At 47.8% G+C, this 59,133-nt stretch overlaps 3 protein-coding genes across 5 annotated transcripts; all 3 read left to right on the top strand.

Moving 5' to 3' along the window:
* Positions 1-15,813: 15,813 nt before the first annotated feature.
* On the top strand, positions 15,814-27,944 carry LOC122099842 (CCHC-type zinc finger nucleic acid binding protein). 3 transcript variants are annotated; one of them, XM_042670338.1, is made up of 5 exons: positions 15,814-16,017; positions 24,513-24,630; positions 24,750-24,842; positions 25,234-25,432; positions 26,949-27,944. In XM_042670338.1, exons 2-5 carry the CDS (start codon positions 24,528-24,530, stop codon positions 27,064-27,066), a joined length of 513 nt encoding a protein of 170 aa, XP_042526272.1. In that variant the 5' UTR covers positions 15,814-16,017; positions 24,513-24,527; the 3' UTR covers positions 27,067-27,944. The 3 variants fall into 3 exon arrangements, with proteins under 3 accessions (XP_042526272.1, XP_042526271.1, XP_042526270.1); XM_042670337.1 differs by having other exon boundaries at positions 24,513-24,651; XM_042670336.1 differs by having other exon boundaries at positions 15,872-16,017; positions 24,513-24,651; positions 25,231-25,432.
* A 1,992-nt stretch (positions 27,945-29,936) lies between these two features.
* Positions 29,937-55,535, top strand: Isy1 (ISY1 splicing factor homolog). The gene is made up of 11 exons (XM_042670334.1): positions 29,937-30,014; positions 33,639-33,661; positions 35,749-35,800; positions 37,124-37,189; positions 37,752-37,794; positions 40,254-40,366; positions 48,121-48,238; positions 50,326-50,448; positions 51,288-51,412; positions 54,441-54,527; positions 54,892-55,535. Exons 1-11 carry the CDS (start codon positions 30,012-30,014, stop codon positions 54,997-54,999), a joined length of 861 nt encoding a protein of 286 aa, XP_042526268.1. The 5' UTR covers positions 29,937-30,011; the 3' UTR covers positions 55,000-55,535.
* Positions 30,870-31,545, top strand: LOC122099843 (eukaryotic translation initiation factor 1-like). Its single transcript, XM_042670339.1, has one exon. The coding sequence runs from the start codon at positions 30,999-31,001 to the stop codon at positions 31,356-31,358; it is 360 nt and encodes a 119-aa protein (XP_042526273.1). The 5' UTR covers positions 30,870-30,998; the 3' UTR covers positions 31,359-31,545.
* Positions 55,536-59,133: the final 3,598 nt, after the last annotated feature.

Genomic DNA, 59,133 nt, shown 5'->3' with positions numbered 1-59,133 from the left:
TTGGTCGTATGGCTTGAACTCAGTCTGGGCGCTGTCCCTCAGCTCTTCAGCTCAATGTGACTGCTCTACCACTTGAGCCACAGTGCCACTTCCAGTTTTCTGGTGGTCAGTTAGAGAGTAAGAATCTCATAGACTTTCCTGTGCTGGCTTTTAACTGCGATTCTCAGATCTCAGCCTCCTTAATAGCTAGGATTACAGGCGTGAGCCACCGGTGCCCAGCTGATGAGACTTTTTTTTTTTTTTTTTGTCGGTCATGGGGCTTGAGCTCTGGGCCTGGGTGCTGTCCTTCAGCTCTTCAGCTCAAGGCCAGCACTCTAGCTCTAGAGCCACAGCACCACTTCTGGCTTTTTTCTGCTTATGTGGTGCTAAGGAATTGAACCCAGGGCCTCATGCATGCACGGCAAGCACTCTACCACTGAGCCACCTTCCTAGCCCTAGTCCTAGTATTTTTAACTTCTAGCTGCATATTCAATTTCAGCATGTCTAAATTTAAAGTAGATCCAATTGTTTTGAAAAACTATAGTAGGGCTATAGTGGCTCAAGTGGTAGAGCACTAGCTTTGAGCTGAAGAGCTCAGAGACAGCGCCCAGGCCCAGAGTCCAACCCCCAAGACTGACAAAAACAACAACACCGGGCACTGGTGGCTCAGGCCTGTCTGTCATCCCAGCTACTCAGGAGGCTGAGATCTGAGGATCGTGGTTCAAAGCCAGCCCGGGCAGGAAAGACTATGAGACTCCTATTTCCAATAAACCACCAGGAAACCGGAAGGGGCGCTGTAGGTCAAGTGGTAGAGTGCTCGCCTTGAGCTGAAGAGCTGAGGGACAGTGCCCAGGCCCAGAGTTGAAGCCCCAGAACCGACCAAAACAACAACAACAACAACAAAGTCCTAAGACTGGCCATGTAGGTCAGTGGTAGAGCTACTTGTCTAGCATGCATGAGACCCCCCCATGGCTGTCCTCAACACCTAAGTAAATTAAATAGAGCACATTGTTTGAAAATATAGTTAATAAACTATTTAAAATTAAGTTTTCCAAGCATGGTGGCATACGCCTGAAATTCCCAATCTTAGGAGGCTGAGGCTGAGGCTAGCATTGATTACATAGCAAGCAAGACCTTGCTTTGATATAAACAAGCAAATTAAGTATGTTTCCAAATTTTATTTATTTATTTATTATCAGTCATGAGAATTGAACTCAGGACCTGGGCATTGTACTGGAGTTCTTTTGCTCTACCACTTGAGTCACAGTACCACTTCCAGTTTTCTGGGGGTTAATGGGATAAGAGTCTCATGGACTTTCCTGCCTGGGCTGTCTCTGAACTGCGATCCTCAGATCTCAGCCTCCTGAGTAGATAGGATTACAGGCATGAGCCACAGGCGCCCAGCTTAGGCTTTTGTTTTTGCCAGTCCTAGGGCTTGAACTCAGGTCCTGGTCACTGTCCCTGAGTTTTTTTCCAAGGCTAGGATTCTACCACTTGAACTACAGTGCTACTTCTGGCTTTTTCTGTTTATGTGGTAACAAGGAATCAAACCCAGGGCTTCATGCATGTTAGGCAAGCACTCTACCATTAAGCTACATTTTCAGCCTCTCATACTACAATATTTAGAGAGGTGAGAGAGAGAGAAAGAGAGAGAGAGAGAGAGAGAGAGAGAGAGAGAGAGAGAGAGGCCCAAGTCTCTCTTAACCCCTAGGAGATACTGCTCCACCTGGAAGCCCAGTATTAACTTTGCCTTTCCGTATAGTAGGGAAGGGATGTGTTGGGTCACATTCAATTTGCAGTCCAGATTTAGACCTGGCACCAGCATAAATCAGCAGTTGGCTGGACTGGTGCAGCCTGCTGAGGATGGCTGTGGCTTCTCCCCTAAATCTCAGCATGTCCAGAGCCCAGGGGATGTCAGCACCCCAAGGAGCCCTCTGGCCCGCGGGTTGGGCAGCAACCAAGCAAGAGACTGTACCCTAAATAACCCTTCTTGGCAGCCCAGCCTTGATTACAACTCTTTCTCAATATAGCCTGTGCTTTGCTTTCCAAAGGTCAGCAGCTTATGTTAACTCGTTTCAGGAAGGTCCCCAGTAGAGCTTGTATATAAAAGCAATTATTTTTGCTTCACATGTGTGTGAGATACTGGGTTGATTGTCAGCACAATAAAACATACAAAATAATATAAAAGTTATAAAATAAAAAAGGAACTGAGAACTTTCTGGAACTAGGAAACCAGCACTTAAAAGTCCCTGGTGGAGCTGGGAGTGTAGGAGCCCAAAGCCCCTTGCCTGGCAGGTACAAATCTCCTAGTTTGACCCTGAGCACTGAAAACAAAAGTTAAAAGTGGTTACTTCCTCCTCCTCTTACTCTTCCTCCTCCCTCTTCTTTTTTTTTTTTGGGGGGGGGGGGTGTCTGATTGTGAGGCCTGAACTCTGGGCCTGGGCGCTGTCCCTCAGCTCTTCAGCTCCAGGCTAGCGCTCTACCTCTTGAGCCACAGTGCCACTTCTGGCTTTTTTTTTCTTTTTTGCTTATGTGGTGCTGAAGAATTGAACCCAGGGCCTCAGGCATGCAAGGCAAGCGCTCTACCACTGAGCCATCTTCCCAGGCCCCCCTTCTGGCTTTTTTGAGTAGTTTATTGGAGATGAGAGTCTCATGGAGACTTTTGCTGGGGCTGGCTTCTAATCACAATCCTTAGATCTTAGCCTTCTGAGTATCTAGATTACAGGCATGAGCTACCAGTGCCCAGCTTCTTTTCATTATTTCTGTGCTGGTACTAGGGCTTGAACTCAGATCATGGGCACTTTTTTCTGTTAAAAGCACTTTACAACTTGAGCCATACCTTTGCTTACAGCATTTTGCTGGTTCATTAGAACTGTGAATCTTTGGGACTTGTCTTTCCTGATGGCTTCAAACTGTCAGCCTCCTGAGCAGCTAGGATCACAGGCCTTAGGTATCAGCCTTCTGAGTAGCTAGGATTATAGTTATGTGCTAACAGTACCCCAATATCCCTAGTTCCTGATTTAATTGTTCTCAATATAACAAAAGACATAAAAATCAAGAAACTCCCCACAATCACAGCTATCTGCTTCTCCTTCTTCCTCAGATAGGGGTGTATTTTGACCAAGCTGTAATTGTAGCAGGATTCAAGTTTGTGTTCTTTTATCCTAATGTCATGAAAAAGCTAAAAGATTTTTTTTTTTTGTCGGTCATGGGGCTTGAACTCTGGGCCTGGGCACTGTCTCTCAACTCTTCAGCTCAAGCCTAGCGCTCTACCACTTAAGCTACAGCGCCACTTCCAGTTTTCTAGTAGTTTATTGGAGATAGTTTCATAGTCTTTCCTGCCCGGGCTGGCTTTGAACTGTGCTCCTCAGATCAGCCTCCTGAGTAGCTAGGATGACAGGCATGAGCCACTGGAGCCCAGCAGCTAAAAGAATTTTTAATCACATCTATCTACATGCATATTTCATTTTTACAGTTGCGATTAAAGAGTATCAATTTAACATTCTTATTCCTTATAATCTTTATTCGTTATAATCTGTTATTTTTCTTAAGACTTGGAAGAATTACAAATCATTCTTATTACAAGCAAAGTAATCTCAACTCACATGAAAAAAAATTGTATCTGCTAATGCTGTGGCTCATGCCTATAATCCTAGCTACTCCAGAGTCTGAGATCTGAGGATTGTGGCTCAAAGCCAGACAGCCAGGGCAGGAAAGTTTAGGAGAATTTTTTTTTTTTTGAGTCCGGTCATGGGGCCTGAACTCTGGGCCTGGGCGCTGTCCCTCAGCGCTTCAGCTCAAGGCTAGCACTCTACCCCTTGAGCCACAGCACCACTTCCGGCTTTTTTCTTTTTGCTTATGTGGTGCTGAGGAATTGAACCCAGGGCCTCAGGAATGCAAGGCAAGCGCTCTACCACTGAGCCAACTTCCCAGCCCCAGTTTAGGAGAATCTTATCTCCAATGAACCACCAGAAAAGCACCAAAAGTGGAGCTGTGGATTCAAAAGGTAGAGATCTAGTCTTGATGAAAGCTCAGGGACAGTGCCCAGGCCCTGACCTGAGATCAAGCTCCAGGTCCGGGACACACACACACACACACACACACAATCAGTAAATTTAAAACATCTTTATAGCATTCTAGTGTGGCCTGCAATAGACTCAGGGTTTCAGGGAATGACCACCTCAGTCTAATTGTGCCTAGACCCCATTGCTACCTGGCTAGTGGGAGCAAAGAAGCGGATACTTGGTTTAGGGATGCTCTGCCCTGAAACTTGCCCAGGTGTCTGCCCTACCCTTGTGAGCTAGGGCTTGAACTCAGAGCCTCAAGCTCTCACTAGGCTTGCTGGCTCATAGCTGGTGCTGTATCATTTCAGCCAGCCCCCTAACCCAGCATCTTTCTGGTTAACTGGAGATAGCATCTTCATGACTTTTCTGCTGGAGTCTCAGCCTTTTGAGGAGCTAGGATTCTAGGTGTGAGCCACTGGCACCCAGCCATACCTCTCGCCTTCTTTCCCATCTAGGTAAGGCATATAGAGCTGAAGGGCTGGATCCAGGGTGGCACCCAGCTCTGTGACTCCAAAGCCCTATAAGCAACGCTCATAGAGCATGTTCCAGTTTCCAGAAGCCCACACAGCCTTCTGGCATCCCTGCTTTGCACCTGTTCCTCCTCTTGGATTTGTTTTCTATTCTCAGCCCAGTGAATTCCTTCTTCAAGACTCAGATGCAGGCCTGCCTGGGTAGGGGGCAGCTCCGTGGTACAACACTTGCACAGCGTGCATGAGACCTTGGGCTCCAACCCTAGCACTTCACAAAAACAAAAACCCACCCAGAATAAATAGTTGGCACCAACAACGCAAGCTTGTAATCCTAGCTACTCAGGAAACTGAGATTTGAGGATCATGGTTTGAACACAGCTGGACAGCAGCAAAGTCTGAGACTTTTTTTTTGGGGGGGTCTGGTTGTGGGGCCTGAACTCTGGGCCTGGGTGCTGTCCCTCAGCTCTTCAGCTCAAGGCTAGCGCTCTACCACTTGAGCCATAGCGCTACTTCCAGCTTTTTTCTTTTTGCTTATGTGGTGCTGAAGAATTGAACCCAGGGCCTCAGGCATGCAAGGCAAGCACTCTACCACTGAGCCATCTTCCCAGCTCCCCCACCCCTTTTTTTTCTGTCAGTGGTGGGGCTTGAACTCTGGGCCTGGGTGCTGTCCCTACACTCTTCAGCTCAAGGCTAGTGCTGTACCGCTTGAGTCACAGCACCACTTCCGGTTTTCTGGTGGTTTATTGGAGATAAGAGTTTCACGGACTTTCCTACCCAGGCGGCTTTGAACCATGGTCCTCAGATCTCAGCCTCCTGAGTAGCTAGGATGACAGGCATGAGCCACCAGCGCCCAGCATCTATCTTATCTCCAGTAAACTACCAAAAAAGCCCAATGTGGGGCTTGTGGCTCAAGTGGTAGAACATTAGCCTTGAGCACAAAAAGGACCATTCCCAACCCAGAGATCAAACTCCAGGAATGGCACCCTTACTCCCCACCCCTACCCTCCAAGACAATGTTTCAGCTGGGTAATGTGAAACATTGGCATGAGCAATTCTGTCTTGGTTTTTAGCCTGGCTATTGCACCTGGAATGGATTCAGTCCAGATCTGTGGCCTCCCACCTGGGGTTCGGTTCAATGGTAGACTGTAGCATTCAGGAAGATCTGGAGTCAAACCCCAGCACCAGAGCAAAGCCAACAAAACTCCAGTGGCTTCCTGTAACTTGTATTTAACACCCAAGAATGGAAAACACCCTTGATATTTAGTATGGCTTTTTTTTTTTTTTTTTCCTGTTGGCTGTGGGGCTTGAACTCTGGGCTTGGGTGCTGTCCCTGCACTCTTCAGCTCAAGGTGAGTGCTCTACCACTTGAGCCACAGCACCACTTCGGTTTTCTAGTGGTTTACTGGAGATAAGAGTCTCATGTACTTTCCTGCCTGGGTTGGCTTTGAACCGAGATCCTCAGATCTCAGCCTCCTGAGTAGCTAGGATGACAGGTGTGAGCCACTGGCACCCAGCTTATATTTAGTATGGCTTTGGTGTCCCAGAAATAAAAAAGCAGGACCAGAGAGGTCAGGGCTTCTCCAAGTTCCCACTGGCTGGTACAGACACCCTGAGCAGCCTTCCAACAGTGATGAGCATTCCAGAGGCTGGTTTTGGCTTTGCCCTGCTTCTGTTACTTTGGCTTTCTCTTAATTACTGAGCAGCAAGTCTTGGACAGCCCTGGTGACTCAGATCTGCAGACTGGGTGGGTCAAGGTGTGGCTGTAGATTGCTTCTTAGAGCAGGAGTAGTGAAGGCCTCCTCATAGCTGGCCTAGGCCAACTTGGGCACAGGCAAGCTCAGCCTTGAAGCTGAAGATATGCAGGAATGATCTGGGCAGGCAGCTCAGCCTTGAAGATATGCAGGAATGATCTGGGCAGGCAGCTCTCAGCCTCCTGAGTAGTAGGGATTACAAGGGCCACTGATGACTGGCCCTGAGAAGAATTACGAGAAAAAGGTTTTTTTTGTTTTGTTTTTTTTTGTTTTTTCTAACCTTGCCCTACCAGGATTCTTATGACTCCCAGGAGCCTGAAAGCTGACACATTGACCTTTCCCAGTGTTGGGTCTAGTTCTCAGTGCTTCAAAACCAAAGAGGTGCAGCTTGGACCTATGCATCTCACAGCCCAAAAGAAAAGCAAGGAAATGAGTAACTCAAACACCAGGATCGTTGTTCCCACTGGGAGGAAAAAGACATCCATAGGGTTCACCTCTGTCTTCACCTGGTGAAGGCACATACACACAGCACCATCCCTACACACACATATCTGAGAAAAAGGTCTGGTGGGCCGGGTGCCAGTGGCTGAAGCCTGTAATCCTAGCAACTCAGGAGGCTGAGATCTGAGGATAGCAGTTCAAAGCCAGCCTGGGCAGGAAAGGCCAGAGACTATTACCGCTAATTAATCACCTAAAAACCAGAAGTAGAACTGTGGCTCAAAGTGGTAAAGTTCTAGCCTTGAGCAAAAAAGCTCAGGGACTGTGCCTAGGCTCACAACTGACAAAATAAAAAACAGGAGATCTTTGAAAAATAAAAGGAAGCAATAAATAAATAAAAAGACTGAGGGGGTTCCTTTAGTGGCAGCACTGTTGCCAGGGAAATTCAAGGCCAGGACTAAGTTTCCACCCCTGCAAAATCAATAACAACAACTCCCTAAAATAATTCGTTTTTGTTTTTTGCTTTGTTGAGTTGCTTATAACACTATGTTTTTGATATTGCTGCTTAATTTTTGTTTACTTTTTTTTAAATCTTGCCAGTCCTGGGACTTGAACTCAGGGCCTTGGCACTATCCCTGAGCTTCTTTTTGCTCAAGGTTAGCACTCTACCACTTGAGCCACAGTGCCACTTCTGGCTTTTCCTGTTTATGTGGTACTGAGGAATTGAACCCAGGGCTTCATACATGCTAGGCGAGTACTCTACCACTGAGCAACCTTTCCAGCCCTCTATTTATTTATTTTTATTTATTTATTTTTTTGGGGGTCCAGTCATGGGCCTGAACTCTTGGCCTGAGTGCTATCCCTCAGCTCTTCAGCTCAAGGCTAGCGCTCTACCACTTAAGCTACAGCACCATTTCCGGCTTTTTTTTTTTCTGCTTATGTGGTGCTGAGGAATCGAACCCAGGGCCTCATGCATGCACGGCAAGCGCTCTACTGCTGAGCCACCTTCCCAGCCCCCTCTATTTATTTTTGAGATGAGGTCTTACTATGTGATCCATCGCCTCTTAGCAATCCTGGCTTAGCTACTGAGTGCTAGGATTAAAAGTGTGGCCACCATTCTGGGCTCATTGGATATTTTGATGAAGCAATCAAACTGCCTTTTATCTTCCACAACTCATACTTGTGGAGATTATCTCTTTGTTCAAAACCAATAAATAAGCCGGGCCCTGGTGGCTCATGCCTGTAATCCTAGCTATTCAGGAGGCTGAGATCTGAGGATCATGGTTCAAAGCCAGCCCAGGCAGGAAAGACCGTGAGACTCTTATCTCCAATAAACCACTAGACAACCGGAAGTGGTGCTATGGCTCAAGTATACATAGAGTGCTCGCCTTGAACTGAAGAACTCAGGGACAGTACCCTGGCCCAGAGTTCAAGCTCCACGACCAAAAAACCAAAACAAAACAAAAATGTGACATTTTACAAAGACATGGATTTTATCCCACTGTAAGAAGCTTCATTTCTAGAAGTACCATCAGTTACTGTTTTACTTTTTGTTTTATTTTTGTTGGTTGTGGAGCTTGCATTTGGGGATTGGGTGCTATTTCTAAGATCTTTTGGTCAAGGTGCTCTACACCCCCCCCCTTTTTTTTTGTGGGTCATGGGGCTTGAACTCTGGGCCTGAGTGCTGTCCCTGAGCTCTTCAGTTCAAGGGTAGTGCTCTACCACTTGAGCCACAGCACCACTTCTGGTTTTCTGGTTGGCTCAGTGGTAGAGTGCCTGCCTTGCATGCATGAGGCCCTGGGTTTGATTCCCAAGCACCACATAAGCAGAAAAAGCTGGAAGTGGCATTGCAGCTCAAGTGATAGAGCACTAGCCTTGAGCTGAAGAGCTGAGGGACAGCGCCCAGGCCCAGAGTTCAAGCCCCACAACCAACCTAAAAAAAAAAAAGGTCTCAGGGACTTTCCTGTCCATGCTGGCTTTGAATCATGATCCTCAGATTTCAGCCTCCTGAATAGCTAGGATTACAGGTGTAAGCCACCAGCATCTGTCTTGCTCTACCACTTTGAGCCACAGCTCCACTTCTAGTTTTTTGAGTGGCTTTTAGAGTGTCTAGGGGACTTTTCTGCCCTGGCTGGCTTCAAACTGTGATTCTCAGATCTCAGCCTTCTGAGTACCTAGGATTGTAGAACTGAGCCACCAGTGCTCTAGCTCTTTGAAATTTTTGCTCATGGTTAGGGCTCTACTACTTCAGCCACAGCTTAATTGGAGATAAGGGTCTGTACACCAGTCCCTCACACCTGTAATCTTAGCTAATCAGGAGGCTGAGATTTGAGGATCTGGGTTTGAAGCCAGCTTGGCAGGAAAATCTGAGACTTTATTTATTTTATTTTTGTCTGGTTTTTTTTTTGTCGGTTGTGGGGCCTGAGCCCTATCCCTCAGCAATTCAGCTCAAAGCTAGCGCCCTACCACTTGAGACACAGCACCACTTCTTGATTTTTCTGCTTATGTGGTGCTGAGGAATCTAACCCAGGGCCTCATGCATACAAAGCAAATACTCTACCACTGAGACTTTTATTTCCAATTAATCACAGAAAAAGCTGGAATTAGCCTGGGCGTTGGTGGCTCATGCCTGTCATCCTAGGTACTCAGGAGGCTGAGATCTGAGGACCATGGTTCAAAGCCGTCCTGGGCAGAAAAGTCCATGAGAGTCTTATCTCCAAAAAACCACCAGAAAACCGGAAGTGGCGCTGTGGCTCAAGCAGTAAAGCGCTGGCCTTGAGCTGAAGAGCTGAGGGACAGTGCCCAGGCCCAGAGTTCAAGCCCCATGACCACCCAAACAAACAAACAAACAAAGCTGGAATTGGTGCTGTGGCTCAAGTGGTAGACAACTAGCCTTGAGCTCAGGGACAGTGCCCAAGCATAGAGTTGGAGCTCCAGGACTAGCAGGAAAAAATTCACTATTTATACTGTCCTAGACTTGAAAGTCTGAGGTAGTTTGTATGCAAACTTTGTCAACTCATTTGTATTTATTTTTCAGAAAAGCAGTTTTAAACTTGTGCTTATTGTTTGAGCATCCAGGAAAGAAAGTAAAATATCTAAAAGCCAACACAGTTTATAGTTCCTCTGATTCAGCACAATTTAGATTCTCTTTGGGCAAAGAAAACTAAATAATGTTCTGCAATTTATCTGGCAGTCAATAGATCCAGCTGAGAGCTCCTTGTTCCAAACACCATCCTTGCTCAGGCAGCCTCGGGGACAGGCCAAAGACCAGCACACACAGGCTGTGCCAGAGGCTATTCTGGGCTGCACTCTGGTGTTATGTTACCTTGGTGCATTTATGTAAAAAAGGGTTTACTTGTTTTAATTTGAAGCAAAATGAAAGGATAAAAAAAATTCTGAAATATGCTACAATATGGATGGGCTTGGAGGGTCCAATGCTAATTGAAATAAACAAGAAAATACAGTTTGGGGCTGGGAAGGTGGCTCAGTGGTAGAGTGCTTGCCTTGCATGCCTGAGGCCCTGGGTTCGATTCCTCAGCACCACATAAGCAAAAAGAAAAAAAGCTGGAAGTGGCACTGTGGCTAAGTGGTAGAGCGCTAGCTTTGAGCTGAAGAGCTGAGGGACAGCGCCCAGGCGCAGAGTTCAGCTCCCATGACCGACCAAAAGCCAAAACCAAAACCAAAAAAAAGACAAGTATTCCCAGACTGAGACTCTTTCCTGGAGATGAAGTGAGGGACTGAAGGAAACTGGAAATGGGCCTTTATTCCCATATGATGCAACTACGTCAGCCAGCGCCTTGCCATATGCCATCCGAGAGAACTTTAGGACCATAGTGCCTCTTAAATATCAATCAAACTTATCGAAATTGTGCAGGAATTGATAAGGTTTCTGTAATAGCTACATGAGGCGACAAAGGTATGAAAATTGCCTCAATATTGTATTATGTAATTATTTCTCCAGAAATGATGGTTGACCCTTTATGGACAAAGGACATGGGAATGCAGGTTACTCCCTGTCTGACTGACTGTGGTGGTTCTACCTGGAAGAGGGAAGGGAAGGTCCTGACAGACCAGGAAGCCCTCAGGGGTCTAGATTCCAGGTGTGGGCACCTGAAAGGAGAAAGGGGTATACAAAATAGTTGCTCACCTGCCCTCCGTGGTTCAATCTAGAGGTCGGACTCTGTGTCCCCAGAGCACAGTTCTTTTGAGATAGATCATAAACATTAAACATTAGTAACATTTAGAGTCACTGTCTTTTTTTCTTTACTAGCTCTGGGGCTTGAACTCTGGGCCTGGGCACTGTTCCTGAACCTGTCTGTGCTCAAAGCTTGTGCTCTACCACTTGTGCCACAGCCCCACTTCTGGCTTTTTCTGAGTAGCTTATTGGAGTTAAGAGTCTTGTGGACTTCCCTGCCTGGGCTGGCTTTGAACTGCGACCCTGAGATCTCAGCCTCTTGAGTAGCTAGCTGACAGGCGTGCCACTGGTCCTGGCTTCCTTCTCCCTCTTTGTAGTGCTATGGAGAAAACTCAGTGTCATGTGTGCTAGGCAAATGCTCACTACTGAGTCACACTCCTACCTTAGAGACTCATTGCATGAAATGGGGAAGCCAAGAATCTAAAAAAGAAGTTAAGGGCCAGGCACAGGTGGCTCACATCTATAATCCTTGCTGCTCAGGAGGCTTAGATCTGAGGGTGGACGTTCATAGCCATCCTAGGCAGGTAGTCCCTGAGACTCTTAGCTCCTGTTACCACCAGAAAACCCAAGTGGTACTGTGGCTCAACTGGTAGAGCGCTCACTCTCCTTGAGCTGAAGAGCTGAGGGACAGCACCTGAGCCCAGAGTTCAAGCCCCACAATCAACAGCAACAACAAAAAAGTTCAGGGACAGTGCCCAAGCTCTGAGTTCAAGCTCCAGGATCAGTACTAAACAAACAAATAAAGCAGGGAAGGAAATTGGCCCAGGAGACATTTTACAGGGTAATTTGTTGAGATGAGAGCCAATGTCTGAGTTGGCTAGCCCAGCTCTCTAGATTGTTACAGATGAACCCCAAGTCCCAGCCTGGCTCCCTCAGTGTAGACCGGAAAGATGAGTCGCTGTCACTGCTCAGGACAGAACTTCCCCACCAGCCTGCGCAGGCCACAACTGCACGGCCAGGCTTGCAGAACTGTGGCTTCTTCTGCCAAGGGGGAAAGAAGCAGCAGCTGAATAGATGAGAAAGGAAAGAAAACCCTGCCTGTTACCTGAGATCACACTGGCGATTTCCTCTTTCAAAGTCACTTTGTAAGCATGGACTGTACTGGAATAATCAGCATTTTCTGTGGCTGGCTGAAGGATGAGTCAGTATTATAAACTCTGGCTTCAGGGCTGGGGAAGAAGACTGGTGATGTCAGCATTTTCCCAGAGCTGGTGGAAAGACTGGAAAACATGACTGGTTTAGCAATGCAGTAAACACAACTGATGCTTTAAAACATGAGGGAAAGGATTTGCTACCAAACAAACTTAAAGGAAGATGGCATCTGCCTTCAAAAAGCTATACGTTTTTATAGACTCTTCCTGGCACTGAACACACCAATTTGCAGAAAACATGCAGCTGATACTTAATGATGCAAAGGAAATGAAGTCCATGACGTGTGGGTACATCATTGTCTAAAAATGAATAACCCCCCTGAAATAAACATGTTTCACAAAATTTGCATTGATTTTAAACTTTAGTTTCCTTTTTAGGTCTGAGACTGTGTTGAACATGGTACTGCTGCTTTCGCTCAGTATTTAGTGCTCTACCAACTGTGCTATGCCTTCAACCACCACTTTTTTTTTATTGCTTTTTTTGTTGGTTGTCAGTTTGATCTCAGGGCCTGGGTGCTGTTCCAGAGCTCTTTTGCTCAAGGCTAGCGCTCTACCACTTGAGCCACAGATCCACTTCTGGTTTTTCGGTGGTTTACTGGAGATAAGAGCCTCACAGACTTTTCTGCTCAGTCTGGCTTAGAACCATGATCCTCAGATGAGCCTCCTGAGTAGCTAGAATGACAGATATGAATTACTAGCGCCTGGCTTGTCTTTTCATTTTTGGTAGTAGTAGTGATCAAAAACAAGAGATTTTTCAAACTTTTTTGCTGGGGCTAGCTTCAAGCCTTTATCATCTGGACCAGAGACTAAGAAGTAGCTAAGATTTTGGGTATGAGGCACTGATACTTTGCTCTAAACTTTTCAATACTTTGAAAAACAATGACCATTAAAATATCAACACATAGCCGGGCGCTGGTGGCTCATGCCTGTAATCCTAGCTACTCAGGAGGCTGAGATCTGAGGATTGTGGTTCAAAGCCAGCCCGGGCAGGAGAGAACGTGAGACTCCTATCTCCAATAAACCACCAGAAAACCGGAAGTGGCGCTGTAGCTCAAGTGGTAGAGCGCTCGCCTTGAGCTGAAGAGCTGAGGGACAGCGCCCAGGCCCAGAGTTCAAGCCCCACGACCGACAAAAAAAAAAAAAAAATATCAACACATATAATCTCATATAACTGACAAAAGATGAACACTTCAGAACACAAAAACACTTGTCTAGGGGCTGGGAAGGTGGCTCAGTGGTAGAGCGCTTGCCTTGCATGCATGAAGCCCTGGGTTCGATTCCTTAGCACCACATAAGCAAAAAGAAAAAAACAGGAAGTGTTGCTGTGGTTCAAGTGGTAGAGCGCTCACCTTGAGCTGAAGAGCTGAGGGACAGCGCCCAGACACAGAGTTCAAGCCCCATGATTGACAAAAAACAAAAAAACAGATTATTGGTATATGCAAATAACATGGGTGGAACCCCAGAGAAGTGTGCCTTAGGAAGTAGAATAACCTCTAATGGCTACACACTGAGGGAAGGGCGACACTGTCCAGAGAAATGTACCCTTTACCTGATGCATGTAACTGTACCCCTCTATACACCTGTATAACCCAATATTTTAATTTAATTTTTTTTGTTAGTCGTGGGACCTATCTCTGGGCCTGGGTGCTGTCCCTCAGCTCTTCAGCTCAAGGCTAGCGCTCTACCACTTGAGCCACAGCACCACTTCTGGCTTTTTTCTTTTTGCTTATGTGGTGCTGAGGAATCGAACCCAGGGCCTCAGGCATGCAAGGCAAGCACTCTACCACTGAGCCACCTTCCCAGCCTCCCCCTTTTTTTTTTTTTTAATGCTTATCCTTTTAGTACTTTGAAGTCCTCAGTGGAATGAAAGAAAAGTCCCTTACTGGAGCAACCTAGCCACAGTATGGAGCTGATAGTGACAAGAAAGGCACTCTTTGCATGAGACTGTAGTTACTTCAGTACCTTTTGGAGTGCTAGTGACTTGAAAATCTTCCACCTTTTTTTTTTTTTTTTTGCTTCTAATAAAAAAGCCATTCTACTTGGGCACTGGTGGCTCACACCTGTCATCCTAGATACTCAGGAGGCTGAGATCTGAGGCTGGCGGTTCAATGTCAGCCTGGGCAAAAAAGTCCCTGAGACTCTTATCCCCAATAAACCACTCAGAAAACCGGAAGTGGCACTGTGGCTCAAGTGGTGGAGCACTAGCCTTGAGCTGAAGAGCTGAGGGACAGCGTCCAGGCACGCACACGCGCGCGCGCACACACACACACACACACACACACACACACACACATTCCAAAATGAGATGTTTTAGTTCCAAACCCAGAACTAAAGTGGAACACAGGGTCCCAGAATCCCCACAGCTCCAATACATGAACCTATGCTGTGTCTGGGGGAGGAAAGGCTGCATCCAAAGCCCAAGCCAATCTGCCAGAGGGAATGGCTGTTAGCCCGGAACCCCAGGGGTCACAGGCCCACAATGAAACCATCCCTGGCCCCTCCTCGCCTATCCACCATACCAGGCCCCCTCCCCCTCCCACACCTCCTCATCCCCTCCCATCAACTCCAGTCCACCTCCATGCTCTCCCTTCAGCCTCCATCATCCCCCTCCTGTCCACCTCCATGCTCTCCATCAGCCTCCATCATCCCCTCCTGTCCACCTCATGCCCTCCCGTCCACCTCCACCATCCCCTCCCGTCCACCTCCACCATCCCCTCCTGTCCACCTCCACCATCCCCTCCCGTCTACCTCCATCATCCCTCTCCTGTCCACCTCCATGCTCTCCCTTCAGCCTCCATCATCCCCTCCCGTCCACCTCCACCATCCCCTCCTGTCCACCTCCATGCTCTCCCGTCCACCTCCACCATCCCCTCCTGTCCACCTCCATGCTCTCCCGTCCACCTCCACCATCCCCTCCCGTCCACCTCCATCATCCCCCTCCTGTCCACCTCCATGCTCTCCCTTCAGCCTCCATCATCCCCTCCAGTCCACCCCCATCATCCCCTCCCATCCACCCCCATCATCTCCTCCCGTCCACCTCCACCATGCCCTCCCGTCCACCTCCATCATCCCCTCCCGTCCACCTCCATGCTCTCCCTTCAGCCTCCATCATCCCCTCCAGTCCACCCCCATCATCCCCTCCCGTCCACCCCCATCATCCCCTCCCGTCCACCTCCATCATCCCCTCCCGTCCACCTCCATCATCCCCTCCCGTCCACCTCCATCATCCCCTCCCGTCCACCTCCATGCCCTCCCTTCAGCCTCCATCATCCCCTCCCGTCCACCTCCATGCTCTCCCTTCAGCCTCCATCATCCCCTCCTGTCCACCTCCATCATCCCCTCCTGTCCACCTCCATGCCCTCACATCCGTTCACCTCCCCATCCCCCCACATCCATCTGGCCTGGGATGAGGGGAGGAGAAGGGCGAAGGGGGGAGGGGGGAGAAAGAGGAGGGATGAGGGGGGAGAGGGATGAGGGGGGAGAGGGATGAGGGGGAGAAGGGGAAGGGGGAGAAGGGGAAGGGAGAAGGGGGAAAAGAAGGGGAAGAGAAGGGGGAGGGAGAAGGGCGGGAGGTGGGGAGAAGGGGAGGGAGGGGAGCTAGGGGCGGCGGCGGGAGGGGGGGCGGCCGCGCTTCGGCTCTGGGCGGGAAAGGCTGCGCGCGTGGCACCACGGGAGAGGCCGCGGCGGCGCGCGCAGGAGGAACCGCCCCGCCCCCCGGCGCCTCACGCCGCGGTCTCGCCAGGCGGTGCTCTCCGCGGCTGGCTCCGATTGGACGGCCGAGCTCTGCGCGCTGATTGGCCGCGTGGGCGAGGCGGAGGAGAGCCGTGCGCAGCGGCGTGTGTGGGGCCGTGTGCAGACCCGCGTGTGGCGCAGGCAAGGACCCTGAAAATAAACAGCCACTGCCTTTCGAGTCGCTGTTCCCGGGCCTGCGTCCGAGTCTCCGCCGCCGCGGCCGCTCCGACGCCGAAGGTGAGGGCCCCGGGAGAGGGCCGTGCTGAGGAGTCCGCCGGGCGGGGCGCGCCGAGGCCGACCTGGGCGGTCGGAGCGGCGCGATGGCGGCCGCGCCTCGGCCTGCGCCCTGCTGCGTCAGGCGGGCCGCCCGGCCGCCCCGGGCCGAGCTTGAGGGCCGCCCGGCCGCCCCGGGCCGAGCTTGAGGGCCGCCCCGCCGCCCCGCCGCGCTCCGGGGCTGGCCCGGCGCCCAGGCCCCGCCAGGCCGCAGGGCCCGGCGCGGGGGCCGCGGGTCTCGGGTGAAGGTCCCGCAGGGCCCGGGTCGCGGGCCGGGGGGCGGCATGGCGGGGAGCCTGTGGAGGCCGGGCCGGGCGGGGAGCCTGTGGAGGCCGGGCCGGGCGGGGAGCCTGTGGAGGCCGGGCGGGGAGCGGCGGGCCGGGCCGGGCGGGGAGCCTGTGGAGGCCCGGCCGGGCGGGGAGCCGGTGGAGGCCGGGCCGGGCGGGGAGCCTGTGGAGGCCGGGTCGGGCGGGGAGCGGCGGGCCGGGCCGGGCGGGGAGCGGCGGGCCGGGTCGGGCGGGGAGCGGCGGGCCGGGCCGGGCGGGGAGCGGCGGGCCGGGCCGGGCGGGGAGCGGCGGGCCGGGCCGGGCGGGGAGCGGCGGGCCGGGCCCGGCCGGCGGTGGGGAGCCGGTCGCGGACGGAGGCCGCGCTGGGCGCTCGCGCGCCGGCGGCCGGGCCGAGTGCCAAGGCCGCTGGGGCCTCGGGAGAGGGTCCGCGGGAAGCCGCCGGAAGTCCGGGCGCCGGGAGCCTCCCTGGCGGAGGCCCCTCCCGCGAGCTCGGGCCGCGACCGGCTCTGGAGCGCGGAGACCGGGCCGCCGCCGCGCCTCGGCCGGCCCGCGCGGAGCGGAAAGGCGCCGAGGCACCGCGCAGTCGCCGGGAGGCCTCGAGCGGCACCGGCCGGCGGCATTTCTGGGAAGCGCCGGAGGAAGCGCGAAGTGTGGCTGGGCCCATCCAGAGCTCCCGGAGCGGGGAAACCCGTTCGGGACGGCGGGACCACCCGCGCGCGGTCTGGTATCGAAAGTCTCCTACTTGGGCCACGTGTGCAGCCACAGCCATAGGTACTTGCAAAGGAAGTGACTTCATCTGGTCTTGGGGGGTCTTCGATAAAGGAAACGTTCTGGAATCATCTGTGCCTTCAGCTCTTGTATCATCAGCACGCACCCACAAAACAGGCAAGATGAGCCAGTACTCTTGAATACTGACATCCTTTAAAGGACCACACCTCCATTTTGACCTCAAATTAAACTTGAAACTATGCCCCCCCCTCTTTTCCTGTTCAATCTTATTTTGGAGAAGAAAGAATCTATTTGGTATTTAAATCAGTGAGTTGTTTTTGGATTACCAGTTTTGTTTACTCAAAATATAACTTGAGAGTGAGACTTTTAAAAAAGTTCCAGAGATGTAGTCGTTATATCTTTTTTTTTCTACCTATGCAACTTTTTAAAATGTTGTGGTCATTAACCCTGTTAAGGCCTACCAAACAACTGCTACAATCCTAAGCACAAGCTTGAATGTTGTGTACAAGGAGCTTTTGGTAAAGTAGAGTATAAGTGGGATAGCTTATTCCCAAGGGCTGATTAAGACTGTAATTTTTTTTTCTTCAATCATTTACAGTTCTTGGAGACCATTTTAACTTCTAAGTTCCCTTTTGGATTTTTCTTTCTTTTTTTTTTAATACACATTAATGTCAGCTAAAGCTTGGGTAACCCCAAGTCCAAAAGTAGATCTTCAAATGTGAGTTTAAAATATCTACAGCCAGGTGCTGGCCTGTAGTTCTAGCTACTTAGGAGACTGAGAACTGATGGTGGTTCAAAACCAGCTGAGCAGGAAAGTCCTGAAACTTTATCTCCAGTTAACCTCCAAAAAGCTGAAAAGTGAAGCTGTGTCTTCACTGGTAAGCTCTAGCCTTGAACAAAAAAAGCTCAGAGATGAGCCCAGTGCCCTGTGCCTCACGCCTGTGATCCTAGCTACTCAGGGGGCTGAGATCTGAGGATCATGCTTCAGAGCCAGCCTGGGAAGGAAGTCTGTGAGACTTATCTCCAGTGAACCACCAGAAAACCGGAAGTGTCGCTGTGGCTCAAGTGGTAGAGCTCTTGCTTTATGCTGAAGAGCTCAAAGACTGTGTCCAGGCCCAGAGTTCAAGCCACATGACCAAAAAAAAGGGGGGTGGCTGGGAAGGTGGCTCAGTGGTAGAGTGCTTGCCTTGCATGCATGAGGCCCTGGATTGGATTCCTCAGCACCACATAAGCAGAAAAAAAAGCCGGAAGTGGTGCTGTGGCTCAAGTGGTAGAGCGCTAGCCTTGAGCTGAAGAGCTGAGGGACAGCGCCCAGGCCCAGAGTTCAGGCCCCACGACCGGACCCAAAAAAAAAAAAAAGGTAGTGCAGAGACCTTGAGTTTAAGACCTGTGTGTACACACACACACACACACACACACACACCCATCCATCCACAGGATGACAGTAGATGATGGGGAGCTGTGTCCTTTAGTGAAGCCATTATGCTTATACCCTATCAACCTCACTCAGGACTGTCTGATTATCTATTGATATCCAAAAAGGTTGTTCCAAACAGGTGTAATCTGTAAAAGGCTTTCAACCCATCAGTGGAAGACCAAGGAGCATTTGTTATCCCTGCAATTGAACATCTGAAACTGGCAATGTGATTTGTTTGATAAGGTGTCATAAGTGAACCTTAAAATTGATTTATGATTAGCTTTATTTTACCATTTTAAAACCTAATGTGTAGTGGGTATATGGGAAGGGGACAGATTGATCCCTTAGAAGCAATGAAACCACTCAATGTTTTACTAATTGGAGTCATTGGTCTATTGGCTCACACTGACAACAGGAAGATTTTTGCTTTTTTTCTTTTCCTACAGGAGTGATAGCTTAAAAAATAGCAAAAAAGGCTGGGAAGGTGGCTCAGTGGTAGAGCGCTTGCCTTGCATGCCTGAGGCCCTGGGTTCGATTCCTCAGCACCACATAAGCAAAAAGAAAAAAGCCGGAAGTGGCGCTGTGGCTCAAGTGGTAGAGCGCTAGCTTTGAGCTGAAGAGCTGAGGGACAGCGCCCATGCCCAGAGTTCAGGCCCCACGACCGGACCAAAAAAAAAAATAGCAAAAAATTGTTAGTTCCTTTCCTGTCCTAAGCCTCCTGGAAGTGGAGAGCCAGAAGACTAACACCAAGGCATCTGACCTGCTATGTGATGAACCCTCTTTCCATCTGTCTTAACTCGTATTGTGTCCATGTCAAAGGTTGCTGCAATAAGAGAGAAAGCCATTGAGAGAGTCTAAGGAGCTAGACAGGGCTGGGAAGGTGGCTCAGTGTAGAGTGCTTGCCTTGCATGAGTGAGGAGGCCCTGGGTTTAATTTCTCAGCACCACGTAAGCAAAGCCGAAAGTGGCGTTGTGGCTCAAGTGGTAGAGCACTATCGAGCTGAAGAGCTGAGGGACAGTGTACAGGTTCAGAGTTCAAGCTCTACGACTTACCAAAAAAGAAAAAAGCTATACAGTATTCCCGTATTGTAGAAAACTTGGGATAATAAAATGAGAGCTTGGGGACTGGGAAGGTGGCTCAGTGGTAGAGCGCTTGCCTTGCATGCCTGAGGCCCTGGGTTAGATTCCTCAGCACCACATAAGCAAAAAGAAAAAAGCTGGAAGTGGCGCTGTGGCTCAAGTGGTAGAGCGCTAGCCTTGAGATGAAGAGCTGCGGGGCAGCGCCCAGGCCCAGAGTTCAGGCCCCAGAACCGGACCCCAAAAAAAAAGAGCTTTGGCACCAAAATACAGGTTGTAAGTAAAAGAATTTGGTTATGAATATGAAAGTGCAGTAATGATCATCTAGAGGTGATTCCATCATTATAAATGAAGGTATTAACCTGGAAAATGAAGATGCTAGTGTTTATGGTACCCTTTGTAAAGAGAGTTAAGGAAAATAATGTCTTCAGATTTAGAAAAGCTGTGTGAAGGTACACTAAGTAAATTTGAGAGGGTGACATTTTAATTCATGGCTTATAGTAGATTAAGGCCCTTCAGGTCAAGACATGGATGTAATTAACCAAGACAGGCAGTAAATGTGGCTGTGGATAAGAATAGAGTTACTATCAGATATTAATGTTTTTCCATATTTTGGTTGGAATACAGGAAATGCAGAATGTGTCTTGCTTTCTCTTATTGTATTTGCAATTTACTAGAACAGCAGCATTTTTCAGTAGTATGTTAGGATACCAAACTTTCTGGAGCAACATAGAACAGTCAGGAAAAAATTGCCATAGTAGTCAATAAACACTGGACTAACTACAATGAAGCAGGGATAATCCTGAGCTTGGGGTAAATAAAGGATATATAGTATGCAGATCTGAATATTCAACTGTGTTGGGGAAAAATGAGAAAAGTAGTTAAGTAGATACATATCTACACTAGATGGTTAAGTTTTGGGTTAATAGAGCCTAGGTAATAAATTGAGGATCCTGGCCTGAGTGCTAACTTTTTTTTTTTTTGCTCTGGTCGTGGGGCCTGAACTCTGGGCCTGGGCGCTGTCCCTCAGCTCTTCAGCTCAAGGCTAGCGCTCTACCACTTGAGCCACAGCACCACTTCTGGCTTTTTTCTTATGTGGTGCTGAGGAATCGAACCCAGAGCCTCTGGCATGCATGCAAGGCAAGCACTGTACCACTGAGCCACCTTCCCAGCCCCCTGAGTGCTAACTTTTAGTGATTTCTGATGGAAATTTCTTACCCTCTTGGCAGAGATTATATTAGATAATTTGAAATACTCAAAATGTTATTGGATTTTTTTTGCCTTTACTGGGTTTTATTTAGAAGTTTGTTAGTGATTAAAATCTCAGAAAAGAACATTACAAGGTGCAAGTTAAAGCCATGTATGTATAATTCCTGCAATCTCAGGACTGTGGAGTTGAGGCACCAAGGCCAACATGTGCTACAGGATATACTGTCTCCAATAATTAAAACAAGCAAAAAAGTGGAAGTTACTTCTCTCTTGGGTGTTTTCTCCCCCTTCCAAACCTTGCTATCACTCACATCTCTATACTTGTCCCTCTCTTTTTTTGGTAGGTGCTGAGGCCTGCCTCAGCTGTGTCTTTGAGCTATTTTGCTCAAGGCTAGTGTTCTACCACTGGAGCCACAGTGCTACTTCTGGCTTTTTCTGAGTAGTTTATTGGAGATAAGAATCTGAACAGACTTCCCTGGCTGGGCTGGCTTTGAACTGATGTCCTCAGATCCTAGCCTCCTGAGTAGCTAGGATTACATACAGGTGTGAGCCACCAGCACCTGTTGTTTTTCTTTTTTTATTAGGATTATCTTTCCTATGCTGGGCCTTAATTCCTCCCAGAGTTGAAGCCTTGGATCCTGGAAATCCTTTTACACAGAAGGTTAACTATCAGAAAGCTGAGTTTCAGTGATTGTACTCTTAGTACATAATTGAAAACACATTGATCCTTTTAAGGTGTAGTAGTATTGTTACTATTTGACCATTGCATCATTCCACAGATGACACGTAAGCCCTCTCCAAAAGCAATTGAAATACTGAGTTGTATGACTAAGTGTATATTGTTAAGATTTAGATTAATAATGATGCATGTAGTCAGTCAGGTAATAGTGTCTTCGGTCTTAGTAAATAGAAGGGGGAGTTCCAGGCTGGGTATGTGTTCACAATCTTTTATAGAGTTGTCCCTTATTTGGAAAAGGACATGATGGACAGTTGAGGAAAATCCAGCCAGGGTCAGTCACAGTCAAGCATGGTGCCCTAATTCTTAGTTCTAAAGAACTTTCAGTTGGGGCTGGGAAGGTGGCTCAGTGGTAGAGCGCTTGCCTTGCATGCCTGAGGCCCTGGGTTCAATTCCACAGCACCCCATAAGCAAAAAGAAAAAAGCCGGAAGTGGCGCTGTGGCTCAGGTGGTAGAGCGCTAGCCTTGAGCTGAAGAGCTGAGGGATAGCGCCCAGGCCCAGAGTTCAGGTCCCACGACTGGACCCAAAAAAAAAAAATTAAAAAAAAAAAAAAAGAACTTTCAATTGAAGTTGTATGTAAGGTCCTACCTTCTAGGAGAAATAACATGCCTCTAAAATGAAGTGGGAATTGTTAGTTTGCCCATGTTTTGTTTTGTTTTTTTTAAATCATAGTTTAGGCTGGAAAGATGGCTCAGTGGTAGAGTGCTTGCTTTGCACGCATGAGGCCCTGGGTTCGATTCCTTAGCACCACATGATCATAAAAGGTTGAAGAGCTGAGAGTTCAGGCTCCACGACCAACAAAAACAGAACAAAAAGATGACAGTTTATTCATTGTTTGTGATTGGCTTGGCCAAAAAAGAAGGTAGTTTGGAAAAACATTTAATCCTACTGAAAGACTTTAAAAGCTTTAATAATGTCTTTGCGATATTCATTTTTATCTTTATTTTTGTTTTGTTTTTTGGCTCCAGTCGTGGGGCCTGAACTCTGGGCCTGGGCGCTGTCCCTCAGCTCTTCAGCTCAAGGCTAGCGCTCTACCACTTGAGCCACAGCGCCACTTCCGGCTTTTTTTTTCCTTTTTGCTTATGTGGTGCTGGGGAATCGAACCCAGGGCCTCATGCATGCAAGGCAAGCGCTCTACCACTGAGCCACCTTCCCAGCCCTTATTTTTATCTTTAAAACTGATTTTTTTTTTTTTTTTTTTTGCCAATCCACAGAAAATATTTAAATATGGAAATGGAGTATACAAACTTCTCATTCCATTCTATTCTATTTTAAAAATAGCCTTACATTATCTTTAGGTTGTTACAGAAGTATAAAATATTTGCATTAGTGGGTTTCTTTTTTCTTCTTCTAGGGTTTGAATTCTGGGCCTGCGTGCTGTCCCTGAGCTCTTGAGCTCAAGACTAGTGCTCTACCTCTTGAGCCACAGAACAACCTCTGGTTTTCTGGTGGTTTATTGGAGATAAGAGTCTCAGAGACTTCCTTGCTGGGCCTGGGTTTAAACTGCAGTCTTCACATTTCAGCCTCCTGAGTAGCAAGGTGTGAGTGACCGGCACCCAGCCTAGTGGGTGTTTTATTTTTAAGAGATGACAAGGAGTCTAGTTTGAAATAAATTTCAAATAGCTTTACTTTAAAAGATTGGAAACATTGGAAAGATGAAGAGAAAAATACAAGTGTTCTCTAGTACTATGGACTATATAGTACTTGGGCATACTTTCTAATGTGTTCATGTCCCCCTACCCTTTCTGTACCAGTGCTGTTGAGTCATGCCTCTACTTAGGGCTAGTTAATTGGTAAGAGTCTGTTGGGTCGGATTTGAACCCCAGTCCTTGAAGCCATTGGTGTGTGGCCGAAATAGGTTACATGTCTTTTTTGCCGGTCCTGGGGCTTTAACTCAGGGTGTGGGCACTGTCCCTAAGCTTCTTTTGCTCAAGGATAGCACTTTTACCAATTGAGCCATAGTGCCAACCCAGGCCTTTTCTGTTTGTGATACTTGAGGAATGAATCAAGCCCAGGGTTTCATGCATGCTAGGCAAGCACTACAGTTACATGTCTTTTAACATAGTTTAAAAACTACCTTACTGGTGCTGGGAAGGTGGCTCAGTGGTAGAGCGCTTGCCTTGCCTTGGGTTCAATTCCTCAGCACCACATAAGCAGGAAAAAAAAAAGCTGGAAGTGGCTGGAAGTGGCGCTGTGGCTCAAGTGGTAGAGCGCTAGCCTTGAGCTGAAGAGCTGAGGGACAGCGCCCAGGCCAGAGTTCAGGCCCTAAGACCGGACCCAAAAAACAAAAACAAACAAAAAACTACCTTACTTTGCAAGCAAATGCTTCAGATGAGATAATTTTTCTTTATTGACATTACATACAATTCATTTGTAGCTTCCTTAGTTTGGTTTATTCAGATTTTGTAATCAGTAAAAAGGACTTTCTGATTGGACAAAATGAGGCTTATAACCATGTCAGTATGTCAGTTATGCTAGACCCGGGATGAGGCGCTACTATGAATTCTTTCTTTTAAGTAGTTCTAAAAGAAGCTTCAGCCAGGCGCCTCTGGTTCATGCCTGTTGTCCTACCGGCTCAAGAGGTGGAGATCTGAGGATCACTGTTCAAAGCCAGCCCCAACAGGAAAGGCAATTAACTACCAGAAAACCGGAAGTGGTGCTGTGGCTCAAGCGGTAGAGTGCTCACCTTGAGCTGAAGAGCTGAGGCCAGAGTTCAAGCCCCATGACCGACCAAAAAAAAAAAGTTTCAATTCGGCTTGCCAATTGATATGTGCAGGGCATCTTGATCAGTGTCTATTACCGAATTTTTATTGACTCCAACTTTGTAGATCCCATCACCTCAGCAATGTAACATTTGCTTATTTTTGTTTCAGCTTCATAAAATGTGACATTTTGATTTTTCAAAAATTTTAATATAGTGTATAAAATGTATAGTGTCTGGATAGAGATGTGGTTTTTCTAAGAAAATTTTAAGTAGTTTAATGTTGTTTTTAATATTCCAAAGCTCTTAACTGCAGCCATGAGCAGCAATGAGTGCTTCAAGTGTGGACGATCTGGCCACTGGGCCAGGGAGTGCCCTACTGGTGGAGGACGGGGTCGTGGAATGAGAAGCCGTGGCAGAGGTGGTTTTACCTCGGATAGAGGTATTTTTATCGATATAAAAATTTCTGAAATACTGCAGTATTCATTAGTATCATGACTGATCTAATTAGCCAAATTCTTTTGTTTCTGCACATACTAGGTTTCCAGTTTGTTTCCTCATCTCTTCCAGACATCTGTTATCGCTGTGGTGAGTCTGGTCACCTTGCCAAGGATTGTGATCTTCAGGAGGATGGTAAATATTTAATACTTCTTACTCCTGTACAATTAGAAGTGAAAATGTCACGAGGTGCCACTGGCTCATGCTTGTTATCCCAGCTACTCAGGAGGCCCAGATCTGAGGATCACGGTTTAAAAGCCAGCCCGGACAGGAAAGTCCATGAGATTCTTGTCTTCAGTAAACTACCAGAAAACCAAAAGTGGTGCTGTGGCTCAAGTGGTAGAGCGCTAGCCTTGAGCTGAAGAGCTTAGGGATGGCGCCCAGGCCCAGAACACACCATGTACCACTGCATGTCACCCTGGAAAGGATTTCTACCTTGGAGGTTTCACATCATACAGTTTGAACATGATACCACTTTGTTAAAGGTTTTATAGTCTTGGTCTGCTTCTTTTCCTTATTGTTGAAGCCTGCTATAACTGCGGTAGAGGTGGCCACATTGCCAAGGACTGCAAGGAGCCCAAGAGGGAGCGAGAGCAGTGTTGCTACAACTGTGGCAAACCCGGCCATCTGGCTCGTGACTGTGACCACGCGGATGAGCAGAAGTGCTATTCTTGTGGGGAATTTGGACACATTCAGAAAGACTGCACCAAAGTGAAGTGCTACAGGTAAGTGTCAGTTGCTGGAAGCAACTGCAATTGCAGAGATGGTGTGTGTCTGTGAACTCAGGGCCTCCTTGGTAGGCATACCCCCTTATTACACTTCTTAAAATTTTGTTTTTGTGCTATTGCTTCCAGTTGAACTCAGAACCTTGTGTCTTTTTACTTTTTTGCTCAAGGCTGGTGCTCTGCCACTTGAGCCATACTTCTGTTTTGCTGTATTTGGAGGTAAGAGTCTCAAGAATTTATTTTGGTCAGGCTGGCTTCAAGCTTTTATCCTCAGACTTTATTTTCTTGACCAGTTGGGATTACAGACTTGAGCCACCAGTTCCCAAAGCACTGGTTACTTTTTGGATAGTCTCTTTTTTTCAGGGCTGTTTAGAAACAGCATTCACCCTATTGTCAGCCTCCAGAATAGCCAAGATTATAGGCAGAGAGCCACCTTACCTAGTAGGGGACCATTCCCTTCTGTGTGTATGTGGTAAAACAAGGTCTGGCTATGTAACCCAGGATGGCCTTGAACTTAGAATCCTAGTGCCACAGTGCTAGGATTACATGCATGTGCCACTGTGCCTGTTAAACTCATTCCTCCTCCTCTTGTTTTGATTGATACTGGGGCTTGAACTGAGGGCTTTGCTTCTGCTAGGCAGGCAGTCAGGTAGAGTCTCTGGTTTTTGGCCTGGGCCAGTCTCCTCATCTATAGTCTTCCACAAGCTGGATTCATAGGCTTTTGACTGACACCACACCTAACAGTGTCTCCGTGCTGGTCTTTGAAATTGACCTCAGGGCTTGGGAGCTGTGTTTGAACTTTTAGTGCTTCACCCCTGGAGCCACAGCTCCACTTCCAGCATTTTGTTGGTTAATTGGAAATAGAATCCCATGGAGTTTCCTGTGCTGATGTTGAATCACAATCCTCAGATCTCTGCCTCTTGAGTAGCTAGGATTTACAAGTGTAAGCCACTGGTGCTTACATAACTTTTTACTGGGCTGACCTTGAACCTAATCGTTTTTTATCTCTACTAACTTAGTAGCTAGGATGACTCATGAGCCTCAACCCAGTCATGTTTATTAGTAGAACAATTCATAGTCTTAGTTGGGTATGATGGCATATGCCTTTAAGCCTAACATTCTGGACTAAAACAGGCAGATTGAGCTTAAAGTCAGTATGGGCTACATAGTGAGACCCTGTTTCAAAAAATACTTGTAGTCTTGGGGTGAGAAGGTGGCTCAAGTGGTAGGGTGCTTGCCTCCCATGCATGAGGCCCTGGGTTCAGTTTTTCCACACCACATGAGCAGAAAAAGCCGGAAGTGGCACTGTGGCTCAAGTGGTAGAGCGCTATCCTTGAGCTGAAGAGCTGAGGGACAGCGCCCAGATCCAGAGTTCAAGCCATGACTGAACCAAAAAAAAAAAAGTAATTGTAGTCTTAAAGAGAAATGTATTAATTTGTTAATGGCTTTTTGCTCTGTACTGACTCAGTGTTTTACTTACTTGAATAGCATTGTGAAAATTCTTTCTTTTTTTTAGGTGTGGTGAAACTGGTCATGTAGCCATCAATTGCAGCAAGACAAGCGAAGTCAACTGTTACCGCTGTGGCGAGTCAGGGCATCTTGCACGGGAATGCACTATTGAGGCTACAGCCTAATTATTTTCCTTTGTCGCCCCTCCTTTTTCTGATTGATGGTTGTATTATTTTCTCTGAATCCTCTTCACTGGCCCAAGGTTGGCAGGTAGAGGCTACTCCCAGGCCAGTGAGCTTTACTTGCCGTGTAAAAGGAGGAAAGGGGTGGAAAAAAAAACTCGACTTTCTGCATTTAACTACAAAAAAAAGTTTATGTTTAGTTTGGTAGAGGTGTTATGTATAATGCTTTGTTAAAGAACCCCCTTTCCGTGCCACTGGTGAATAGGGATTGATGAATGGGAAGAATTGTGTCAGACCAGTAAGCCCATTCTGGGTTTCTTAAATATTCCCATGTAAGAGGTGAAACCAATTCTGGAGGTTTCTATGAACTTCCATAAATAACTTTAATTTTAGCATAATGATGGCCTTGGATTGTCTGACCTCAGTAGCTATTAAATAACATCAAGTAACATCTGTATCAGGCCCTCATAGAACATACAGTTGAGTGGGAGTAAACAAAATGAGAAGGCAAACGAGTTAAAGGCTGCAGGAGAGAAATTGGAATAAAAGCCTAAGCCAGTACAGCTTTTCACAGCGCTGATGCTGGATATACAGATGGTGATGGCAAAGGTTAAGAACACACATTTTCAAAGACTAAATCTAAAAACCCAGAGTGAACATCGTTTCTCAGAGTTAGCAAAATTTGGATTTATTCAGGAATTGCAGAGAAATGCATTTTCACAGAAATCAAGATGTTATTTTTGTATACTATATCACTTAGACAACTGTGTTTCATTTGCTGTAATCAGTTTTTAAAAGTCAGATGGAAAAAAGCAACTGAGTCCTAGGAAATAGAAAATGTAATTTTAAACTATTCCAATAAAGCTGGAGGAGGAAGGGGAGTTTGACTAAAAGTTCTCTTTGTTTGTTTCACATTTTCATGAATGAATGCCACATTAAAGAGGAATTTGGAGGGACTGGAAGCTCCAAGGAACACAGGTTTGGATAGGGAATTGTTTGGGTGCCAGTCTTTGGGCTTGAACTTAGGGCCACGGTGCTGTCCCTGAACTTTATTTTTTGCTCAAGACTAGCGTTCTGTGACTTAAAGCCACAGCTCGTCTTGGGGCTTTGTACTGTGCCGCTTAGATCTCATTCTCCTGAGTAGCTAGGATTATAGGCCTGAGCCACAGGTACCTGGCTGTTATTTGGGATGCTGTGGCCAACCCACCTCGGGTTGGGGTTATTAAGTTTTATAATTTGTTGTATTGTTTGTACGTTGTTTTGCTGGTTGGTTTTTCTTCAGGTACCTGGCCTTGAACTCAGGAGGTCCTTTATGAATCACTATGAGCTCCTATTACCATTGAGGTTGAGGTCCGTTCTAAGTTTTTTTGTCTCAAGACAAACCTACTTGCGTTAGTTTCCTGTAAGGTAACAGCCGCAGGTTTGAGGATTAGCAGTGCACAAACTGGGACTCTGGTCACAGGGGAACAAAACGCATTTGTCACATGCCAGCATCACCCAAAGAACTGGTTCAGAGTGTGGATGCTACAGCTTCCAAAGGGCCCCCCGAAAACGGGAGGAGAAGCTGCCAGAGACCACGCGGGGGAGGGGGCGTCACCGTCGGGAGACCACGCGGGGGGGAGGGGGCTGGGGGTCACCGTCGGGAGACCACATGGGGGGGAGGGGGGCGGGGATCACCATCGGGAGACCACATGGGGGAGGCCGGGGGTCACCTTCGGGAGACCACGCGGGGGGGGGGGGGGAGGGGGGCGGGGATCACCATCGGGAGACCATGCGGGGAGGCGGGTGGGGATCACCATCGGGAGACCACGCGGGGGAGGGGAGGGGGGCGGGGATCACCATCGGGAGACCACGCGGGGGGGGGGGGAGGGGGGCGGGGATCACCATCGGGAGACCACGCGGGGGAGGGGAGGGGGCCGGGGGTCACCGTCGGGAGACCACGCGGGGGGGAGGGGGCCGGGGGTCACCGTCGGGAGACCACGCGGGGAGGGGGGTGGGGATCACCGTCGGGAGACCACGCGGGGGGGGGGGAGGGGGGCGGGGATCACCATCGGGAGACCACGCGGGGAGGGGGCCGGGGGTCACCGTCGGGAGACCCCGCGGGGGGGGGGGGAGAGGGGGGCGGGGATCACCATCGGGAGACCACGCGGGGAGGGGGGGGAGGGGGGCGGGGGTCACCATCGGGAGACCCCGCGGGGGGGGGCGGGGATCACCATCGGGAGACCACGCGGGGAGGGGGGTGGGGTCACCGTCGGGAGACCCCGCGGGGGGGGGAGGGGGGCAGGGATCACCATCGGGAGACCACGCGGGGAGGGGGCCGGGGGTCACCGTCGGGAGACCCCGCGGGGAGGGGGGTGGGGTCACCGTCGGGAGACCCCGCGGGGGGGGGGAGGGGGGCAGGGATCACCATCGGGAGACCACGCGGGGAGGGGGCCGGGGGTCACCGTCGGGAGACCCCGCGGGGAGGGGGGTGGGGTCACCGTCGGGAGACCCCGCGGGGGGGGGGGGCGGGTCACCATCGGGAGACCACGCGGGGAGGGGGCCGGGGGTCACCGTCGGGAGACCCCGCGGGGGGGGGGGGGGCGGGTCACCGTCAGAGAGACTGCCCTCTGTGCTCGCCGGGGCGGGCGGGCGGCGGAGCGGTGACTCAGCACCTCCACCCCAGCGGGGCCCCGCCCCTGGCGAGGGCGGGCGTGTCCCTCCCGCGGGGCGGGGCGGGCGGGGCGGCCTGCCGACCTCCAGGAAGCGCCCGTTGCGCGAGAGCCGGCAGGCCCCCTGCTGGCTGCGCGGGCGTAGCTTTGCCACGCCCCCACGGGCCATTCGCATGCAACGTCCTCCGCTTCCGGAGCCTTGCTTCCGGTCCCGCTGTTTCCGGTTCCTGGTGGGGACTGAGAAGCGCGAGTTGCTGGGCCTGGGGCGGCGAGACCTCGGGCTGCACCTTGGGCGCCATGGTGAGTGGGAAGGGCGGGGACCGAGAGGGAGGGCGGGGGAGGGCCGGCTCGGAAGGGTCAGCGGCGCGGGGAGCCCTTACCGCGCGCGACGGGCGCCGACGGGCGCCGCTGGGGCCCCGGGTGTGAGTGCAGAAGGGGCCACCAGCCAGTTTGTCCAGCCGCTATCAAGTGCCTCTCTGTGTTGGTTGATGTATATAAACTACATGCCTGGCACTTTTATGCATATTTATCTCATTAAGTTATCCTATTTTTTTTCTTTTTTGCCAGTCCTGGTGCTTGAACTCAGGGTCTGGGCGCTGTCCCTGAGCTTCTGCTCAAGGATAGCACTCTACCACTTGAGCCACAGTACCACTTCTGGCTTTTGCTGTTTTTGTAGTACTCAGGAATCAAACCCAGAGCTTCATGCATGCTAGGCAAGGCAAGCACTCTACCACTAAGCAACATTCCTAGCTAATTGCTAGGTTTTTAAAAAGAGGTAGCCGAGTAAGAACCACACCACGCACCTGGTATTCAGGTCAGGGGTAGGTTTATTCAGTAGACCTGCTGGGACCAGGCCAGGTTGGCACGCACGCAGCTGGCAAAGAGGGTGTCTGGCCCTGGGTTAGGCCTTATCTAGGGTAGGGGTAGGGAGAGGTGTGTCCAGGTAAAGGGAAGTGGGGCGAGGTGAGAGAAAGGTGTGGCCACATCAGATCCAGACGAGACCTCAGGGGATGCAGATGTGACCTCTTCTAGGTGTCCCAGTTGCCTAGGTAACAGGTATTGGGTGCGGTCTGCTCATCATCCAGGAATGGACCTTACAATTATCACATTTCTGTGAGATAAGAAATATGATCTCTACCCCAGTCACTGAGCCGCCGCGGAGGACTCAGCTGCCTCCCCTTTGAGCCCCCTAGCTTCCCCACGCTCCGTCCCTCCCCCCCACCCCCCTTCTCCTGCAGCCACCTTCCGCAGGCCGTTTCCACCGAGGAAAAGGAATCGTATTGTATGTCCGATATCCAGAACCTCCACTCTTTCGACCCCTTTGCTGATGCAAGTAAGGGTGATGACCTGCTTCCTGCTGGCATTGAGGATTATATCCATATAAGAATGAAACAGAGAAACGGCAGGAAGACCCTTACTACTGTCCAAGGGATCGCTGATGATTACAATAAAAAGAAACTAGTGAAGGCATTTAAGAAGAAATTTGCCTGCAATGGTACTGTAATTGAGCATCCAGAATATGGAGAAGTAATTCAGTTACAGGGTGACCAGCGCAAGAACATATGCCAGTTCCTGGTAGAGATTGGCCTGGCTAAGGACGATCAGCTGAAGGTTCATGGGTTTAAAGTGCTTGTGGCTCACTGAAGCTTATGTGAGGAGTTCCTTGCAATGAGTAGAATTTCCCTTCTGTCCCTTGTCACAAGTTTAAAAACCTCACAGCTTGTATAATGTAACCATTTGGGGTCCGCTTTTAACTTGGACTAGTGTAACTCCTTCATGCAATAAACTGAAAACCAAAAAAAAAAAAAAAAAAAAGAAATATGATCTCTAGTGTAAAGATGGGGAAACAGGTTTGGAGAGACCACTTCTCAGTGAAGGTGTGAAAGAACAGGGAGAAAAGTTGCGTCCCAATTTTGCAAGAACTCTTTTGTTATATCCTACATAACCCAACCCAGAAAACATGATCTATGTAGTAACTGACTTGACTTGACACTAGTAACAGCACTTAAGAGTCACTTTGCAAAAGCCAGTCTTGGGATTTTTTTCTCCCCTAAATTCCACTTGCAGATAATAGACAGTTGTGGTGTTGGGTAAGTATAACCTAGATGGAGGCCTCCAGCCTGGTTGGAAAAAAGAGGTGCAGAACTTCTCATCTGGGTGGTGGTGATATAGGTAAAATTTGAAGGAGTGGGACTTAGCAAGATCTAGGTGAATGAAACTGTTCAGGAGTAAAGAATTGAAGTAGAGGGGCTGGGAAGGTGGTCAGTAGTAGAGCACTTGCCTTGCATTCATGAGGCTCTGGGTTCGATTCCTCAGCACCACATAAGCAAAAAGAAAAAAGCTGGGAGTGGCGCTGTGGCTCAAGTGGTAGAGTGCTAGCCTTGAGCTAAAGAGCTGAGGGACAGCACCCAGGTCCAGAGTTCAGGCCCCACGACCGGACCCTCAAAAAAAAAAGAATTGAAGTAGAGGAAAGAGCAGTATATGTCATAAGGATTTGGGCTTTTTTTTTTTTTGGTCATGAAGCAGGATTCTAACTCAGGGCCTTGTATCCACTTAGCTTGCTTGCTTGATTGGTGCTCTACCACTTGAGACATGCTTTTCTAGCCAATTTTTGCTAGTTATTTTGTTTATTATTTTTTGCCAGTACTAGGGCTGGACTCAGGGCCTGTGTACTGTCCCTGAGCTTCTTTTGCTCAAGGCTAGCACTCTACCACTTGAGCCACAGTGCCAGTTCTGGCTTTTTCTGTGTATGTGGTACTGAGGAATTGAACCCAGTGCTTCATACATGTGAGGCAAACACTCAACCACTAAGCCACATTCCCAACCCTATTAGTTATTTTTGAGATGGACTGTTTTCTGTGGGCTGACTTCACACCATAATCCTCTGATCTCAGCCTCTTGGCATAGCTAGGATTACAGGTGTACACCACCAACACCTGCCTGGACATACTTTTTTTGTTATTGTTGTTCATGTAGTAAGTAAAGCATTCTGTTAAAAAACTTTAGCCTGGCGCTGGTGGCTCATGCCTGTAATCCTAGCTACTCAGGAGGCTGAGATCTGAGGATCGCGGTTCAAAGCCACCCCGGGCAGGAAAGACCGTGAGACTCCTATCTCCAATAAACCACCAGAAAACCGGAAGTGGCGCTGTAGCTCAAGTGGTAGAGCACTCGCCTTGAGCTGAAGAGCTGAGGGACAGCGCCCAGGCCCAGAGTTCAAGCCCCACGTCCGACAAAACAAAACAAAACTTTACAATCATTATCCTTGTAAAACCTTTCGCTAAAAAGTAAATTGGAGCTGGGTGCCAGTGGCTCACCCCTATAATCCTACTTAAGAGGCTGAGATCTGAGGATCTCAGTTCAGAGCCAGGCCAGGCAGGAAAGTCTGTGAGATTCTTATCTTCAGTTACCAGCAGAAAACTGGAAGTAGTGCTATGGCTCAAGTGTAGAGTGCTGGCTTTGAGCTGAAGAGCTCAGGGACAGCGCCCAGGTCCAGAGTTCAAGCCCCATGATGGACAAAAAGTAAATGGAGCCAGGCATGACAGTTCACACATCTGATACCAGGTCTTGGGAAGATGAAGAAGGAGGATTACAAGTTCAAATCCACCTTGGACAGGACCCTGCCCCATTAAAAAAAAAAAAAAAAGAAAGAAAGAAATGGGGCCTGGGAAGGTGGCTCAGTGGTAGAGTGCTTGCCTCCCATGCATGAGGCCCTGGGTTCAATTCCTCAGCACCACATAAGCAGAAGAAGCCAGAAGTGGTGCTGTGGCTCAAATGGTAGAGCGCTTGCCTTGAGCTGAAGAGCTGAGGGACAGCGCCCAGGCCCAGATTTCAAGCCCCATAACGGACCAAAAAAAAAAAAAAGTAAATGGCACAAGAAAAGTATTCTAAACATGAGCATTTTTCTTCTCTTTTCTCTTGTTTTAGGCCCGAAATGCAGAAAAGGCCATGTAAGTATCAAACTTTTTTTGTTGTTAAAACTTTTTTTGTGGCCCTGGCACTTGAACCTCAGGGCTTGGGTGCTATCTCTGAAGTTTTTATTTCTGTTTTCCTCAAAGCTTTACCACTTGAGTCAGCACCACTTCCAACATTTTGGTGGCTAATTGGAGATGAGTCTTACAGACTTTCCTGGATGGGTTGGCTTTGAACTCTGATCTTCAAATCTAAGCCTCTTGAGTAACTAGGATTACAGGTGTGAGTCACCAGTATTTGGCTGGCTAAACTTTTTTTTTTTTTTTTGGCTGGCTAAACTTTTATGTAATTTAATGAACACCCAAGAATTTCTAATATTTGTTTTTTTTTTTTTTTTTTTTTTTCTTTTTGCTTATGTGGTCCTGAGGAATTGAACCCAGGGATTTAGACATGCAAGGCAAGCACTCTACCACTGAGCCATCTTCCCAGTCCTAATATTTGGTTCTTTTGGTACATTACTCGTGAGAAAGGGTTTGTATGTTAACATTCTGGAGCTGCGTGCCCATGGCTCACGCCTGTCATCCTAGCTACTCAGGAGGCTGAGGTCTGAGGATTGCTGTTCAAAGCCAGCCTGGGCGGGAAAGTACCTGAGACTGGAGTTTTTTATTTTTTATTTTTTTGTTGGTTGTGGGGCTTGAACTCTGGGCTTGGGCGCTGTCCCTCAGGTCTTCAGCTCAAGGCAAGCCCTCTACCATTTGAGCCACAGCCCCACTGCTGGTTTTCTAGTGGTTTATTGGAGATAAGAGTCTCATGGACTTTCCTTGCCTGGGCTGGCTTTGAACCTGTGATCCTCAGACCTCAGCCTCCTCAGTAGCTAGGATTACAGGCATGAGCCACCAGTGTGTGGCTTCCCTGAGACTTTTTTTTGGGGGGTCTGGTTGTGGGGCCTGAACTGGGCCTGGGCGCTGTCCTGCAGCTCTTCAGCTCAAGGCTAGCACTCTACCTCTTGAGCCACAGCGCCACTTCCGGCTTTTTTCTTTTTGCTTATGTGGTGCTGAGGAATCGAACCCAGAGCCTCATGCATGCAAGGCAAGCGCTCTACCCCTGAGCCACCTTTCCTGAACTCTTATCTCCAGTAAACCATCAGAAAACTGAAATTGGTGTTGTGTCTCAGGTGGTAGAGTGCTAGCCTTGAGCTGAAGAGCTGAGGAACAGCGCCCAGGCCCAGAGTTCAAGCATCACAACGGAATGAAAAAAAAAAGTTCCCATACTTTTCCATTTGTTTTCCCCATAAAGGTTTTCTGGCACCTTCTAGAAAGTATATTGAACGAATGCTTATTTACCTGTGAATGGTGTCAGGCAGACATCTGGGGCCCTGTGATATTAATTTTTAATATTTGGATATATTTCTCACCACAGTACTCTTTTTTTTTTTTTTTTTTGGTAGTGGGGCTTGAACTCTGGGCCTGGGATCTGTCCCTGCACTCTTCAGTGCAAGGTGAGCGCTCTGCCACTTGAGCCACAGCACCACTTCTAGTTTTCTGGTGGTTAATTGGAGATACAAGTCTTTTGGACTTTCCTGCCCGGGCTGGCTTTGAACCGTGATCCTCATATCTCAGCCTCCTGAGTAGCTGGGATTATAGCAGGAGCCACCAGCAGCGCTGACTTAACATACTCTTATCTATAATAGTTTCCAGTAGGTCTGGAATGCAGTGTAAGTCGATAGCTGGTGTTCTGCCGCGTGAGCCACACTTCTGCTTCTATGTTTTTGTTTATTAATTGGAAATAAGAGTTTTTTGATATGTCTGTTTGGGTTGATTTTGAACTGTGATTCTCAATCTCTGTCTCCTGAGTAGCTAGAATTATAGGCCTGGACAACCAACACTTCGTATATTCTAGTTTCTGCTTTTTCTTTTTTCTTTTTGTCTGAGACTGGGACTCCAAATTGGTATCTGATGCTTTTGCTTGCTTGGCAGGCACCCTACCACCTGAGCCACACCTCCTAACCCTAGTTTCTGCTATTTATATGATCTTAAATATGGTTATGAGTAGGTCTACCCTATCAAGAACTGGGTGCTGAGAAATCTGTGAACAGGATCTAATGAGTCTTTTATGTCCCTGGTAGGACGGCCTTAGCAAGATTTCGCCAAGCCCAGTTGGAAGAGGGAAAAGTGAAGGTTGGTGTAAATCTTCCTCATAAATTGCAAAGTATCAAGAGAAATGCAGTGAAATTCCTTAGGTAGAGCTTGCAATCCAAATCTTCCTGTCTGTAAGGCTGATACTCTTAAAAGAGGCTGCTGGCTTGAACTCCAGGTAATGCTTTCCGTAGTGGAAGTAGTGTGATTATTCGATCTTCAATGAAAGGAAAAGAGTGGGGTGTAGGACCAGATGAAATACAATAAAATCACGGAGACTCAGTAAGATTAAGGACAGCATTCAACTTTTAGATGTTTTTCTTTCTGCTTTGGGCACTAAATCATAGGCATTGTAACCTTACAGGAAACATAAAGGAGGCATACTAATCAGAAAGCCATCCAGTTCTCACTTAAATCCAAGGCCAAGTTCTGTAATGAAGAAGATGGCTGATGATGGTGTAGGATGGCTGACTTGTCTTCCCATATGCCACGTGCTCTTTTCTCTGTTTATTATTATTTCCTAGTAATTTGTGTGTGTGTGTGTGCGCGTGCACCTGTGTTTGCTGGTACTGGGTCTTGAACTTGCAGCCTGCGCGCTGTCTCTGGGCTCTTTTTTTTTTTTTTTTGCCTGTCCTGAGGCTTAAATTCAGGGCCTGGGACTGTCCCTAGCATCTTTTGCTCAAGGCTAGCAATCTCCCACTTGAGCCATAGTTCTTGTAGTTAATTGGAGCTAAGAGTTTCACAGACTTTCCCTGCCCTGGCTGGCTTTGAACCATAATCCTCAGATCTCAGCCTCCTGAGTATTTAGGATTATAGGTGGGAGCTACCAGTGTCCAGCTCTAATAGATGTTTGATTTTTAAAAATTTCTTATACATGCACATGTGTATATGTGTTCCATATTTACATGTTTATTTTTAACACAGCTATAATTTCTTAAGATAGTACAAATATACCATGAAATAGATAAAATGTGACTTATTTAGCCTTTTTTTTTTGCCCTTACTGGGACTTGAACTCAGGGCCTGGCTGCTACTCCTTAGGTTTTTGCTCTAGGCACAGCTCCACTCTGGCTTTTTGGTAGTAAATTGAAGATAAGAGTCTCAGACTTTCTTGGCTTGGTTGGCTTCAAACTTTTATCCTCAGATTTTAGCCTCCTGAATAGCTAGGATTACAGATGTGGGCCACTGCTATTTAATCATTTGGGTTTGTTTTTTTTTTTTTAAACTAGATAATATCCACCATTTCCCTGTATTAGGTGCAGTGCAGTGAATGTTTGTGTTTGTGTGGCTGAGGGTCATGTGGAATGGAATGATACATAAGCTTATAACTAGCATAGTAGAAACATGTAATATTATATTTCTTAGGAACGAAGACCCTTCCTTGCTTCAGAATGTACAGAGTTGCCCAAAGCAGAGAAGTGGAGACGACAGGTATATTCTGGGTAAATCTGATCTAAATGGAATTAACAAGTATGTGGTTGCTTCTTTTTATATAAATAGCTCTTAAATCAGAATTCTAATTCGGGCACTGGTGGCTCATGACTATAATCCTAGCTACTTAGGAGGCTGAGATCTGAGGCTCTTGGTTCAAAGCCACCTCGGGTAGGAAAGTCCATGAGACTCTTATCTTCCATTAACCACCAGAAAACTAGAAGGGGCACTGTGGCTTAAGTGGTAGAGCACTCTCCTTGAGCTGAATAGCTGAGGGACAGCGCCCAGGCCCAGAGTTAAAGCTTCATGACTGGCCACCTCCCAAAAAAAACCCAAAACAAATGCAGTGCTACCTGTAAGCTTTTATTTTTCTCATCTGTTAAATGAGGGTTTTTGGTATCTGCTTTAAAGCTTTGTGTTAAGGACAGAGTTCAAGCCCAACAACTGACTAAATAAATCAGAATTTTAAGTGTTTTTAACTAGTACTTTTAAATTATAGTTTTCTTGTACTTTCAGACATACAAAGTCTTGAAAATGAACTATTTACTTTTTTTTTTAATAGATCATTGGAGAGATCTCAAAAAAAGTAGCTCAGATTCAGAATGGTAAGCTAACTTGTCTCTTTAATGTGATTCTTACTTCTACACTTAGACTGGGGACTCCAGCACTTCTCTCAGTAATCAGTACGACAAACAGGAGAACTGGAAGGATACAAAGAGCTGAATAATGCTATTGGTCAGTCTGACCTCGCTGACAGTTACAGAGAAGAGCACCTGACAACACTTCTAACAAAGCCTCACCAATCTCACCCCCTCCATCACTTTCCCCTACCCTTCCCACCCTCATTTAAAACAACCTCAGCGGGTTTCATTATTCTGTTTTCCTACATGCATACAAAGTGCTTTAACCTATGCACCCTCATTTACCCTCTCCATTCACCCTCCTGCTTCCTATTGTTATCACCCTGCAACTGCAAACAGTCTGTTGTGTGTGTATGTATGTGTGTCTGTGTATGTTTTGTGCTTTTTTTTTTTTTTTTTTTGGTCTGGTCGTGGGGCCTGAACTCTGGGCCTGGACGCTGTCCCTTAGCTCTTCAGCTCAAGGCTAGCACTCTACCACTTGAGCTACAGTGCCACTTCCGGCTTTTTTTTCTTTTTGCTTATGTGGTGCTGAGGAATTGAACCCAGGGCCTCAGGCATGCAAGGCAAGCGCTTTACCACTGAGCCACTTCCCAGCCCCATGTTTTGTGCTTGTTTTGGGGCTTGAACTCTGGGCCAAGGTACCATCCCTGAGCTATTTTGCTCGAGGCTAGCACTTAACCACTTGAACCACAGATCCACTTCCTACTTTTTGGTGGTTAATTAGAGATAAGAGTCTCATGGACTTTTCTGGGCTGGGTTCAAATATTGCTTCTCAGATTTCAGCTTCTTGAGTATCAACTAGGATTATAGGCATGGCCACTAGTGCCTGGTGCTTGTGCTCAAGTTCATTCTCTCTCTCTTTCTCTCCCTCTCCCCTCTCTCTTCCTCTCCTGCCCTCTCTGTATATGTGTGTGTGTGTATATATATATATATACACACACACACATATACATATTTACATATATTTGTTATTTATAAGGTATACATTGGCAAGAAAGAAATGTACTAATTTAATTGCCTGACTTACGTAACTAACCCCTCTGTACATCACCTTTATTTTTATTTTTATTTTTTTGTCATGGGGCTTGAACTCTGGGCCTGGGCTCTGTCCCTCAGCTCTTCAGCTCAAGGCTAGCATTCTACCACTTGAGCCACAGCGTCACTTGTGGCTTTTTCTGCTTATGGGGTGCTAAGGAATTGAACCCAGGGCCTCGTGCATGCAAGGCAAGCACTCTTACCACTGAGCCACCTTTTCAGCCCCTGTACATCACCTTTATAATAACAAAAAGTTAATGGTTAAAAAATGATAAGATGTACACATACACACGCATTTTTTTTGCGTACTTTTTATGGTGCTGAGGTTTGAACTGAAGTCTTTATGTTTGCTAGGCAAGTACTCACTATCAGTTAAGTTGTTCCCCAGTCCTGTGTATGCCGTTTTTTTTTAAGGCATGAATCACCAGCTCTTAGCTTATTATTTGTTTTGTTGCTTGGCTGGCCTCAAATTCCTGAGCTCAAGCAGTCCTTCTGCTTAGCCTCCCAAACAGTTTAGAGTTAAGGCACACACCACAATGCACTGCTGATCTTTTCTGCGGAGTTTATCTAGGATAAAATGAACCCATTCTCAGCTTACACTTACATAACCATGTAAACTGCTACCATAAGATATAGATAAGCTCCTGGCTCCATAGTTCCCACTTGTTCATTTCCAGGAGTATTTCCTATCCATCTCCATTAGCTGGTCAATTCTGCTGGGTTCAGATTGCCCCTGGCAAGAGCCTAGGTGCTTCCTTTCAACCCATCAGTGTCACCACTATCCTCTTTTCTCTGGTGGATTCCTGGCTCTGTCCAGACCCTGCCCACCACAAACAGCACACTTCAGCATGCTCCATTTCAGCTAGTGGTTTATTGGAGATAAGAGTCTCTTGGAGTTTCCTGCCCAGGCTGGCTTTGAACCATGATCCTCAGATCTCAGCCTCCTGAGTAGCTAGGATTACAGGCATGAGCCACCAGTACCTGGCTTGTTAATGAAGTTTTTTGTTAGGGATTTTTTTTTTTGTCCTGTGTGTAATATTCTCTAATTGCTTTTTAGTTATTTGTCTAGTTGTGGTTTTCTTTTCAACTTAAATTCTATTTTTATGTAGTACCTACATTTGGGGCTGTCAACATTCTTTTTTTTTTTTTTTTGGTTGGTCGTGGGACCTGAACTCAGGGCCTGAGCGCTGTCCCTCAGCTCTTCAGCTCAAGGTGAGCTCTCCACCACTTGAGCTACAGCACCACTTCCGACCTTTTCTGCTTATGTGGTGCTAAAGAATCAAACCCAGGGCCTCATGCATGCAAGGCAAGCATTCTACCATTGAGCCATCTTCCCAGCCCCTCAACATTCATTTTGAAGAAATGATATTAACATTTCTGCCTTCTAGCTGGTTTAGGTGAATTCCGAATTCGAGACCTGAATGATGAGATCAATAAGCTGTTAAGAGAAAAAGGACACTGGGAGGTGCGGATAAAAGAACTTGGCGGCCCTGATTATGGAGTAAGTAAGCCACCATTCTATTCCCGTTGGGGCCAGCTGGTGAGTGTGTAGCAGATTCACACAAGCTTCCTGCAGGAAGCTAAAGCCAGCTGGTGGCGCCTCTGTTACATGTGAGTAGGACATGTATGCAACGCGTAGGCGAAGCCTCGCTACCTAGGAGGCTGGGGCCTGAGGGTCTTTGAAGCCGGTCTGGTAGACAAATTGTCAAGACTCTTGTCTCCACAGTTATTTAGCGAAACAGGAATGGGAAGGGTGGTTCAGGTGGTAGAGTACCATCTGTAAGCAGAGAAACCTGTGAGCATGAGGCCTCACTATAGGTACACACACGTTTGCACACACATGCACGTGTTACACGCAAGAAAGAAAGTGGATTGGAAGTATAATTTGAAAGTATAGGCCTTAAAGCAGGCAGGATAGCTTTTAAAAATTGTTATGGACGGGCTGGGAAGGTGGCTCAGAGGTAGAGTGCTTGCCTTGCATGCATGAGGCTCTGGGTTTGATTCCTCAGCACCACATAAGCAGAAAAAGCAGGAAGTGGTGCTGTGGCTCAAATGGTAGGGTGATAGTCTTGAGCTGAAGAGCTGAGGGACAGCACCCAGGCCCAGAGTTCAGGCTCCACGACTGACAAAAAAAAAATTGTTACGGAGCTGAGAATGTGACTTAGTGGTAGAGTCTTAGCCTTGAGCAAAAGAAGCCCAGGGACAGTACCCAGGGCCCCAGGATTACTGCACGTGCATGTGCACATGCGTGCATACACACAGTGCTAGGTGCTCTACCATTTGAGTTATGCCTCAATTTGCAGTTTATTTTGGTAGTTTATTAAACACGAGTCTCAGTGAACTGCTTTTTCCCCCCCCCAAGCTGGCTTTGAGTCATGATTATCAGATCTTAGTCTTCTGAATTATAGCATGAGCCAGTGATGCCTGGTCTCCATTGTTTTTATTCATTTTTTGACTCCAGAAATGCAATACCCTAGAATAGTACCTTTAAAAATATTTGAATCTCCAATAAGCCAGCAGAAAGTGGGAAACGGTGCTGTGGCTCAAGTGGTAGAATACTAGCCTTGAGCACAAAGAGGCTCAGGGGCAGAGACCAGGCCTGAATTCAAGCCCCAGGACCAGCAAAAACAATTAAAAAATTAAATAAAAAATATATGGATCATAACCTATTGTGAAACATATAAATATGCAGGCTTATGCACTCATTCTAACCCAGCACACACAAAAATGTATTAAAAATTGCTATGTGTGATGTACTTTGATATTTTCTATTCTGCTGCATTTTGATTTTATTTAAAAGTTGACAATTGTGACTGCTTAATTGATATAATGAGCCACTAATGGATCCATGCCTGAGACCCTACCCCGTTCCACTCATTTACACTGAGCCGTTGAAACGAGTGGGTTGTAGAGTGTTAAGCAGGAAGTCTGTGTGTGGTGAATAACACAGAAGTCGTCAGGTTGAGGTACCCATGACAGTGGAGAGGTCTTCCTGACAGACCTGGGGTCTGGTTCTGTTCTAGGCCCCAGTGGGGCATCACCTGGGTCATTACGTAACCTCTTCAGCAGTCTGTGATGGAGATTCTCTTTTTCTGTAGACTGTCTTAAAGTAATACTACTTTATTAATAATCATGAAAATCTGCCTCAGATGTATTTATAAATAAATAAATAAGTAAATAAATAAAATAGGGCTGGGAAGGTGGCTTAGTGGTAGAATGTTTGCCTCCCGTGCATGAGGCCCTGGGTTTGATTCCTCAGGACCACATAAACAGAAAAAGCTGGAAGTGGCGCTGTGGCTCAAGGGGTAGAGTGCTAACCTTGAGCAAAAGAAGCAGCTCAGGGACAGTGCCCAAACCCTGAGTTCAAGCTCCAGGTCTGACAAATAAAATATATTCTTTTTTTTTTTTTGGTCCGGTTGTGGGGCCTGAACTCTGGGCCTGGGCGCTGTCCCTCAGCTCTTCAGCTCAAGGCTAGGGCTCTACCACTTGAGCCACAGCACCACTTCCGGCTTTTTTCTTTTTGCTTATGTGGTGCTGAGGAATTGAATCCAGGGCCTCAGGCATGCAAGGCAAGCGCTCTACCACTGAGCCACCTTCCCAGCCCCTAAAATATATTCTTAGGTCCTGTGTCAGGCAGACTTCGGTTGCTGTGGCAGAATACCTGAGAAAATATCTCAAGGAGGAAGATCTGAGAGGGTACCATGAGGGAGAGGGTCTATTTGGCTCATCAGGTAGAGATTGTGTACAGAGGAATTTCCTCACATAATGGCTGCCGGAAGCAGAGAGGATACCCACACCTAAAGGTGTTCTCCTTTCTCTTTCTGTGCCGGGGCAAGCCCCCGCCTCAGTGAGATGGTGTTGCCACACTCAGGGTGTGATTCCCAATTTAGGTAATTTGTCCTAGGAAATCTCTTAGAGACACACCAGGGCTGTTCTTTACTAATCTGCGTAGGTTTTTGTTTTGTTTTTGTGCTGTTTCTGGGGCTTGAACTCAGGGATTGGGTGCTATTTCTGAGCTTTTTTGCTCAAAGCTAGAGCTTTACCCCTTGAGCCACAACTTCTACTTTTTTGGTAGTTAATTGGAAATAAGAGTCTCATGACCTTTCCTGCCTGGACTGTCTTTGAATCTTGATCCTCAGATCTCAGCCTCCTAAGTAGCTAGGATTACTACTGCCTGGCTTAATCTGGGTGTTTCTCAGTCCAGTTAAGTTGTTAATCAAGATTAATTATCACACATTCAGTGTTTTTGTGTGTGTGTGTGTGTGTTGTGTATGTTGTGTGTGTGTGTGTGTAAGTGTAAGGGGGGGCGGGTCATGGGGCTTGAACTCTGGGCCTGGGCACTGTCTCTCAGCTCTTCAGCTCAAGACTAGTGTTTTACTACTTGAGCCACAGTGCCACTTACAGTTTTCTGAGTGGTTTATTGGAGATAAAGAGTCTCACGGACTTTCCTGCCAGGGCTGGCTTGGGCTGGCTTTGAACCGTGATCCTCAGATCTCAGCCTCCTGAGTGGCTAGGATTATAGGCGTGAGCCCCTGGTGCCAGGCTCCTTCCACTTTTTTAAGCATTTAATATTTTTTTTTGTTTTTTTGTTTTTTTTGGGTCCGGTCGTGGGGCCTGAACTCTGGGCCTGGGCGCTGTCCCTCAGCTCTTCAGCTCAAAGCTAACGCTCTACCACTTGAGCCACAGCGCCACTTCCGGCTTTTTTCTTTTTGCTTATGTGGTGCTGAGGAATCGAACCCAGGGCCTCAGGCATGCAAGGCAAGCGCTCTACCACTGAGCCATCTTCCCAGCCCCAGCATTTAATATTTTTGTTTTCTACATTTTTATAGATTCAAAAAGGTACAAAGAAATAGAACCATATTCAGTCACAATCCTACCAACAGGTGCAGCTCTTTGAATATTTCCTTCCATTTGGGTGTGTTTGTGTGAGTGCATACATGCTCATGCTGGTACTGGGGAATTCATGCTCTTGCTTGGTTTATATGCTTACCGCTGACTCTACCACTTGAACCACAGTTCTGTCCAGGCTTTTTACAGGGAACTGGAGATAGTCTCACGAACTTCTCTGCTTATGCTCACTTTGAACTGTGATCCTCTGGCTCTCAGCCTCCTGCGTAGCTACGATTACAGCGATGAGCGCACCCAACGGCTTTTAGTGTTTATTATTTCCCCTCCCCCCCCCCTTTTTTTTTTTTGGTTGGTCATGGGGCCTGAATTCAGGACCTGGGCACTACCCCTGAGCTCTTTTGCTCAGGTAGAGCACCCTACACTTTGAGCCATAGCTCTACTTCTAGTTGTTGAATGGTTAATTGGAGGTAAGAGTCTAACAGGGACTTTTCTGCCCTGGCTAGGTTTGAACCGAGATCCTCAGATCTTAGCTTCCTGAATAGCTGGGATTACAGGTATGAGCCACTAGTTCCTTTTTTTTTTTTTTTTGTTATGCTAGATATGGAATCCAGGGACTCTCACATGATAAATAAGTATTCTAGTACTAAACTATACCTAACCTTTCACATTCTAGCTACCTACCACTGAGCTATAACCTAGCCGCTTCCAGTTTTTCCTTACGAATGTCACCATAAGATTATAATCCCTTTATGTAAAATTTTGGTCACAGTTTTGCCTTTTTTTCAAAATGGTAACTTTTATAACATAACAATACAACATGTAGATAGTATAAAAAGTACACATTAGCTGAGTGTGATTACATATTAGTTTTAATCCCAACTATTCAGAAGGTGTGAGTTTAAGGCAGTCTGGTCAAAGTTAGTGAGATTTTGAAACAAAATATCCCCAAAGAGCTGGCGGGATGACTCAAGTAATAGAGCACTTGTCTAGTAAGAATGAGGCCTTGGGTTCAATCCCCAGTACAGAAAAGAAAGATAGACCAGGTGTTGGTGGCTCACGCCTGAATTCCTAGCTACTCAGGCTGAGATCTAAGGATCACAGTTCAAAGTCAGCCCGGGCAGGAAAGTCTGTGAGATTCTTCTCTCCAGTTAAGCATCAGAAAACCGGAAGTAGCGCTGTGACTCAAGTGGTAGAGCGCTGGCCTTGACCTGAAGAGCTGAGGGACAGCGCTCAGGCCCAGAGTTCAAGCCCCACAACTGACCAAAAAAAAAAAAAAATACATATATATGTAGACATACCTATATTTCTTTTTCTTTTTTGTTGGTCGTGGGGCTTGAACTCCGGGCCTGGACACTGGCCCTGAGCTCTTCAGCTCAAGTGGAGCACTCTACCACTTGAGCCACAGTGCCACTTCTGATTTTCTGGTGGTTTATTAGAGATAAAGAGTTTCACAGACTTTCCTGCCTGGGCTGGCTTTGAACCATGATCCTCAGATCTCAGCCTCCTGAGTAGCTAGGATTACAGGCGTGAGCCATTGGCACCCAGCTACATTTATATTTTTTGTATTATATTTTCTACCACACAGAAAATAAGTAATATGAACATTTGCTATTTATCGTTCTAGATATTCTTCCAGGCGTGTATGTGTGTATTTTTTTTTTCCCGGAATTAGTTCATATTCTTAACTATATGCTTATTCTCTCTCTCTTTCTCTTTCTGTCTCTCTCTCTTTTGGCCAGTCCTGGGGCTTGAACTTAGGAGTCTGAGTGTTATTCCTGAGCTGCTTTTGCTCAAGGCCAGCTCTCTACCACTTGGGCCACAGCGCTACTTCCAGCTTTTTTTGTATATGTGGTACTGAAGAATTGAACCCAGGACTTCATGCATGCTAGGCGAGTACTCTATCACTAAGCCACGTTCCCAGCCTGCTTATTCTTTTTTTTTTTTTTTGGTGGTCTTGGGGCTTCAACTCTGGGCTTGGGCTCTGTCCCTGCGCTCTTAAGCTCAAGGTCAGCGCTCTATTGCTTTACCCACAGCACCACTTCCGGTTTTCTAGAGGTTTATTGGAGATAAGAGTCTCACGGAGTTTCCTGCTTGGGCTGGCTTTGAATGGTAATCCCCATATCTCAGCCTCCTGAGTAGCTAGGATTATAGGTGTGAGCCACCAGTGCCCAGCTCCGCTTATTCTCTTAACAGTGTATCAGGAACAGTTTTCATGTCAATAAAGAATTATTTGTATCATTTTTTAAAATGTTGTGAGAAGTGCAGCTATAGCCCAAAGTGGAAGATCACTAGCCTTGAGGAAAAGAGCTTAGGGACAGCACTCAGACCCTGAGTTCAAGCCCCATGACCAACCATAAAACAAAACAAAACAACAACAAAAAAAACGGTTTTGAGCTGGCTCTGGTGGCTCATACCTGTAATCCTGGCTGACTGGTGACTCACACTACTCAAGAGGTTAATATCGGAGGATTTCAGTTGGAAGCCAGCTGGAGCAGGTGGCAGGAAAGACCATTGTGGGAGTCTTACCTCCATTCAGTTACCAAAAAGGAGCCAGAAGTGGAGCTATTTCAAGTAGTAGAGTGCTAGCTTCGCGCAACAAAGCTCAGACCCCCAACTCAAGCCCCAGGACCAGCAAAAAATAAAACGTTTTTAGCTCAGAAAGTTGGGGGAAAAAAGTAGATAACAATATCCTGCTATATATCCTTTATTTTCTTTCAGTATCTTGGGCCTTGCTTTGCATTTCCTAGTAATGCCCTTTTTAGGATTTTCTCTCTACCACAGGCCCTGCCCAACAGTTACACACTCTATAGTTATTGACATTGTTTTTTAATAGATTTGTTTGTTCTTTTCAATGTATCTCATTTGTCTACTATTTAGGTGGTTTGTGATTGTTCTTAGTCTTTTGTTAAATTGCCACACACTCATTTTTTTTTAATGCTAATCCTGGAGCTTGAACTCAAGGCCTGGGTACTGTCCCTGAGCTTTTGTGCTCAAGGCTAGTGCTCTACTGTTTGAGTCACAGCTACGTTTTCTGACTTTTGATGTTAATTGAGACTAAGAGTCTGATAGACTTTCCTGCCTGGACTGGCTTCAAACGATGATCCTCAGATTTTAGCCTCCTGTGTAGCTAGGATTACATGTGTGGGGCACTGGTGCCTGACTCATAAATGTTTTACTGAGGGGCTGGTAAGGTGGCTCAGTAGTATAGCGCACTTGCCTTGCATGCATGAGGCCCTGTGTTCGATTCCCCAGGACCACATAAGTAAAAAGAAAAAAAAGCCGAAAGTGGCGCTGTGGCTCAAGTGGTAGAGCACTAGCCTGAGCTGAAGACTGAGGGACAGCACCCAGGCCCAGAGTTCAGGCCCCAGGACCAGACCCCCCCCCCAAAAAAAAAAGTTTTACTGAGGCCGGGCGCCGGTGGCTAACGCCTATAATCCTAGCTACTCAGGAGGCTGAGATCTGAGGATCTCGGTTCAAAGCCAGCCCGGGCAGGAAAGACCACGAGACTCCTATCTCCAATATACCACTAGAAAAACGGAAGTGGCACTGTAGCTCAAGTGGTAGAGCGCTTGCCTTGAGCTGAAGAGCTGAGGGACAGCGTCCAGGCCCAGAGTTCAAGCCCCATGACAGACAAAAAATAAATAATTAAAATAAAAAATGTTTTACTGAGTCAACATTTGAATTTAATAAGATCTACCTTTTGTGTGTGTGCACGTGCGTGTGTATGTCAGTACTGGTTGAACTAATAGTTTTCCACTGTTGCTTAACTTTTTTTTTTTTGGTTGGTGGTGGGGCTCGAACTCTGGGCCTGGGTGCTGTCTTCAAGCTCTTCAGCTCAAGGTGAGCATTCTACCATTTGAGCCACAATGCCACTTCCAGTTTTCCAGTAGTAATTGGAGATAAGAGTTTCGTGGACTTCCCTGCCTGGGCTGGCTTGGAGCCGAGATCCTCAGATCTCAGCCTCCTGAGTAGCTGGATTACATGTGTGAGCCACTGGTGCCCAGCTTGTTGCTTAGCTTTTTCACTAAAGGCTGAGCTCTGACATTTGCTCCACATCTGTAACTAGCATTTTGCTGATTTATTGGAGGTAAGAGTCTCTTAGATTTGTCTGCTTGGGCTGGCTTTGAACTGAAAGCTTCATATTGCCACTTCCTTAGTAGCTTGGATTAGATGCTCGAGCCACTATTGCCTGGCAAGAATTGACATTTATAGGTGTGAAATTAATAATCCTACTAATGTATGTCATAATTCATCTAGAACCTCCTACAGTTAGATATTTGTATTTTAAAGCCTTAAAAGGTACGTAAGTGGGCTGAGCACTGATATTTAACATCTCAAAACATATTTTCAAGCATAGAAATAGATTTATGAATCAAGATTTGCTTTCTCTTTTTCCTCCCTAATAAGAAAGTTGGTCCTAAAATGCTGGATCATGAAGGGAAAGAAGTCCCAGGAAACCGAGGTTACAAGTACTTTGGAGCAGCAAAGGATTTACCTGGTGTTAGAGAGCTGTTTGAAAAAGAACGTAAGTAACTCATTTGTGAAGTTTCATAAGGCTCTATCCATAATTTAAATATGTACAATATGTGATAGGCTCTTCCTCCCTTTTTCTTTGCTACACAATAGATTTTTGGTTTTTGAGCCATTGTCTGGCTGTATATGTCCAGGCATGTCTGGGCCTCACCCCCCTGACTCTGTCCCCAGAGGTAACTGGGGACCATTACTGATCCCTTTGCATGCTCCCTTCCACATGCGTGTTTCACCCATGGCCGGGACCAGACTCACTTCAGTTTACTTAGACTAAGTAAATTATTGGTTTATTGGCTTATTGGCTCACTGAAAACCCCAGGAAGAGTTTTTTTTTCCAGAAGTCGCTCAGTTCAGACTACCTTTCTCCGTGTTTCCTATGTTGTAAGTTGCTTTTTCCATGTATGGAGGAAGTAACTCATTATCTGCTTGTATGTTGTCCTCTCAGCAACAGGACACTGCCTTCTACCCTGGCATTTCAAGCAAATTTCCCAGAACTGAATGAAATAGATTTTGATTGAATCAAAGTTGTTTTCTTGCCTTTTGGTGGTACTGGGGATGAAACAGGGTCTCATCTGAGCTAAAGCCCAGCTCTCTAACTGCATTAGTAAGCCATTCCCTGTAGAATTAATGCTCTGAGCCAACTATGTAGGATGTATGTCTGTATATCTCCAATTACTAACCTCTGTAAATTCCCATAGATTAAGACTGAGAGGAGTGCATTAATCTCCTGATATCAAAAGTAGTTAGTGGTTAGCAGTTAGTGGCTCATACCTATATTCCTAGTTATTCTGAGACTGAGATCTGAGGATCTTGGTTTGTAGCCAGCTCAGCAGGAAAGTCTGTGAGACTCTTAACTCCAATTAACCACCAAAATGTTGAGGTAGAGCTGTAACTCAAGTGGTTGAACACTATTGAGTAAAATCCCTCCATGTAGATGTGTTTTCTATCTCAGTGGGGCTATGTGAAGGCCCTCTCTGGGCTGGCTTCTTCATCCCTCATACTTACCCTGTCACATGAAACTAAAACAAGAGAAAGGATTGCTTAAAAATTCTGATTGTAACCCTTACTCTGGACCATCTCTCCCTTGTTTGCTTGCTTAGGGCTTCCTTTATTATCTGACATTATGACCTTTCCTCTATTGTAGAGGTCCAGAGTATCTCATCCCATGCACATCCGAGACTTCGTTCCAGATTATTCCAGTTTTTCACTGTTACATAAATGTGCTATAGTGAACATCTGTATCCATGGAACTTTACTGTGAACTTAGAGGGTTTCTCTCTTTTTTTTTATCTTTTGCAGGAGTGTTAGGTTCTAGTGATTGAACCTAGGACTTAGAGTTGGCTAACATGTTTTACTACTCAGTTACATTTCCAGCTGCCTTTTCAAGATTAGGATAGGTTCTGTTTGTTTGTTTTTGCAGTGCTAGGGAGTAAACACAGGGCCTTGAGCCAAAAGGCATTCTATTACTGCTGATCTACATTCCCAACTGGATAGACTCCTTTTATTTTTATTTATTTATTTGTTTTTGGGTCCGGTTGTGGGGCCTGAACTCTAGGCCTGGGTGCTGTCCCTCAATAATTCAGCTCAAGGCTAGCTCTCTACCACTTGAGGATAGACCCCTTTTAAATGTACTAATTGAACCCAAACACAAGTTTTGTTTTGTTTTAATTAATTAATTTATTTTTTTGGTCAGTCATGGGGCTTGAACTCTGGGCCTGGGCGCTGTCCCTCAGCTCTTCAGCTCAAGGCGAGCGCTCTACCACTTGAGCTACAGCGCCACTTCCGGTTTTCTGGTGGTTTATTGAAGATAGGAGTCTCACGGTCTCTCCTGCCCGGGCTGGCTTTGAACCACGATCCTCAGATCTCAGCCTCCTGAGTAGCTAGGATTATAGGCGTGAACCACCAGCGCCCAGCTAAAACACGAGTTTTAAAGAGGTTTTTCCATTTATTCATTCCCATGCATGCTACAGATCCTTGTTTCATGATACTCTTCTGACCATATGATGAAATGACCATGATGCCTTGTATGTCTGAAGATTTGATTTATCTGTGAATCAGCTGAGTTACCACTGTTTATTTTAGCTCTTCCTCCTCCCAGAAAGACACGTGCTGAGCTGATGAAGGCAATTGATTTTGAATACTATGGTTACCTAGATGAAGATGATGGTGTTATTGTGCCTTTGGAGCAAGAATATGAAAAGAAACGTAGGTCCACAGGGCTTCATTACAGATGTTTTCTGTTTTCTCTTTTGAAACCAGGGTTTCAATAGTTCATTATGCCAGAAGGGGTTTCCTTTACTTCTGAGGGTCTTCAGAGGAATGGCAGTGGTCTGACCTGCAAGTCGGGCAGCGGTCAGGACCATGCTGGGTCTAGGACAGCAGGCGGGGAGGCTGCAGAACTGTCTCTGGCTTCTCGCTGCCAGCCAGGAGGTCACCTGGATTTATTCCACAACGGTCTTCATTGAAGGTGCTCATGCTAGCAGTTCTTGGTTGTGCTTTACATACCACCAGTGTTTATTGATGGAAATCAAGGGTAGGGTTCCTGTGAGTAGGCGTCACCTTTATGCAAAGCACACACATTGTAAGGAACACTTTAGTGTTCCTTCCCAGACTGCTCATGTGGGTGACATTCCAAAAAGCTGTCTTACAGTAGTAGCTAGAGATGCTATGGGACTAGACTACCCCTCATGGCCTCTTCCGACCCCAGGACTAGACTACCCCTCATGGCCTCTTCCGACCCCAGGACTAGACTACCCCTCATGGCCTCTTCCGACCCCAGGACTAGACTACCCCTCATAGCCTCTTCCGACCCCAGGACTAGACTGCCCCTCATGGCCTCTTCCTACCCCAGGACTAGACTACCCCTCATGGCCTCTTCCTACCCCAGGACTAGACTACCCCTCATGGCCTCTTCCTACCCCAGGACTAGACTACCCCTCATGGCCTCTTCCTACCCCAGGACAAAATCAGATTTTTCTTTTCAAGCTAGTGGTGAAAGGTTTTTAGAGACTGGAATAAAGAGCTTCCATTTCCCTTGTCTTCAGTCAGAGCTGAGCTGGTGGAAAAATGGAAAGCAGAGAGAGAGGCTCGGCTGGCAAGAGGCGAAAAAGAAGAGGAAGAGGAGGAGGAGGAAGAGGAGATCAACATCTATGCTGTCAATGAGGAGGAGGTACTGGCATGGGTTCTGTCTGGCACTCACTGCCCTCTGCTCCAAGCCACAAAGGATACTAGGGAAGAAGCTGACTTTAGACACAGTCTTTACCCTTGCAGGATGTCTGTGGATTCCTGTGAGGATCACAGAGAGGGTTCCATAAAGGACTGCCCTGAGAGTTGCTTGTTAGCTGTGTTTTCAGCCAGATACAATTTTCTTCGTTAGAAGATTAGTCCTCCTGAATGAGCTAAAATGGGAGGTATGAACCCTGGGGAAGTCACTCTGCTGGTAGCTGTCTGACCTGCCCATGTCACAGATGGAAGCAGGGCTGGAACAGGAGGGGAGTCTGGACAGGTCCAGAGTGAAGCTGATTTGCTGTTTCCCGGTGGGGGTGGGGATCCCATGTGAGGGGCTATCTCAACACCACGAGTAAGGCCTCAGGCCAGGAGAGGTTCATTACTGTCACAGAGGATATATATAGCAGACTGGAGTCCCACTCTGGTCCAGTTGACCCTGAGGATGATCAGTGGAGGTCTGACGTAGGGTGGCAGTGTGGCCCAGGAGGATTTTTCTAGATGGGATAGGTAGGTACTTCATTAGTAGCCACCACAAGCCAGGTGCATACAGGGCACAGTAGCCACACGTGCGGATGCACAAGGGACGCACCCATACACAGATGCCTGGGAGACACACACACACACACACACACACACACATACTCAGGAGACATACCCACATGCCCAGGAGATACACACACACACACACACACACACACACATACTCAGGAGACATACCCACATGCCCAGGAGATACACACACACACACACACACACACACACATACTCAGGAGACATACCCACATGCCCAGGAGATACACACACACACACACACACACACACACATACTCAGGAGACATACTCACATGCCCAGGAGATACACACACACACACACACACACACACATACTCAGGAGACATACCCACATGCCCAGGAGATACACACACACACATACACACACTCTCAGGAGATATACTCACATGCCCAGGAGATACACACACACACACACACACACACACACACACGTGTCCAGGAGACACACCCACTCACAGATGCCGAGTCACATGCACACATACATGCACTTGCCCAGGAGACACACACACATATGCCTGGGAGACACACACACATATACATGCCCAGGAGATACACACACACACACACTCAGGAGACATACCCACATGCCCAGGAGATACACATACACACACAACCACACACACACACACACAACCACACACACACACACACACACACGTCCAGGAGACACACCCACTCACAGATGCTGAGACACACGCACACATACATGCACTTGCCCAGGAGACACACACACAGATGCCTGGGAGACACACCCACTCACAGATGCCCAGGAGATACACAAGCACATGCACAGGAGACACTCTCACACATACATGCACTTGCCCAGGAGACACACTCACATGCACATGCCCAGAAGGAAATAGGACTTGACTATGACTTATAGATGCAGTCCTGTCCACGATTGCTCTGACAGGCTAATGTTTCACCATTCTATTATATACACTCACACACAGGTAATGAACTGTGCTCTCATATCTGATGCATAGTTTGTTTTTTCCTATTTCCAAGGCACCCTGATACTCTTGGGTCTGATGTGCATGGTTTGTTTAAGGGCCATTTGCAGCTCCTGCAAATAGAGTTGCATTGTTTACACACAATGTGAAATTTCCAGGCTATAGGGCAAGTGTGTGTTTTAGTGTTAACAGAACAGGCTTTCCTGTTTTGTTTTTGTGCTGATCCTGGGGTTTAAAAGTCAAGGCTTGGGTACTGTTCCTTGAGCCATCCCTTCACTTCTGGCTTTTTGGTGGTTAATTGGAGATAAGAGTCTCATAGACTTTCCTGCCTGAACTCTGGGCCTGGGCACTGTCCCTCAGCTCTTCACCTCAAGGCTAGTGGCTCTACCACTTGAGCCACAGTGCCACTTCCGGCTTTTTTTCCTGCATATGTGGTGCTGAGGAAATGAATCCAGGGCCGCATGCATGCAAGGCAAGCGCTCTACCACTGAGCCACCTTCCCAGCCCTGACTGGGCTGGTTTTGACGATCCTCAGATCTCAGCCTCCTGAGTAACAGAATTATAGGTGTGAGCCACTGATGCCCAGCCATGCATGGGTAAAAATTGATCTTTCTTTCTGTATAGTTTATTTTTTCATTTAAAAATTTAAAAATATATTCACAAGGTTCAAAAATGAAAAGATATTCAACAAAGATTCTCTCTTTTTTTTTTTGTCGGTTTTGGGGCTTGAACTTTGGGCTTGGGCGCTATTCCTGTGTTCTTCAGCTCAAGGTGAGCATTCTACCCCTTGAGCCACAGCACCGTTTCCGGTTTTCTAGTGGTTTATTGGAGATGAGTCTCACGGTCTTTCCTGCCCGGGCTGGCTTTGAACCGCAATCCTCAGATCTCAGCCTCCTGAGTAGCTAGGATTACAGATGTCAGCCCCTGGTGCCCAGCCAAAGACTCTCTTTTCTTTCTTTTTTTTTTTTTTTTTTCTTTTCTTTTTTGGGAGTCCTGTCATGGGGCCTGAACTCTGGGCCTGGGCACTGTCCTTCTTGAGCTCTTCAGCTCAAGGCGATTGCTCTACCACTTGAGCCACAGTGCCACTTTGGGCCTTTTATTTTTTTCTGCTTATGTGGTGCTGAGGAATCGAACCCAGGGCCTCATGCATGCAAGGCAAGTGCTCTACCACTGAGCCACCTTCCCAGCCCATGATTCTCTTTTCTATACCTACTGTCCACCAACTTTTCACTGCTGCTAATAGTTTCTGTCCTACTTTCTCTCCATATGTAAAACAGCGTTCTGTGCCTTTTCTCTTTAATAACTCATCTTGCGTGTCTTCTTGTGTTAGTATGAGACTTCTGCATTCCTTTGCTTTCAAACAGCTTAAGAGTGGTATATTTTACCAAGATATCTACATTCATGTACCTAGTTTCCTATGATGATCTCTGTCTCTTTTTGTAGTCTGATGAGGAATGCAGCATGGAGAAGGGAGGGGAGGATGGGCAGCAGAAGTTCATCGCTCATGTTCCGGTGCCATCACAGCAGGAGGTAGGAGGGAAGCTGAGAGCCGCTGGGGGTGGGGTGTGGCCAGGACTGAGGCTGCTCCTCCAGGGCAGGCTCTCAGTGCCTTCCTTTGAATTCTGGACCTCTCAGTTCCACTGGGCGACCCAGTCCTGTGCTCATGAAAGGGTGCAGGATCCACAAAAGGCAGGACTCTGCTCTAGGTGGAAATGACAAACACATGCTTTTGTTCACATGGTCCCAGTGGGAATGGGTTGGGTGTAACAGACCACTCTGGGTGTAAGTGTAGTGAAAGTCTGGCTTCTTGATATCGCCCGGGCCGGGCCGGGCCAGGCAGGGCAGGGGCTGGATGCCGTGCTGAGGAGTGAGTCCTTTACTCTGGTGTCCACAGATTGAAGAGGCCCTTGTGCGAAGGAAGAAAATGGAACTGCTTCAGAAGTACGCCAGCGAGACCCTTCAGGCTCAAAGTGAAGAAGCCAAGAGGCTCCTGGGATATTAGGGCAAGGGGGTGTTCTCATTGGAGTCTGGAGGATATGGTGAATGCCTATGACCGCCCTTCCCAGGACCACCCGCGCACGCAGCTGTGGCAGGCCCACCTGGAAACCTTTCTCATCCTTTGTCCTTGCACCTTTTCCTGCCTCATCAGCTGGTCTAAGGGTAGGATTCTGTCCCTCGTCTCCCTGTAGCTGTCAGGGTGTGAACACCGTGGCCACCAACTTCCTACAAATGTCTTTGCTACCCTATGAATCCATTTAGTTTTATATAGGGATGTGTAAGACAGGTTGTCACCTAGCTAAGTGTTTTACTCCATGACTTTGAAAGGAGGAGAATCAACTACAGAGGCAGCATAAAAAATGTGATTTTTCCTATCTTCTCTTGAAAACTGAGTCTCAGTTTCCATTAGCCAGAGCCACCTGAAGTATCTGCTTTACCTCTGTGCCTGGCTGGGGGAAGGGAATTTAAGCTAGAAGCATCTGTTTTATTACCTGCTCTGTAGATAGCTATTTTTATTAAAGATTTTTATAAGAAAGGAAACCTCTGTGGCTGCACTTTGTTCCCTCAGGCCCGTGAAGGGTGCCGTGCCGCAGGGGAACCCTGAGCACCAGCCTGGGTGGGGCATCCACAGACCAGGTCTGGGCTCCCATGTTGGAGTGAAGGCAGTCTGTTTATGTTGCATTTCTTAGAGGATACCTGCCGTTTCTTTGGCTACAGAGTGTACTGAGAGCTGCCCGAGTGAGGAGCTGTCCTGGTACCAGCACAGAGCACCCAAGTCTGCAACTGCTGCTGCCAGTCTTTGCTTTACTGCTGTGTTCAGTTCTCTAGTGTTTTCCAACAAGCATTCTTGTATTACAGGCATGTATTTCATGGTTGGTATCTGTCCTCATGGAATTGTTTCACTCATTTTAGATTGGGTGCTTATTTTCAATACTAGTCATTGTAATGTTACACAAGGAAAATTGAGTGATATTATTATAGGCTATATATTTTAATGATGGTAACTTCAGACATAAAAAGATGCAAAAAGGCATTTTCTTCTTCTTTTTTTTTTTTTTTTTGGGTCCGGTCGTGGGGCCTGAACTCTGGGCCTGGGCACTGTCCCTCAGCGCTTCAGCTCAAGGCTGGCGTTCTACCACTTGAGCCACAGCACCACTTCAGGCTTTTTTCTTTTTGCTTATGTGGTGCTGAGGAATCAAACCCAGGGCCTCAGGCATGCAAGGCAAGCGCTCTACCACTGAGCCAACTTCCCAGCCTCCTCTTCTTTTTTTTTTTTTTTTTTTTGGTGGTCATGGGGTTTGAACTTGAGGTCTGGGCACCATCCCTGAGCTTTTGTGCTTAAGGCTAGCATTCTACCACTTGAGCCACAGGTTCACTTTTAACTTTTTAGTGATTAAATGGAGATAAGGGTCTCATGGATTTTCCTGCCCTGGCTGGCTCTTAATCATGATCTTTAAATCTCAGCCTTCTGAGTGCAAGTGCCTGGCAAATTCTTGGCTTTTTCTTTTTCCTGTTTTTTTTATTTATTTTTATTTTTTTGTCGGTTGTGGGGCTTTAACTCTGAACCTGGGTGCTGTCCCTCAGATCTTCAGCTCAAGGCAACTGCTCTACCACTTGAACCACAGCAACACTTCCAGTTTTCTGGTGGTTTATTAGAGATAAGAGTCTCAGGGACTTTCCTGCCCGGGCTGGCTTTGAACCTCGATCCTCAGATCTCAGCTAGGATTACAGGCTTGAGCCACTAGCGCCCAGCAAGATCTGCTTTTTATAAGTATACATTTAATTATTTTTATAAAGTTTTCCTGAGTTGTGCAACTCTTCCTACAGTCCAGTTTTTTGTTTTTGTTTTGTTGGCTGTGGGGCCTGAACTCTGGGCCTGGGTGCTGTCCCTCAGCTTTTCAGCTCAGGGCTAGCACTCTACCACTTGAGCTACAGTGCCACTTTGGCTTTTCTGCTTATGTGATGCTGAGGAATTGAACCCAGGGCCTCATGCATGCTAGGAAAGCGCTCTACCACTGAGCCACCTTCCCTGCCCCAACAGTCCAGTTTATAATGCTTTTAGTATTCCACAGATGCAAATGGTGGGTGCCTTTTCATAAAATCCAGTCCAGACCACTTTGCCGCCCTCCCTTCCCAGCTGAAGGCAGTCAAAGCCAGTTAAACACATCTACCTCTGTCCAAGTTCCTCCCCTCTTTGCCTACTCCTGGATTCCTCTTCCACCTTTCGCTGTGAGTTGCAGCTCAGAGCTGGAGGTAATCCCAGTCCTCCAGAGCCAGAGCCAGGTCTAGTATTAGAAATTTTCCATACCTTCTGTCTCAGTCTGGGAAGGGAAGACGTTGCTTGCCACTGCCATTCCCCACTTCTGCCTGATAAAACAAAGAATTTTTTTGGTGCCATGTCAGGGTTTCCTGCCTACAGCTATTGGGGTTTTCCCATGGGAAAGCTCCATGGGAGGGGAGTTCAGACTGTCTCAGAACAAACCATCCTGCCTTCCCATGGGTTTAGCTTCTGTCTCCTTACCCACTTGGGCAGTGGAGTGGTGTCCTATTCCCCAGGGTCTGCTGAAGCTTCTGGAAGGGTGCCTTTCCTTTTCTGCTGGAGAGAGTTTGACTCGGGTCCTAGCACTGAACCTGGCCCGAAGCAGGCATTTATCAGATTTGTTAGATGAAGTAGTGTTCCAGGTGGGCTGTATGGCTGTATGGTGGGCTGTATGGCGGGCAGTAGGGCTGTATGGTGGGCTGTATGGTGGGTTGTATGGCTGTATGGTAGGCTGTATGGCTGTATGGTGGGCTGTATGGCAGGCTGTATGGCTGTATGGCGGGCTGTATGGTGGGTTGTATGACTGTATGGTGGGCTCTATGGTGGGTTGTATGGCTGTATGGTGGGCTCTATGGTGGGCTGTATGGCTGTATGGTGGGTTGTATAACTGTATGGTGGGCTCTATGGTGGGTTGTATGACTGTATGGTGGGCTCTATGGTGGGTTGTATGGCTGTATGGTGGGCTCTATGGTGGGCTGTATGGCTGTATGGTGGGCTCTATGGTAGTCTGTATGGCTCTATGGTGGGCTGTATGGTAGGCTGTATGGTGGGCTGTATGGCTCTATGGTGGGCTGTATGTATGGCAGGGCCACTGTCTGGAGAGCAGGGAAGCCCTCTGGGCGATGGGTACCACCTGATCCATTGCAGCTTCTCCCAGGTGTTTGGTCCTCCCCTCCGCTCCCTCTCGACCCGGACAGCCTAACCCGCTTGGCTCATTTGGCCGGCTGTCCTTTGGCAATGGCATCCCGCGGGGCTGGGAGCTGAGGCAGGTCTGGGAGTCGGGGCTCCCCGCGGGCCGGGGCTAGGCCAGCAAAGCTACCTCGAGCCCGAGCCGGGGGCGGGGCTGGCTGGCTGCGGACTAGCGGCAGGCTTCCGGGGAGCTGGATGGCCTGGGGGTGGGGCCGGGGACGGGGCTGGCTGGCTGCGGACTAGCGGCAGGCTTCCGGGGAGCTGGATGGCCTGGGGGTGGGGCTGGGGGCGGAGTCCGCCGGGGGGCAGGGCTGACTGGCTGCGGACTAGCGGCAGGCTTCCGGGGAGCTGGATGGCCTGGGGGCGGAGTCCGCCGGGGGCGGGGCTGGCTGGCTGCGGACTAGCGGCAGGCTTCCGGGGAGCTGGAAGGCCTGGGGGTGGGGCTGGGGGCGGAGTCCGCCGGGGGGCGGGGCTGACTGGCTGCGGACTAGCGGCAGGCTTCCGGGGAGCTGGATGGCCTGGGGGTGGGGCCGGGGGCGGGGCTGGCTGGCTGCGGACTAGCGGCAGGCTTCCGGGGAGCTGGATGGCCTGGGGGTGGGGCCGGGGGCGGAGTCCTCCGGGGGCGGGGCTGGCTGGCTGCAGACTAGCGGCAGGCTTCCGGGGAGCTGGATGGCCTGGGGGCGGAGTCCGCCGGGGGGCGGGGCTGACTGGCTGCGGACTAGCGGGCGGGCTTCCGGGGAGGTAGGGGCGGGGCTGCGTGCCGGGGTAAAGCTGACCCTCGGAGACTGGGGGCCGAGGTGCTGAGGGAAAGGGAGGATCTGGAGGGGAGGGGACGGCGCTGAGGGGAGGACGGGGGCGCTGTTGGGGGCGTGTGGGCGGGGAGATGCTGCGCGGGAAGGGGCGGGGCTG

This window comes from Dipodomys spectabilis, unplaced genomic scaffold (genome assembly GCF_019054845.1).
Source record: "Dipodomys spectabilis isolate Male_0828 unplaced genomic scaffold, ASM1905484v1 ptg000541l, whole genome shotgun sequence".
Lineage (NCBI taxonomy): Eukaryota > Metazoa > Chordata > Mammalia > Rodentia > Heteromyidae > Dipodomys > Dipodomys spectabilis.
The sequence above is the reverse complement of the archived record's forward strand: the minus strand, read 5'-3'. Positions and strand labels throughout refer to the sequence as shown.

Excerpts from the sequence above, each read along its gene's own strand:
- LOC122099843 (XM_042670339.1), top strand. The coding sequence starts at position 30,999 with ATGTCCGATATCCAGAACCTCCACTCTTTCGACCCCTTTGCTGATGCA.
- Isy1 (XM_042670334.1), top strand. Across the intron at positions 37,795-40,253 it reads AGTAGCTCAGATTCAGAATG|CTGGTTTAGGTGAATTCCGA; the intron begins GTAAGCTAACTT and ends TCTGCCTTCTAG. Across the intron at positions 54,528-54,891 it reads CGGTGCCATCACAGCAGGAG|ATTGAAGAGGCCCTTGTGCG; the intron begins GTAGGAGGGAAG and ends TGGTGTCCACAG.
- LOC122099842 (XM_042670336.1), top strand. The coding sequence starts at position 24,528 with ATGAGCAGCAATGAGTGCTTCAAGTGTGGACGATCTGGCCACTGGGCC. Across the intron at positions 24,843-25,230 it reads TTGTGATCTTCAGGAGGATG|AAGCCTGCTATAACTGCGGT; the intron begins GTAAATATTTAA and ends TCCTTATTGTTG. Across the intron at positions 25,433-26,948 it reads ACCAAAGTGAAGTGCTACAG|GTGTGGTGAAACTGGTCATG; the intron begins GTAAGTGTCAGT and ends TCTTTTTTTTAG.